The sequence below is a fragment of the Myotis myotis genome, unplaced genomic scaffold (genome assembly GCF_014108235.1).
Source record: "Myotis myotis isolate mMyoMyo1 unplaced genomic scaffold, mMyoMyo1.p scaffold_m19_p_51, whole genome shotgun sequence".
NCBI lineage: Eukaryota > Metazoa > Chordata > Mammalia > Chiroptera > Vespertilionidae > Myotis > Myotis myotis.
In genome coordinates this window covers 71,863-141,427 of record NW_023416359.1, presented here as the reverse complement: position 1 = coordinate 141,427, position 69,565 = coordinate 71,863, and the positions used below count along the sequence as shown (strand labels likewise).

Genomic DNA, 69,565 nt, shown 5'->3' with positions numbered 1-69,565 from the left:
GCGCACACCCCCGGACGCCCGTGACTCACGTCTTGGCCGTCGCGGCGAGAAAAAATATCTTGGATGCAAACCTCGCTGTTTGCCTGCAAATTTCCCCGTGTGGTTCTTTCCTTAGCCCGTGAGGACACGGCTCGGGGAGGGAGGAGCTGGACGGAGGGAACTGGGCCCGGCCGGCGTGGCCCCGTGGTCGAGCGTGGACCTGTGAGCCAGGAGGTCACGGGTTCGATTCCCGGTCCAGGGCACAGCCCGGGTTGTGGGCTCGATCTCCGGGTGGGGGCGTGCAGGAGGCGGCCGATGCATGATTCTCTGTCCTCATCGATGTTTCTCCTTCCCTCTTCATTCCTCTCTGAAATCAATAAATATATATATATATATATTTTAAAGAATAAATCATTTAGCTAAGATAAGCCCAGGAAAGAAAACGTCTGTGTACGTATCAATCATCTCAGGTATATTTTATATCTTTTTTTTTTTTTTTTCTGGTGAATAGAATGAGACCAATTCTACGTCCTTTCCGCATTTGTCATCAATATCTGTTTATGCATCTCGGAGTTTGTGTGTGTGTGTGTGTGTGTCTTGGTAGGTGGGGGAAGCCAGCTTGTGAGAGAGAGAGAGGGGGGGGGGGATTGAAGGCTTGTACCATGAGCTTGATTGGGTTTGATCGGAAATGGGTCTGTTTTCAGTTCATCGCGAGGAATCAAACCCAAGTTTGTCAGAGGAGGAAAAGCAAGAAAATCTGAGGGTCGTACAGTTTCCAACGCGGCCTTCATCAGGACGAAATCTCACAGCAGCAGTGATTCAAACCGACAGGCGGGCTGATTGGGGGGGGATGAAGGGGGGACCTCAGTCCGGCAGATTTGCAAACCCCCAGCCCTTTGCAGACACCCAGCCTCTTGCAAACAACCAGCCCTTTGCAAACCCCCCAGCCCTTTGCAAACCCCCCAGCCCTTTGCAACCCCCCAGCCCTTTGCAACCCCCAGCCCTTTTGCAAACCCCCAACCCTTTGCAGACACCCAGCCCTTTGCAACCCCCAGACCTTTGCAGGCCCCCAGCCCTTTGCAGGCCCCCAGCCCTTTGCAAACTCCCCAGCCCTTTGCAGACACCCAGCCCTTTGCAGACACCCAGCCCTTTGCAGGCCCCCAGCCCTTTGCAAACCCCCAGCCCTTTGCAGACCCCCAGCCCTTTGTAAACCCCCAGCCCTTTGCAACCCCCCAGCCCTTTGCAAACCCCCAGCCCTTTGTAAACCCCCAACCTTTGCAACCCCCAGCCCTTTGCAACCCCCAGCCCTTTGCAAACTCCCAGCTCTTTGCAGACCCCCAGCCCTTTGTAAACCCCCAGCCCTTTGCAACCCCCCAGCCCTTTGCAAACCCCAGCCCTTTGCAGACCCCCAGCCCTTTGCAACCCCCAGCCCTTTGCAAACTCCCAGCTCTTTGCAGACCCCCAGCCCTTTGTAAACCCCCAGCCCTTTGCAACCCCCCAGCCCTTTGCAAACCCCAGCCCTTTGCATACCCCCAGCCCTTTGCAAACCCCAGCCCTTTGCAGACCCCCAGCCCTTTGCATACCCCAGCCCTTTGTAAACCCCCACCCTTTGCAACCCCCAGCCCTTTGCAACCCCCAGCCCTTTGCAAACTCCCAGCTCTTTGCAGACCCCCAGCCCTTTGTAAACCCCCAACCTTTGCAACCCCCCAGCCCTTTGCAAACTCCCAGCTCTTTGCGGACCCCCAGCCCTTTGCTACCCCCCCCCCACCTCTTTGCAAACTCCTAGCTCTTTGCAGACCCCCAGCCCTTTGCTACCCTCCCCACCTCTTTGCAAACTCCCAGCTCTTTGCAGACCCCCAGCCCTTTGCAAACCCCAATCACTGGCTCCCACTGGGGTGGTTTTTGTTAGTGCACCTCTTTTATTTTTAAAAATAATATATTTTTATTGATTTCAGAGAGGAAGGGAGCGGGAGGGAGAGATAGAAGCATCCATGATGAGAGAGAACCATGGACCGGCTGCCTCCTGCACGCCCCCCACTGGGGATCGAGCCCGCCACCTGGGCGTGTGCCCCGACCGGGAATCGAACCCGTGACCTCCTGGGTCATATAGGTCGATGCTCTCTGATCAGATTCTTTCCGATCGTTGATGTTTCTCTCTCTCTCACCCTCTCCCTTCCTCTCTGAAATCAATAAAAATATATATATTTTTAAAAAATATATAACTGTGATGCATGTCAGATTCCTACGTGATGGAAATCCGCTGACATCGCAGGACAAACTGCTTCTCCAAGGAGCCTGATCCTTATCGTGGCCTGAATCCTTCCAGAGCTGTTTTGACTTCCTAAGGAAATACAAGCCCTCGGCCATCCCTAAGGCCTGCGGCCCTTCCCACGTGTGTCAACCGACCGGGGCGTCTTCTTAAGTTGGTCCGGAGGGGAACACGGTTTTCCTACCTGGACGCAGGGCTCCATCCGACGTGTTACCAACATGTCATTTCGTGGGAACACAGAAGGAGCTGGGGCGGACCCCCGATCCCTGACCCCCAACACCCATCCACCCCCCCCCAACCCCCCCGAGACGGGCGCCTGCTGTGTGCTGGCGGGATTGTTTGTTCTAGATGCAATCTCACAGCCACTCAGGGGGAAAGTCTCACCCGATATGCGATCCCGCCTTCCTCCACCGTGTCCTGGTGTCCCCGGGGCTGCGTCTGGTGGTAAAGCTTAATGCTTCCCTCATGTTCCCCCAGTGGTTGCTGGGATGTGTTTCTTTCTTTATATTTTTTAAATATATTTTATTGATTTTTTTACAGAGAGGAAGGGAGAGGAATAGAGAGTTAGAAACATCAATGATGAGAGAGAAGCATCGATCAGCTGCCCTGTCCCCAGTGAGGAATTAGGAGGGTCAGCGGCCTCGCTGACATGGGGGTGAGCACTGTTCCTGCAGGATCAGACTATGGCCCGTACTTCCTGGCGGGTAAGGTGAACCCACAGGCGTTAGGATTGCTAACAAACGCACGGGCGCAGCCGTTGTGGCTCGGTGGCTGAGCGTCGACCTAGGAACCAGGAGGTCCCGGGTTCGATCCCCGGTCAAGGGCACATGCCCGGGTTGTGGGTTCGATCCCTAGTGTGGGGTGTGCAGGATGCAGCCGGACCGTGATTCTCTCTCATCATAGATGTTTCTCTCTCTCTCTCCCTCTTTCTTTCTCTCTGAAATCAATACAAATATATATTTTAAAAAATGACAACAGCCCTGGCCAGTGTGGCTCAGTGGATAGAGCGTCGGCCTGCGGAGGGAAGGGTCCCAGGTTCGATTCCCGGTCCAGGGCACACGCCCGGGTTGCGGGCTCGATCCCCCGTCGGGGGCGTGCAGGACGCGTCTGAGTTTGCCCTGACATTTTAATCCTTTTTTAAAAAAATAAATATATTTTTGTTGATTTCAGAGAGGAAGGGAGAGGGAGAGAGAGAGAGAGACACATTGATGATGGGAGAGAGCCGTGGGTCGGCTGCCTCCCGCGTGCCCCGCACTGGGGACTGAGCCCGCAGCGGGGGAATCGAACCCTGACCCCTGGGTCTGGGTCCCGTGGAACCAGGGCCGGTCTGTCTGTAGAGGGAGGAGCTCTTGCCGGCCGGCGTGGCTCCGTGGCTGAGCGTCGACCTCTAACCCAGGGGGCCTGAAGCCGGGGCGGCCTCCGCGGGCACGGAGGGCGAGGGGTCAGGCCGAGGCGCGTGGACAGGGCGGCAGGCGGCCTCCCGCATCGGCGGGGACGTGAGGGGCACGGGTCTCGGGTTAATTATTTCCAGGAGGCTCATCTGTGGTCATAAAAGCGTGATATTCTAATTGGACCAGACAGCCGAACGACCTTCCAGACGTCCTTCCGGATGAAACTGCCACCGCCGGGGCTGAGGAGAGGGGTTAGGGGTGACCAGGCAGGGAGAGGGGTTAGGGGGCGATCAGGCAGGCGGAGGGGTTGGGGCGATCAGGCAGGCGGAGGGGTTGGGGCGATCAGGCAGGCGGAGGGGTTAGGGGCGATCAGGCAGGCGGAGGGGTTAGGGGCGATCAGGCAGGCAGAGGGGTTAGGGGCGATCAGGCAGGCAGAGGGGTTAGGGGCGATCAGGCAGGTGGAGGGGTTAGGGGTGATTAGGCAGGCGGAGGGGTTAGGGGCGATCAGGCAGGCAGGGAGAGGGGTTAGGGGTGATCAGGAGGCAGGTGAGTGGTTAGGGGTGATCAGGCAGGCAGAGGGGTTAGGGGAGATCAGGCAGGCAGGTGGTTAGGAGCCAGCGGTCCTGGATTTTGAGATCGATGCCCACAGGGATCGGGCCTAAACCTGCAGTCGGAAATCCCCCGAGGGGGCCCAGATTGCGAGAGGGTGCAGGCCCGGCTGAGGGTCCCCCACCCCGAAGTCGTGCATGAATTTTGTGCACCAGGCCCCCAGTTTACCAAATAACGCCGATGGGAGAGGATGCGGGGCATTGGAAATGCCGCCTGGAGAATGACAGTTTTCAGGGAAATGCTCACGTCGGGACCAGCTGGTCTGCATGAGACGTGTTCACACGGCAGACAGCTCCGCCGACACGCGTGGCTGCGAACGGCCCACGGAGCTGGGCGGCTGGACTCCTAGGAGGGGACACAGCGCTGCGTTTTACGGGCTCGGCTCCTGGGAGGGGGTGGCCTCGTGACCCTGGCGGGGGGGGGGGGGGCGGGGGGGGCGGGGGGCACACAGAAATCCGGCTGAGAGAGCTCGCCTGGGTCACGTCCATCTGTTTCATTTGGGCCTCAGGTTTGAAAAAATAAAAAAATGAAAAGAACTCTATAATTTATTTATTTTTAAAACATTTTTATTGATTTCAGAGAGGAAGAGAGAGGGAGAGAGAGAGAGAGAGAGAGAAACATCCATGATGTGAGGGAATCACGGATCGGCCGCCTCCTGCACGCCCCCCACTGGGCATCGAGCCCGCAACCCGGGCGTGTGCCCTTGACCGGGAATCGAACCCGGGACCCTTCAGTCCGCAGGCCGATGCTCTATCCACTGAGCCAGGGCGAGAACTTCATAATTTTTAAAAAGTTCAAGCCTGGCTGGTGCAGCTCAGTGGTTGAGCATCGACCTAGGAACCAGGAGGTCCTGGGTTCGATTCCGGGTCAAGGGCACACGCCCAGGTTGCAGGCTCCGTGCCCAGTGGGGGGCGTGCAGGAGGCGGCCGGTCCATGATTCTCTCTCCTCATGGATGTTTCTCTCTCTCTCCCTCTCCCTTCCTCTCTGAAATCAATAAAAATATTATTCTAACGTCTGAAACTAGCATAGCCCGTGTGGTGGCCGAGGCGAGGCAGGCCGCCCGGCCCATTGGATTCGCGATTCAGAATATTGTCCTGGTGCTGTGCAGCCAGGCCTCTCGGGGGGGCAGCCTGGTTTCGAAGAAAGGGCTTAGCTTTCCAACTTTTAAACGTATTTTAAGCGTCACATCTAACAACCATCAAAATTCATTGCAGTTTTTTTAAGAAAAGGAATGAGTGCAAGAAGCAACACACAACATGAGCTCATGGGAGTATTGCCTTTCTGCGGCAGCAAGAAAAAATTTTAAAAAATACTAGAGGCTCAGTGCACAGAATTCGTGCACTCAGGGGGGCCCTCAGCCCAGCCCGCGCCCTCTCGCAGTCCAGGAGCCCTCTGGGGATGTCCAGCTGACGGCTTAGGCCCACTCCCCGCAGTGCACTGGCTTCTGGTGCACTGGCCACCAGGGGGCAGCTCCTGTGTCGAGCGTCTGCCCCCTGGTGGTCAGGGCGTGTCATAGCAACCGGTCTTTCCACCACTTGGTCAATTTGCATGTTAGCCTTTTATTATATAGGGTAGCTGGTGGGGGAGGGGGGACTCGTAGGGCCGGCAGATGAGCTGTGATGATGCTGTGACGGTGGGTGTCTGCTCCCACCCGAGAGTCACCTGTGGGCTTGGGGTGAGGAGGATGTTGTCTGTGGGAGGGGGGGCAGCCTTGGCCACAAATGTGCCATCTGGTGGGGGTGCTGATTACGGGGGAGGGGCTGTGAATCATTGGGGGAGGGGCTGTGCATGGGGGAGGGGCTGTGCAGAGGGGGCCGTGCATGGGGGGAGGGGCTGTGCAGAGGGGGCCTTGCATGAGGGGGAGGGGCTGTGCATGGGGGGAGGGGCTTGCAGAGGGGGCCGTGCATGAGGGGGAGGGGCTGTGCATGGGGGGAGGGCTGTGCATGGGAGGAGGGGCTGTGCATGGGGGGAGGGGCTGTGCAGAGGAGGCTGTGCATGGGGGGAGGGGCCGTGCATGGGGGGAGGGGCTGTGCATGGGGGGAGGGGCCGTGCATGGGGGGAGGGCTGTAGGGAAGTATCTCTCTTTTCTGCTCCGTTTTGCTCCGAGGCTGCACCTGCTGTAGAAACAAAGCGCATGGACACGTGTGTGTATTGGGCTCCGAGGCCTGTTCTGCCTGCGAAGCCCCCCCACCACCCCTGTCCTCGGGGATCACGTGACTCCGTCTTCCCGGCGCAGGCGCAGCTCCCGCCGTGGGGCCTGAAAGTGTCATTTCCGGCCGAGCTGAAATGCGGCCCTGAACCCGGGGCCAGAGTCACTTTCGTTCAGGAGGGAGGCAGGTGCCTGTCAGCTCCGGGCAGCACCCGGCTCCTCCCGCGCCTGAAAGGGCCCCTTTCCCAAAGCCGGGCGGGAGCCACCCCTATGGCACCCCCACCCGCCTCGGCCCTGGCCACTGGGTGCCCCTGGGCGACTCTGCAGCCTGGTCCCGCACACCCGTTAGCGGAGGTCACGTCCCGCCTTTTACGTCGCCGTTATCGTCATCCTTTAACTGGATTACATGACGTCAGGTTATCATGAGTTGCTTTATGTTAATTATGTTCATCTACGTCATGCCCCGTCACTTTAATGAGATTGCTCTGTGTTGTGTCACGTCATTTTACGGCAGTTAGGTTACTTTGCGTTAGACCACCTCGCTTTACGTTAAAAGAGTTTCCTTTATGTCATGGCTCGTCGTCTTACGTTGCTTAGATTACGTTGTTATACCACGTTGCTTTACGTTAAAGCAGGTTCGTTGACAGCGTGCCAGCCACTGTGCATTCATCAGGTTACTTTACCTTAAAGTCACGTCCCTTTATGTTAATTAGGTTGCTTTTAGGTATGTCATGTCATTTTACGTTAAGCACATTACTTTACGTTATATTACGTCACTTTAGTCACTTTACGTTAAAGTAGGTTCATTCATGTTATGTCACGTCGCTTTACGTCATTACGTTAGTTTTCTTATATCACTTTACATTACATTGGGTTAAGTTCATTTACGTTATGTCACGTCACTTTAGTTAGACTACGTTGTCGCTTCATTTTATATTAATTAAATTACATTATACCACATCGCTTTACGTTAAAGTAGGTTCCTTTACGTTATGTCTCACCATTTTATGTTAATCATAGTACTTTACGTTACTGTACCCCGTCGCTGTACGTTAAAGTAGGTTCATTTACGTTGTGTTACGTCACTTTACGTCAATTAGGTGACTTGCCCTTAGGTCCCGCCATTTTACATTAATTAGATTACTTTTACGTTTTGCTACATCACTTTCCGTTTATGTCCCGTGGCTTTACGTTAATTAGGTTACTTTACGTTCTGTTGCATCCCCTTACGTTACTTCACGGTATGTTAATTAGAAGACATCAGCCAGGTGGCGTTACGTTGCAGGAGTTGATTAGGCTGCTTTGCGTCGCAGTGCGTCACCACGTCACATGACCTCCCGTTGCAGTGTGTTGCCAGGTGGTATGACCTCCCGTTGCATTGTGTCACCACGTCACATGACCTCCCGTTGCATTGTGTCACCACGTCACATGACCTCTCGTTTTTTGCATTGTGTCACCACGTCACATGACCTCCTGTTGCATTGTGTCACCCCATCATGACCTCCCGTTGCATTGCATCACTACGTCACATGATCTCCTGTTGCATTGTCACCAGGTCACATGAACTCCCGTTGCATTGGTCACCCTGTCACATGACCTCCCGTTGCATTGCCACCAGGTCACATGACCTCCCATTGCATTGGTCACCCTGTCACATGACCTCCCGTTGCATTGTCACCAGGTCACATGAACTCCTGTTGCCTTGGTCACCCTGTCTCATGACCTCCCGCTGCAGGGCGTGCTTTGGGATGGAACCGTGTGTGCCGGCGGCGGCTGCGTCACTGCCCGCTGCACCTGGGAGTCGGCCCGTTCTCGGACCCCATCCCGGCTGCCCACTGCGGAGACCTGGGTCCGAACGAATGTCGGTCGACAGGGTAGGAGGCTGGTCCCGGGGACACCATCAGCGCACCAGCTGCTGCCCCTGCGCACCCTGACCTCGGGGACACCCGCTGCATTGGCATGAGGCCCGGAGGGAAGTCAGCCTGGGACCTGGGAGTCAGCCTGGGACCTGGGAGTCATCAGCCTGGGACCTGGGAGTCATCAGCCTCAAACCTGGGAGTCAGCCTTGGACCTGGGAGTCATCAGCCTGGGACCTGGGAGTCATCAGCCTCAAACCTGGGAGTCAGCCTGGGACCTGGGAGTCATCAGCCTGGGACCTGGGAGTCATCAGCCTGGGACCTGGGAGTAGTCAGCCTCGGACCTGGGAGTCAGTCTGGGACCTGGGAGTCAGCCTAGGACCTGGGAGTCATCAGCCTGGGACCTGGGAGTCAGCCTGGGACCTGGGAGTCATCAGCCTCAGACCTGGGAGTCATCAGCCTGGGACCTGGGAGTCATCAGCCTGGGACCTGGGAGTAGTCAGCCTCGGACCTGGGAGTCAGCCTGGGACCTGGGAGTCAGCCTGGGACCTGGGAGTCATCAGCCTGGACCTGGGAGTCATCAGCCTGGGACCTGGGAGTCATCACCCTGGGACCTGGGAGTCAGCCTGGACCTGGGAGTCATCAGCCTGGGACCTGGGAGTCATCAGCCTGGACCTGGGAGTCATTAGCCTGGGACCTGGGAGTCATCAGCCTCGGACCTGGGAGTCATCACCCTGGGACCTGGGAGTCATCACCCTGGGACCTGGGAGTCATCAGCCTCGGACCTGGGAGTCAGCCTGGACCTGGGAGTCATCAGCCTGGGAACTGGGAGTCATCAGCCTGGACCTGGGAGTCATCACCCTGGGACCTGGGAGTCATCACCCTGGGACCTGGGAGTCAGCCTGGACCTGGGAGTCATCAGCCTGGACCTGGGAGTCGGCCTGGGACCTGGGAGTCATCACCCTGGGACCTGGGAGTCATCACCCTGGGACCTGGGAGTCAGCCTGGACCTGGGAGTCATCAGCCTGGGACCTGGGAGTCATCAGCCTGGGACCTGGGAGTCATCAGCCTGGGACCTGGGAGTCATCAGCCTAGGACCTGGGAGTCATCAGCCTTGGACCTGGGAGTCATCAGCCTCAGACCTGGGAGTCAGCCTGGGACCAGGGAGTCAGCCTGGGACCTGGGAGTCATCAGTCTGGGACCTGGGAGTCATCAGCCTGAACCTGGGAGTCATCAGCCTGGGACCTGGGAGTCATCAGCCTGGGTCCTGGGAGTCATCAGCCTGGGACCTGGGAGTCATCAGCCTCAGACCTGGGAGTCAGCCTGGGACCTGGGAGTCAGCCTGGGACCTGGGAGTCATCAGCCTGGACCTGGGAGTCAGCCTCGGACCTGGGAGTCAGCCTAGGACCTGGGAGTCATCAGCCTTGGACCTGGGAGTCATCAGCCTCAGACTTGGGAGTCAGCCTGGGACCTGGGAGTCAGCCTGGGACCTGGGAGTCATCAGTCTGGGACCTGGGAGTCAGTCTGGGACCTGGGAGTCAGCCTTGGACTTGGGAGTCAGAGCCTTGGACCTGGACCAGGGTGTCAGCCTTGGAATGTGGTCCATTCACATTCAAGAGCTGCTGTTGTCATGGAAACAGGAACCTTGTTGCCCAAACAATGGGGCCGGGCCCCAGCCCGCACGCCCTCCTTCCCAGGCCTGTGATTCCGACTTCCCCACGTAATCTGTCCTTCTGCCCAATATAAGCAGCTGGCTCATGGGGACTGGGGGGGCGGGGGCGGGACACGGGGGCACAGAGCAGGTTTTGTGGGTGAATAAAGGCTCGTCTGGGATCCACCCCTGTCTCTGCTGAATTGGCTCAGGTGCTGACAGGCGGCCCGAACCCCTCGGCTGCCGGTCGCATGATGGACAGCCACGGAGCTGGCGAAAAGCGAGGCGCCCCCGAGAACGGAGGCGTCATTGTCACGGAGACGGCTCGTTGCTATAAAATGCGGGTCCTCCCTGAATTCATCGATGAACATCCCAAACCCCAGCAGCTTTGTGGATAAAACAGCTGGAAAGATACTGAAACGGGAGGTGAGGGGCCTGGCGACCCCAGGAGTGTCCACCTGCGGCGAGAACAGACGGGCGAAGGATCCGAGAAGGGCCCGGCCGGCGTGGCTCCGTGGCTGAGCGTCGACCTGTGACCCAGGAGGTCCCGGGTTCGATTCCCGGTCAGGGCGCAGGCCCGGGTTGTGGGCTCGATCCCCAGCGTGGGGCGTGCAGGAGGCAGCCGGTCCGAGATTCTCTCTCATCACCGATGTTTCTCTCTCTCCGTCTCCCTTCCTCTCTGGAATCAATCAATATATATCTTTGTTTTTAAAAAGAACGGACGGACAGATCTGTTGGGGAATCGAAGCGCTGAGGAGAGAACGTAGATAGATGCACAGCCCACGGACTCAGACGGCAGGCTGGGGAGGCCCGGGGAGGGGCCGGTGTGCGTCTAGAAGGGCTTCATGGGGAAACAGCTGCAATACTTTCAGCAATGAAGACACATTTTTTAAAAAAACAAAAAACTAGAATATTCGAGCCTGGCTTTGACCGGCCCCCGTGTGACCCTAATCCCCCTCGATGAATGCCACCCGGAGGGAGTCTGCGTGGCGATGTCTGTCCGCAGAGCTGTGAGCCTCCTCGGGCCTGCAGTGGGGATGAGCGTGACAGACCGCCCGTCCGTCCGTCCGTCCGTCCCGTTTCTCTTCGCGGTCTGCATTCCGATTAGCCTGGACCCTTTAGAACAGCCAGGGGTCCCCGCTGCACTGAGAGCTGGAGGAGGCGGGTGTCACTGTTCGTCCTCAGAGCTCCTCCCAGTGGGGATGGAGCCCACAGCCCAGGCCTGTGCCCTGAGCGGGATTCGAACCCGGGGCCTCCTGGTTCCTAGGTCGATGCCCAACCACTGAGCCACACTGGCTGGGCGTTTTCTGTTTTGTGTTTTAGCCAATAAATGGGTCTAGCCCACCGGGCAGTTGCAGGAGACTTTATTGTGTCGTCGTCCGTATGTACAAACATTCCCGCGTGGATATAACGAATGCATCCCAGCACGTCGGGCTATTTACAATAACTTTTTGGGGTGTTTTTCTTTTTTTTTACAATTTTTTTTTTACAAGATTACGTCTCTTGATACCATGACACACGCACACGCACACACACACACACACACACACACACACGGGAAACATCCTAATTACAGACATAAATAAATTATGGAGTTTGCGTGGCCGCTGGGAGGGACGGATTCCCGCGGACCGTCCATCTGGGCGAGGGAGGATGGCGACATGGCAGCCTCGTCAGCCGCCGCGTCCACGGGGCCAGGGGCCGCGAGATTCGTCAGGAGGGAAACGGCGAGTCTGGCCACACGGACGCACAGACGGAGCCACCGTCTCTCTGAGTTTCCTGGGGTGTTTTGTTGTTGTTGCTGACTATGTTTTTATTGACGTCAGAGAGGAAGCGAGAGAAACATCCATGATGGAGGGGATCCCGCATCGGCTGCCTCCCGCCCGCCCCACGCTGGGGATGGAGAAGATGCCGTCGCTGGAGGAGAAAACCGTAAAAAAGCAGCGAGAAAGGAGTTGTAATTTCCCCCGGGGGCCGTGGGGGGAGCAGCGAATGGAATCGGTCATTTTAGCGTCAAAAGTTCCATTGGTGCCCGGCCGGCGTGGCTCCGTGGCTGGGCGTCGACCTATGAACCAGAGGTCAGGGTTCGATTCCGGCCAGGGGCACACGCCGGGGTTGTGGGCTCCATCCCCAGTAGGGTGCGGGCGGGAGGCAGCCGGTCCGCGATTCTCTCTCCTCGTGGCTGTCTCTCTCTCCCTGTCCCTCTGCCTTCCTCTCGGAAATAAAGGGATCTATATATATAAAAGGCTAATATGCAAAGTGTCCCTGCGGGAGTTCGACCGGGAGACCTGGAGTTCGATCGTTCGCTATGATGTGCGCCGGCCACCAGGGGGCGGCGTGGAACGAGGGAAGGCCGCGACCGGCCCTGATCGCCAGCCAGCCCTAGGGACCCGCCCCGTGCACGAATTCCGTGCGCAGGTCTGCTAGTCTATTAGAAGGTCAAATGGAAAGTTGCCCCGGTGAAGGCGAGGCCTGGAGTCAGTATGATCTGGGCGCTGGCCCCAGGGGTCTGATGGGAGAGGCCCCGGGAGCCCGCGGTTCTGTGACGATGCGGTGTCAGCTGGCCGCGCCACGCCTGGACACGGAATTTGCATGGGCTGGGTCGCGTGTGCGTGCTCTCTGCTCCCGGGGGATGTGGCTGAGGCCGACGCAGACTCCCGTGGGGCGCTGTGTCCGGAGGCCTCGGGGTGGAGAGAGGCTCCTGGGGGTGAGGCCGGGGCACACCCAAGGGCTCGGCCGCCTGGAGGGCAGCTCAGGGCCTCTGGGGAGCCCAGCGGTGATGGTGTGGGTGGTGGTGTTTCAGGGGGGGCCCTGGGGAGAGACGGAAAACACCTGTTAGTCCCCTGGCCCCCTGGGGTCCCGCCTGACCCCGAAAGGTCGCAGACCGCCCCGTCCCCTCTCTCCGTCCAGCCTCTCCCTGCCCGGGTTGCAAAAAGCAAATGCAAATTTATTTTTTTTTTTTAATATAATTTTTTTTTTGGTAATTTCAGAGAGGAAGGGAGAGGGAGAGAGAGAGAGAAGCATCCATGATGAGAGAGAATCAGGGATCGGCTGCCTCCTGCACGCCCCCTACTGGGGATGGAGCCCGCAACCTGGGCGTGTGCCCTGACCAGGATTCGAACCCGTGACCTCCTGGTTCCTAGGTCGAAGCTCAACCACGGAGCCACGCCGGCCGGGCGGACCCGTCATTGTGAAAACATCAGACGTTAATCTAGGATCGCTTCTCCATTATTTTAAATCAACACACACCTTTAGACATGGCTTTGTACGGTCGGCTGGATGACGGTAAAGTCCGTAACGAAAAAGCAGGGAGATGCTCGTTAAATAGCCGGTAACACTTTTTAAAGACCATGTTACTGGGTTTAGCTAATTCCATTGGGGTCATATTTTGAAGAAAACGCACACCGTATATTTCAGTAAAATGTCTGTAATAAGAAAATAAGCTTCTTGTCCAAATATTATCTCCTGCACTTCGTATTGGAAAATCTTAATTTCGAGAACATTTCTGCTGCATACGATTATAGATTTTTTTTCCATATGGATTTATGGTTTAAAAGACAAAGAAGTCCCAGCCGGTGTGGCTCACTGGACAGAGTGTGGGGCCTGCGGACGGAAGGGTCCTGGGTTCGATTCCCCATCAGGGCACAGGCCCGGGTTGCGGGCTGGATCCCCAGTAGGGGGTGTGCAGGAGGCAGCCGGTCCATGGTTCTCTCTCATCATGGATGTTTCTCTCTCTCTCTCTCTCTCCCTTCCTCACTGAAAATCAAGAAAAATATCTATACTAATAAAAGGGTGATATGCTAATTAGACCGGGAGACCTTCTGGACATCCTTCCGGACATCCTTCCGGACAAAGCCATGGTGGCGGGGCTGAGGCAGAGGTGGTTAGGGGCGATCAGGCAGGCAGGCAGGTGAGCAGTTAGGAGGCAGCGGTCCCGGATTGCGAGAGGGTGCAGGCCGGGCTGAGGGATACCCCCGCCCCACATGCAAGAATTTTGTGCACCGGGCCACTAGTATTTTATAAAAAGACAAAGAAAAGCAAGCATTCTGTATAAAATAAAAGGAAGGTTAAAAGGAAAAGAAGAAGAGGGCGGGAAAAGGGAATTAAACATCGACCCTACGATTTATGCTAAAATGAACCCCCGTGAGCAGATGCGAATGGGGAGAAGGACTCCCCGGGGGACGAGAGCCCCATCTCACAGGCCTGCGGCTCTGGGTGTTGGCTTTCCCCCAGGACTGCCCCGTGTGGGGAAGGCAGGTGGCTCTTACCGTGCCCCGGGGGCGGGCGGTCGGGGGTCCGGAAGGTCTGGAGGGTGGCCGGCCCCTCCCCCGTGGGGGTCAGCACCTGGACCTCGAGTCGGTACAGGGTGGACGGCCTCAGGTTGGGCACGGTGAGGAAGGCGTGGTTCTGGGGGCGACACCAAGCGAGAGGCCGTCAGAGACGCTGGGGAAGGAAGACAGACCACGGCCCGGCTGGTGTGGCTCAGTGGTTGGGCGTTGACCTCGGAACCAGGAGGTCACGGTTCGAGGCCCAAGTTGTGGGCTCGGCCCCCAGTCGGGGGCGCGCGGGAGGCAGCCGACCTATGATTCTCTCTCGTGGTGGATGTTTCTGTCTCCCTCTCGCCCTCTCCCTTCCTCTCTGCGATCAACAAAAATACATTTAAAAGAAGAAGATGCACAATGTATGCATGTTGGGTGACAGGCTGTGGTGTCCGGTCCCCAGGTAACTTAGAGTCTGGCCCTGATTTCTGGGGTCCCCCACTGGGTGGTGTCTCAGGATCAGGCTCACTTCCTGGCAGCCCAAGACCCTGGACAGAGCTCACCCCTGAGGCCGGTCCCGGGTCACCCTTGGACCCCATGGCCCATGCCTCACGCACACCCAACCCACTCCCAGCATCCCTGCTTCTGCCGGAAGCCGGTCCATCCTTGCTGCTTGACACAGTCGCCACAGGGAAGAGACATCTGCACAGCCTGTGTTTCAAGGGACCTGGCGTCTATGGCATCCTGTTCTTAATGTTTGCTCCCCGTCTTAGCGCTATGTGTTCTAACCAAGGTCACCTCTCTGAGAAAGCTTGTTTCCCCAGGTGGGGGTTTTTCCCTGGAGTTAGGGATTAACAGGACTGAGGAAATGAATAAATCAGTAAAAACCCCTTAACTAAGTCCCAGGCGGGTAGTTAATCACCTTAACTACGAACAATCAGGCTTAAGCTACATAATCTTTACATAGGATAATCTTTCACACTTGATCTTAGCCAAAAGGCCGAGAAGCGATAACATAGGATAATCTTTCAGTTACTTCCTTGTAGCTTAACAGAACAATAGAGTAGTGGCCTTGGAATGGAGATAAGAAACGCCCTAACCTTTGGAATAGAATGGATGGAATTAAAATCCACTGGTATAAATACAGATGTAACAGGACAATAAACATGGAACCTGGCTAGAACCTGGCTAGAACCTGGCTAGGCTGATGATCAATTGAAAGCTGTCTCTGTGTATTTCCTTCTTTGCTGACTCTGTCCACACCTTTGGGAACCCCTGGACCTGCTGGGGTTGGACCCCAACATGCTTCCTCATGGCTCACCCACACCCACCCACTCCCAGCATCCCTGCTGTCTCATTCTGTGGGACTTTTCTTCTGGGATTTGGGTTCTTTCTCTTCGTTTTGGAGCAGGCCTTGGCGATTCTGAGAGCGTTTGTGAAACCCTCATGGGGGTTGGGGGGGAGGGGGTGTTTTTCACGCCAAGGCCCTGAGTGGCGTGGGAGACGGGCCAGCTCATTAGGGGCTGAGCGGATCGGATGGGGGCGCAGGAAGAGGGACAACAGCTCCTTCCGGCTCTTTTCTCCCCAATGAAGACCACTCGCTGTGCGTGTGCACCGGGGCGAGAGGGACGCCGGAGACGAAGGCGGGAGGAGAGGGTCTCACACTCGTACAGTCAAGATGGGAGCAGGGGCTCTGGTCCCGGAATCTGTGTAGAGGGCAGTTGATTCTTTTTTTTTTTTTTTTAAATAGTTTTATTGATTTCAGAGAGGAAGGGAGAGGGAGCGTCAACCTATGAGCCAGGAGGTCAGGGTTCGATTCCCGGTCAAGGGCACGTGCCCGGGTTGCGGACTCGATCCCCAGTAGGGGGCGTGCAGGAGGGAGCCGGTCCGTGATTCTCTCTCATCATCGATGTTTCTCTCTCTCCCTCTCCCTTTCTCTCTCTAAAATCAATAAAAATATACATATATTTTAAAAAACCAATGGAAAAATATCCTTGGGTGAGGATTACGGACAATAAATAAATAAGTGAACCAAAGGTTCAGAAGGAGGAAGGTGGGAAGAAGACAGGAGGAGGCGTGGTGGGTGTGGGGGGCACAGACATGGGGGGGCACGGACACGGCGGGGGTGCCTACCGCGGGCAGGATCTGGGACTGCGAGATGATGCTGTTGGGCAAGCTGTTCTGCCTGCTCTCGGTCGTCACCTCCGCCCAGGTCACCTGGAAGCCGGTCGCGGGCGGGTCGAGGTTGGCCTGGGCCGTCGTCCAGGCGAAGTGGCCAGTGACGTTCCCGTCCTGGACGGCGAAGGAGGCGGACAGGTCCTGGGGGGTGGCCAGCACTTTGGGGAGGTCGGGACCTGTTGGGGTGGGAAGGTGGGGCCGGTGAGGCGGGGGGGGGACCGGATGCCACGGGGTGCCTTCTGGGCAGGGGGTGGGGAGGGCTGGTGCAAGGGGACCTGCGTCTCGTCTCGTCTTGTCTTGTCAGGAAGCGCAGTCTCCAGGGACCAGCGCTGTGATGGACAGGGATCGCGAGGGAGCCGGCCCCGGGTGAGGGCCACCCCGGGCAACCTGCTGCCCCTCCATCCCCTGGAGTTTGTTCTCAGAATCCGGGGACGGGAGGCGGAGGAAGGATCCGAAATCTGCCAGGAGGTGGCCATCTCTCAGAGGAGAGAAAAGGACTGGGGTGGGAGGGTTGATGCGGAAGGCGTTAGAAGCTCCTAGAAGGAGGTGAGGGGACTGCGTGGGAGCGGCCGGGGATGGTTGTCCGCCTGCAGGACACACGCCTGGGTGGCGGGCTCGATCCCCGGACGGGGCGTGAGGAGGCGGCCGATGCGAGATTCTCTCTCGTCATCGATGTTCCTATCCCTCTCTCCCTCTCTCTTATTCTCTGAAGTCAATACAAATCCACAGTAATAAAAGGTAATATGCCAATTAGACCGGACATCTTCCGGACGTCCTTCCGGACAAAGCCACGGTGGCGGGGGCCGAGGCAGAGGTGGTTAGGGGGGATCAGGACGGGAGAGCAGTTAGGGGCGATCAGGCCGGCAGGGGAGAGCAGCTAGGGGCGATCAGGCTGGCAGGGGAGGGCAGTTAGGGGCGATGAGGCTGGCAGGGGAGGGCAGTTAGGGGCGATCAGGCTGGCAGGGGATGGTAGTTAGGGGGTGATCAGGCCGGCAGGCAGAGGTGGTTAGGGGCGATCAGGCCGGCAGGCAGAGGTGGTTAGGGGCGATCAGGCCAGCAGGGGATGGCAGTTGGGGTGATCAGGCCGGCAGGGGAGAGCAGTTAGGGGCGATCAGGCCGGCAGGGGAGGGCAGTTAGGGGGCGATCAGGCCAGCAGGGGAGGGCAGTTGGGGGGATCAGGCCAGCAGGGGAGGGCAGTTGGGGGCAATCAGGCTGGCAGGGGAGAGCAGTTAGGGGCGATCAGGCCGGCAGGGGAGAGCAGTTAGGGGTGATCAGGCAGGCCGGGGAGCGCAGTTAGGGGCGATCAGGCCGGCAGGGGAGGGCAGTTAGGGGGCGATCAGGCCAGCAGGGGAGTGCAGTTGGGGTGAACAGGCCAGCAGGGGAGGGCAGTTGGGGGCGATCAGGCCAGCAGGGGAGGGCAGTTGGGGGTGATCAGGCCAGCAGGCAGAGGCGGTTAGAGGCGATAAGGCCAGCAGGGGAGGGCAGTTAGGGGGATCTGGCTGGCAGGGGAGGGCAGTTGGGGGCGATCAGGCCAGCAGGGGAGGGCAGTTGGGGGCGATCAGGCCAGCAGGCAGAGGCGGTTAGGGGGGATCAGGCCAGCAGGGGAGGGCAGTTGGGGGCGATCAGGCCAGCAGGCAGAGGCGGTTAGGGGGGATCAGGCCGGCAGGCAGAGGCGGTTAGGGGGGATCAGGCAGGCAGGCAGGCGAGCGGTTAGGAGCCAGCAGTCCCAGATTGCAAGTCGGACGTCCCCTGAGGTGTCCCGGATTGGAGAGGGTACAGGCCGGGCTGAGGGACACTCCCCCGCCCCGTGCACAAATTTCGTGCACCGGGCCTCTAGTCTATACGTATTTAAAGGTGTGTGTGTACATTTTGGGGAACAGCCTATACCCGGGCCCTCCCACGGAGGCAGAGGGCACTGCCTGGGTTCAGGGCGCTGCGCGGAGTGGCCTGGGGACACCTCAAAGTGGCCGACCCCGCGGCTGGCACCCAGGAGGCCCGTCCACGCACCTGCTTCCCCCGGGCAGCTGAGGTGGGCGCGGCTCTGCCCCTGCAGCGCCGTGCAGGGCGGGGTCCTGAAGGAAAGGGTCTCGGCCTTCGAGGGGCCCCGCGGCCCCGTGGGCTGCACGGTCAGCTTGTACTTGCAGGAAAACGCTAGGTCTCGGAGGATCATGTAGTTCTCCTGCGGCGAGAGAGAGGGACGCGGTGGCGGTACAGCTCACTGGGGGTGGAAACCGCGGCAGGAGACGAGACGGTCCCCCCTTCAGGGTGTTTCCCGATGTTGGAGGGGTGCCATGTGGCCTCTGCAAGGAGCACAGGGCAGCCTGTCCAGGCTTTTCATTTTATTAAAATACTAGAGGCCCGGTGCACGGATTCGTGCACTGGTCGGGGGCGTGGCCTGCGGGGATTGGCCCGCTCTGGGGGTGACACTCATCTCGGTCAGCCGAGCGGCACTCTCGCTGTGGGAGTGCACTGACCACCAGGGGGCAGCTCCCGCGTTGAGCGTGAGCCCCCTGGTGGTCCGTGCGTGTCATAGCGACCGGTCAAACGGTCATTCTGGTCGTTCCACCATTCGGTCTCTGGGCTTTTATATAGACAGGTTTCTATTGATCTCAGAGAGGAAGGGAGAGGGAGGGAGAGAGAGAGATAGAAACATCCATGATGAGAGAGGATCATGGATCGGCTGCCTCCTGCACGCCCCCTGCTGGGGATCGAGCCCGCAACCTGGGCATGTGCCCTTGACCAGGATCTCTCTTGTCCGTATTCTGCCCCTTTCGGGAGGGAGGGGGCTCTGTGACTACTTCCCGCCCAACATGGCGCTGGAACAGAAACACAAGCAACACCTGAAGTCCGAGGACTGAGAGGCTCCGAGGTGACTGTCTCGCCCCAGGACGGGGGACCCCAAGGGCTCTCACTGGCGTTAGGGATGCTCACCCACTCTCACCGGTGAGGTCCCCCAGGGCTGGGATGTGGAAAAGGCAGGGGGGGCCTTGCTCACCTGCCTTTTGGGGGGAGGGAAGGGGGCGCTGCCGCCGGACAGCAGTGCGGATTCGTGAGAAGTGAGAGACAGGAAGTCAGAGAGAGTCTGGTCGGCGTGGCTCAGTGGTTGAGCATCGACCTCTGAACCGGGAGGCCAGGGTTCGATTCCTGGTCAGGACACATTGTGGGCTCGATCCCCAGTCGGGGGCACACAGGAGGCAGCCGATCCGTGATTCTCTCTCATCTTGGATGTTTCTCTCTCTCTCACCCTCTCCCTTCCTCTCTGAGATCAATATATATATTATATATTAGTTATATGGTATACTAGAGGCCCGATGCATGAAATTCATGCAAGGGACTCGCCCTTGGGGCCCCAGCTTCGTCTAGAAGGTCGTCCGGAAGGTTATTTGACTGTCTGGTCTAATTAGCATATTATGCTTTTATTATTATAGATATTCCTTCTATATATATAAAAGCCTAACCATTATTATAGATATTCCATCTATATACATAAAAGCCTAACCATTATTATAGATATTCCATCTATATATATAAAAGCCTAACCATTATTATAGATATTCCATCTATATATATAAAAGCCTAACCATTATTATAGATATTCCATCTATATATATATAAAAGCCTAACCATTATTATAGATATTCCATCTATATATATAAAAGCCTAACCATAGCAATCCGGTCGCTATGACACGCACTGACCACCAGGGGGCAGATGCTCAATGCAGGAGCTGCCCCCTGGTAGTCAGTGCGCTCCCACGGCCAACCTCCTGCGTTCCCTCCCCGTGGCCAGCCAGCCCCGATCGGGACTGGGCAAGACAGCCCCCATCGGCCCCGATCGCCAGCCAGGCTGAGGGACCCCACCTGTGCATGAATTCATGCACCGGGCCTCTAGTATATACATAATAAATCAATAATATAAATAAATAAAGTTAACAGCCAAGTCGTCGGTGCATGGCGTGAACAAGTAATGCCTGTCGCTGCTGGGTGCATTGGTGGCACTTGCGGACGCGACTGCGTGAGGTGCTGAGCCCCAGGACCGCATAGAAGGCCCCTGGGAGAGCGACACCTTCAGACGTGCAGCCAAGTCAGCACTCAGAGGACAATTCAAAGCTTTTGCCCAATTGCATGGAACACCGAGCCCTTCTGGGCGGGCTGGGTGTCCCTGAGGGACGGGCCTCGCATCTGCCCGTGGCCCGGCCTGAGCGACACGTCGGCAAGCTCTCGAGGGGACGCGGTGTCCGGGGAGAGGAGGCGCGAACGGGGACCCTCAGCTGTTCTGTCTTCGCCTGGCGTTTGCTCGATAGGGGATTGGTGAGAACGACATACCCACGGGACAGACGACTTACACGTGTCTGGGTCCAATTCTATACGCACGGTGGAGGAGTCTATTGTCTATTCCGGACGGAGCCGCGGGGTCGCGGACTCACCTGTGTCGTGGCGGACGCCGCCGCCGCTGGCCGGTCGGTGTCATTGTGGGCACAGGCCTCCGGGACCCACCGCACCTGGTAGCGACTGGCGCCGGGGTCTGCAACGGAGAACAGTCCGGGGTCACATCCCACCCAGTCCCGGGTCCCCAAGACGTGACTGAACAGGAAGGAAGGAACTAAAGTAGCACAGGTGACCCCCAAGTGCATGCCTGAAGCAAAGGGGGGCCCACGGGGACTTCAGATCCCGACTACTATTCCGGGATATAGTGGTTGAGCGTCGGCCTAGGAAGCAGGAGGTCAGGGTTCGAGTCCTGGTCAAGGGCACGTGCCCGGGTTGCAGGCTCGATGCCCAGAAGGGGGCGTGCAGGAGGCGGCCGGTGCAGGCTTCTCTCTCCTCATGGATGTTTCTCTCCCTCTCCCTTCCTCGCTGAAATTAATGTAAAAAGATATTTTTAAATAAGATGCTAGCATCTCATCCTCGTCTGACGGGGGTGGGGTAGGGGGGCTTCTGAGGGGAGAGTGTTTGATGGGATCAGGTGCCTGACTGGGACCTGGGAGGAGAAAAAAAACTCACATCAGAGAACAAAAGGGACAGCAGGCGGGCCCCGCGGTGCCGGGTTCGAGGGGACCCGCCGAGGGCGCCTTGGCTCTGTGCTGGTTGTATTTTCCTTCGGATTCTTTTCGAGAGGGTGGGAGGGAGGGGGAGAAACGTCGACGGGAGAGACGCGTCGGTGGGTGGCCTCCTGCACGCGCCCCGGGGACCGACCGGGGCCGGGGATCGAGCCTGCAACCCAGGAGCGTGCCCGTTGGCCAGATCGAACCCGGGACCGACTTCGGTCCGCAGGCCGACGCTCCATGCACTGAGCCACACATGCAGGCCAGTCTTCTGGGTTATTTTTTTTTTTAAAGAGAATTGTGGGGTTGTTTAACAGAATTATGGTTTTTTAAAAAATATATTTTGTATTGATTTTTTTACGGAGAGGAAGGGAGAGGGATAGAGAGTTTGAAACATCGATGAGAGAGAAACATCGATCAGCTGCCTCCTGCACACTCCCTACTGGGGATGTGCCCGCAACCCAGGTACATGCCCTTGGCCGGAATCGAACCCGGGACCCCTCAGTCCGCAGGCCGACGCTCTATCCACTGAGCCACACCGGCCAGGGCGAGAATTGTGGCTTTTTAACTGGATTGCGGGATGCCCATCTGCAGGGAGTGAGTGCACGGCACTCCCCTCAGCGACGCCGCCCTGGCACCGGGCCGTGAGGCTGCCTCCCAGGAGCAGTGGCTTTGCTGGGACGTCGACAGGAGGACGGAGCAGCCCCGGCCGGTGCTGCTCAATGGTCAGCGCTCCGGCGGCATACCAAGGGGTCCCGGGTTCGACTGCCGGCCGAGGGCACGTCGACGAGTTGCAGGTTGGATCCCCACCCCAGTCTCAACAGAACGGCGTTGTGTGGAGCAGCCGCTTTCCTCGAGAGCCATCGTGTGGCCCGACATGCGTCCACCCCCACCCCCCCGACTCCCACCTCACCCCCCAGGACCCTGACAGGCTGTGCGACCGGCCGATCGGCCGACCGGGAGCCGATGGCAGTGACCAGGCCCCCGCGTACCTGCTGTCCTTTTCCAGTAGACCTTCGCCTGCAGCCGGCCGTCCTGGAAGAAGGGGGCGCCCACCTCCAGCCGGCGGGCGGGCCGGCGCCGCTGAGCAGGGGGCTGTGGCCGGATCGGCCCTCCTCTGTCCTTCCCAAGCGGGTCTTCTGCAACCAAGGAAAGGGTCCGGGTGACGGGTCAGAAGTCATGCCGGGCCCGGCCCGCGTGGCTCGAGGGTGAGCGTCGGCCCAGGAACCAGGAGGTCGGGGTTCGATTCCCGGTCACGGGCACAGGCCCGGGTTGCGGGCTCGATCCCCGGGGGGGGGGGGGGGGGGGTGCAGGAGGCGGCCGGTCCATGATTCTCTCATCCTTGATGTTTCTCTCTCTCTCTCTTTTCCTCTCTCTAAAAATGAATGAAAACAGATTTTTAAAAACAGACGGGGGCTGGATTTGGTGTGAAGCCATAGCTTGCAGAGTCAGAGAGAGAGAGAGGTGCTGCTCAGGCACCACCCCCACCCCCAGGGCCCCAGGACCAGGTGTGGACCCTGACATGAGCCAGACGCATACTTGGAATATTTCCGCTTAAATGGCTCGCACCCGTGTCTGCGGAGCTGAGGCGCACGTCCTTGGTTTAAGGGCCCTTCACCCGAATGCAGGGTGTGCCTCAGGGTGTCTCCCGCACCCCCAGGCAGGTCTGCTGCACCCCAGCTGGTGCCCAGCCGTGCACCCCCAGCGCTGACGCCCTCGCACAATCCGGGAACCCTCGGGGGGTGTCGGGGAGCCGGTTTTGGCCCGATCCCCACAGGCCAGGCCGAGGGACCCCACCGGTCGGTGCACGAATCCGTGCACAGGGCCTCTAGCCTATCTCTATATATAAAAGGCTCATATGCAAATTGTCCGCTCGGGAGTTCGACCGGCAGAGCGCGAGTTCGATTGCTCACTCTGACCTTCAGAGGGTGGAAGGGCTCAAAGGTGAGGGGCTCACAGGTGAGGGGCTCGGTCCCCATCCCACACACCCGCCATCCCGGACCCAGGGCTGTCAATCAGACGCCCCCAGACCCAGGAGCAGGACTCCACGCATTTGCTGGGGCGGCTTCCAGAACCCGGGGACCCTTTCCTCACTCGGTCACGGGTTTATGATAACGGAGAAAGCTCAGGCCCCGCCGGCGTGGCTCAGTGTGTGAGCGTCGACCTGGGAACCAGGAGGTCAGGGTTCGAATCCCGGTCAGGGCACAGGCCCGGGTGGCGGGCTCCATCCCCAGTAGGGGGTGTGCAGGAGGCGGCCGGTCCATGATTCTCTCTCATCACTGATGTTTCTAACTCTCTCACCCTCTCCCTTCCTCTCTGAAATCTGTAAAAATATATATTTTTAAGAAACGAAATGAAAAAAACAAGAAAACTCAGGAACAGGCAGATGGAGGAGACACATAGCCAACGGGGTGAGGAAGGGGGTGGGGAGTACAGCCCCTCACCCTCTCCAGGCACCCCACAGGCCCCCAATCGGCTCCCGGGCACCCACCCCAAACTCTCCGACCCCCTCTTTTCTGTTCTTAAGGAGACTGTCTAATGCAGGTGCGACTGATGGCCATTGGTCCTTCGAGGTGCCCCTCGCGATGCAGCCCCGCCCCCTGCCCCCAGCTGGGGAGGGGAGGGTGGGGCTGGCCATTCCAGTCCTCTAACCCCAGGTGGGTGCAGACCAGCCCCCCGCCTCCCTCCCCCCAGGAGCCTCCAGCAGCCCCGCAACAAAGGCGCCTTCATCCCGCTCACCGCTTGGGGAAATTCCAGGAGGTGCTGGGAATCTAGACCGACGCCCAACGCATACTTCTTATTCTAAGTCACCACCTGGCCGGCTGCTCCTGCGGGAGAGGCAGCCGCTCCCTGCAAACAGCTGGAGAGCCAGCGGCTGGGCCAGGAGGAGGCGGGGGGAGGAGGAGGGTGCGGTAAGGGGGGAGTGGGGGGCAGACGATCACCCAGCTCCCTGCAAAGGGCAGCCCTCTCCCCAGCCCCCCCTGCCATCATGGGGTCTGGTCCTGCCAAGGCATCAGCGGGAGTTAGTTCACCGTCTGACTGAAGACCACAGGCTCCCTTTTAAATGGGTCGTTGTGTGTGGCCTGAGAATGGGGTTATAAGTACCCAGTGGCCCCAGCCAGTGTGGCTCAGTGGGCAGAGCACCGGCCCTCAGACTGCAGGGTCCCGGGTTCGATTCCGGTCAAGGGCGGCGCGTGCCTGGGTGGCAGGTTTCCCAGCCGTGGTCGGGGTGCGTGCAGGAGGCAACCCATCGATGTGTCTCTCTCACGTGGATGTCTCTCTCTGTCTCTCCCTCTCGCTCTAAAAATCAATGGAAAAATATCCTTGGGTGAGGATTAAAAACAACAACAAATCTCTATATATATATAAAAGCCTAAGTGACCATCCGACCGTTTGCTATGACGGGCACTGACCACCAGGGGGCAGACGCTCAACACAGGAGCTGCCAAACTGCAGACTTGGCAGCTGCGGTTCTCAGGTGACACAACCAGAACCAGAGAGGAGGGAGCCCGAATCCGGGACCCCTCAGGGGATGGCGGGGAGCCGGTTTCAGCCCGATCCCCACAGGCCAGGCCGAGGGACCCCACCGGTGCACGAATCCGCGCCCCGGGCCTCTAGTCTATGTATATAAAAGGCTAACATGCAAATTGTCCGCGCAGGAGTTCAACCGGGAGAGCGGGAGTTCGATCGCTTGCTATGATGTGCGCTGACCACCAGGGGGCGGTGCCGAACATGGCGGGCGACCAGCGGCGGTGGCAGGGGGCTGAGGGAGCGAGGGAAGGGGGAGGCGGGGAGGCGGGGAGGCCAGGCCTCGGGACCTTAATGTGCACCGATTTCGTGCACCGGGGCCTCCAGTACATAAACCAGAAAATGCTCCGATGGCACCCAAGCAAATGGGGATTTTTTTTTCCTCCTGGTTCCTGGCTGTGGGAAGGAATGAATACATGACGTGATGGGAGCCTGCAATCCCGTCCCAGCTGCTCACCAGGAAGGAATGCGGTTTGTTTGTTGGGAAAAAAGCAGAAGGAGAGGAGGAGGCGGGCGGAGGGAGGGGGAGCCGTGAGGCGGGGAGATGGACAGGTGGGGATCTGGTGGGCGGGACTGAAAAGAGTGAGAAATCTCCTATACGACTCACACCTCCCAAGGGACATTGGGTCCAAAATGGGTATTAGAGGAAGAGTAGACACATAATTCCTAGTTTGGCTATTACTTTAATTTTATAAGAAAAGAGGTGGCAGGCCCGGCCGGCGTGACTCCGTGGTTGAGCATCAACCTAGGAACCAGGAGGTCAGGGTTTGATTCCCGGTCAAGGGCACATGCCCGGGTTGTGGGCTCGATCCCCAGTAGGGGGCGTGCAGGAGGCAGCCAGACCGTGATTCTCTCTCCTCATGGATGTTTCTATCTCTCTCTCTCCCTCAACCTTCGTCTGTAAAATAAAAATATATATATATATACTAGAGGCCCGATGCATGAAGATTCATGCAAGACTGGGCCTTCCTTCCCCTGGCTGCCAGCACCGCCTTCGCTCTGGCTGGAGCCACCTTTCCGCCTTCCCATGCTGCCCAGAGCCCCAAAGCGGCTGGGGTGGTGCAGAATGCCTGTGTCCCGCCCCACCCCCGGCACTCTGCGTATGCAAATTAACCCACCAGCTTTGTTGGGTTAATTTGCATACTCACTCCTGATTGGCTGGTAGGTGTCACGAAGGTACGGTCAGTTTGCATCTTTCTCTTTTATTAGTGTAGATATTGTAAAAAGTCGGCCACATGTAGATTGCAAATGAAATGCTCTCTCTCTGCACGGTAACCCCCCGTGGTTGCTGGGCAGGTGGGCGCGGGGCCGATGAGCCCGGGAGACACTCACTGTTGCTGGCGGCGGGCGTGGGGGTGAAGCGCAGGGCGACCTTCGCGCTCTTGAGGCGCGTCTGCCCCCAGTAGGCCACAGCCTGCAGCTCCACGCTGTAGTCGGAGTCCGGCTGCAGGCCCTCCAGGACCATGGAGTTCTGGGACTGGGGGACAGGTGGAGGGCACCGCAGTCACAGGCCACCCCGCCTCCCAGCCCCACCCCCACCCCCCCCCCGCAGGAGGCTGCCCCCCCATTCCAGAATCAGATCACGGTCTCCTCACACTCATGGATAACTTTCTAAGCTCACCCCTTCTTCCTCTTTTTTAATTTTTATTTTAAATATATATATAATTTTCAATCCTCACCTGAGGATATTTTTCCATTGATTTTTTGAGAGAGTGGAAGACAGAGGGAGAGACACAGAGAGAAACATCGATGTGAGAGAGACACATCGATGGGTTGCCTCCTACACGCGCCCCGAGCAGGACCCAGGCCGGGGAGGAGCCTGCAACCGAGGTATGTGCCCTTGACTGGAATTGAACCCAGGACCCTGCAGTCCGCAAGCTGACGCTCTAGCCACTGAGCTACACTGGCCAGGGCCTGAGTTCCTCTTTAAGACCTGCAAATCCAGCCCTGACCAGTATGGCTCAGTGGATAGAGCATCGGCCTGCAGACTCAAGGGTCCCAGATTCGATTCCCGGTCAAGGGCATGTACCTGGGTTGCGGGCACATCCCCAGTAGGGGGTGTGCAGGAGGCAGCTGGTCGATGTTTCTCTCTCATCGATGTTTCTAACTCTCTATCCCTCTCCCTTCCTCTCAGTAAAAAAATCAATAAAATATATTTTAAAAAAATAAAAATAAAAATAACGGAGGGAGAGCCCTGGCCAGCGGTTCGGTGGGTTGGTGCATCATCCCGTGCACCAAAAGGTTGCGGGTTCGATTTCATGGTCAGGGCGCATGCCCAGGTTTCGGGTTCAACCCCCCATTGGAGCAGGTATGGGAGGCAGCCCTTCAACGTTTCTCTCTCACATGGATGTTTCTCTCTATCCCTCCCTCCCTCTCTCAAAACCAACAACCATATTTATTTTTAATAATAATAATTATTATGATGATAATTATAAGCTAAAACTAGAGGCCTGATGCACGAAATTCGGCTTTGTCTGGAAGGTCGTCCAAAAGGTTGTTTGGCTGTCCGGTCTAATTAGCATATTATGCTTTTATTATTATAGATAATAATAATAAACTAAAATAGCATAACCCCCAAAGACTAGCACAGCTAAATATCAAGGGTGGCTTTGGAGACGTATTTTATAATTCCAAATGGCACAGATACCCGACCGGCAGGGCTCAGTGGTTGAGCATCGACCTATGAACCAGGAGGTCAGGGTCCGATTCCTGGTCGAGGGCACAGGCCCGGGGTTGCAGGCTCCATCCCCAGTAGGGGGCGTGCGGGAGGCAGCCGGTCCATGGTTCTCTCTCATCATTGTTTCTCTCTCTCTCTCTCTCTCTCTCTCTCTCTCTCTCTTCCTCTCTGAAATCCCATAAAAAATATATTTTAAAAAATAAACAAACACATGGCACAGATGCTGCCTCTTCAGCACAAAAAATAAAAAATAAATAAGATAGAGAAACGCTGTTGCTATTTTTGCTGAAAGACTTTCCAACGTGTGTTTGTTTCCTTATGGCCCCGGGGGAACCGCGTTTGTGCAACTTTGTAACAACTCGAAGCAACGCGGTCTCAGCCCCGAGGAAAGGAAGTGGCGGCTCCCGTGCCGTGGAACACGCGTGTGCTACGCTCTGCGCTGGCCCGTGGACACGGTCCCAGGGGATCGTGCCTGTGCCCGTTGCCGCTGGCCTTTCGGGAGCGAGCTGCTCCCTGGGCTACATGCAGGCATCGGCAACAGCGACGCCAAAGGCATCGTCCTCGCTGTGAGCCGTGGCGGTACCGTAGCCGACAAGGCATGATTATCGCTAATTGTTTAAAAAATAAAAAATAAAAAAAGGCATCGGGACTCTCTGACCTCCTGGGTGAGACTATAAGGGTGAAGGGGGGAACATTCCACTCCCTCCATCTGCTCCTTTTTTTTTTTTTTTTTTTTTTTGCTGTAAAAATATTTTTTTTCTGTTAATCTTTATTGTTGAAGGTATGACATAGGTCCTCCTTCTTCCCTCATTGACCTCTTCCAGCCACTCCTGTCCTCCCACCCCCCAACCCCCGCCAGGCCCTCCCCACCCCATCATCTGTGTCCACGCTGATGCATATACACACACACGTTCATTGGTTGGTCTCTCCCCTCCCAACCTCCCCTGCCTCCCCTCTGATGACCAGAAACAGACCCAGAGTCACAGAAGCACTAACGGACTGTGGAACATGGGCCCTGCGTTAGCTTGGCGGGCGGCAGCCGGGAGCTGGCATGGCCCCGAGGGCACTCGGCCTCTTACCCCGTCCACAGACATCCTGCGCCTCTTCCTCGCGGGAACCCCTGCGCTGCGGGTGGCCCAGCTCCAGAAGACCTTGTAGTGGTGCACGGGGACATCCGGCTCCTGGGGCCCGTCCCAGGCCAGTGTGACGGTCACACTCCCGTCACCGTGGCTGGTGGCATTGGCGAGCCGGAGGCGGGCGGGAGCCGCAGGGGCCGACGGATCTGGAATCCCAGGAGAGGGGCGGCCATGGGACCCCAGCACCGAGCGGGACACAGAGTGGGGATCTGTGCACCCGTGCTGACCACAGGGCATGGGGCACCGTTTCTCTCCATACGGTGTCCCCCCGAAATGTGGTCACACGCTTTGAATAATTATGAAGGCCGTGTTTATTAAAACCGGAGGCCTGGTGCACGAAATTTGTGCACTGGGGGGGGGGAGGCCCTCAGCCTGGATGTGAGAGGTCACAGGTTGGGCCGAGGGACCCCACTGGTGCACGATCGGGGCCGGGAAGGGATGTGGAGGCTGGCCAGCTGGGGAGGGACCGCGGGAGGGCTCCAGGGCATGTCTGGCCCGTCTTGCTCAGTCCTGATTGGCCGGACCCCAGCAGCAAGCTAACCTACCAGTCAGAGCGTCTGCCCCCTGGTGGTCAGTGCACATCATAGCGACTGGTCGACCAGTCGACTGTCTGCCCCCTGGTGGTCAGTGCACGTCATAGCGTGCGGTTGAGTGGCCTTAGCATATCATTAGCATGTTACATTTTGATTGGTTGAACGGCCGACCGGTCGACCGGACACTTAGCATAGTGGCTTTTATTATATAGGATACATTTCATTTTCGAAATGGAGCTCACGGCTGTGAAAGTGTGTATACCCTTTGGGGGGACACCCGGTATGTATAATACCAGCTGGAAACCAGTAATAAATAAGACCCCTCTTGCCCGGCCGGTGTGGCTCAGGGGTTGAGCATCGACCTATGAACCAGGTGGTCACGGTTCGATTCCAGGTCGGAGCACGTGACCGGGTTGCAGGCTCGATCCCCCGTGTGGGGCGTACGGGAGGCAGCTGATCTATGATTCTCTCTCATCATGGATGTTTCTCTCTCTCTCCCTCTCCCTTCCTCTCTGGGGTCAATAAAAATATATTTAAAAAAAATACCCACAAATGGTATTCGTCTCGAAAAGAAAAAGTGTGGAAACGGACACACCAATCTGTGAAAAGTGAGACGTTTCTGTAAAAACAGGTGTTCTATGTTTTGGGGAAGCAAATGCGTTAAAAGGAAATAAACTCGCTTGGTCGCCAACCCAGCCAGCGAACCGCAGACTCACGTATCGAAGTTTCCCCGTAAAGGAGAGACTGACAGGAATTTGGGGTTTTTTTCCATGAAGATCGGGGTTCGGGCCCAGGAATGCCGGGCAGCGAGCCTGAGCTTCACGGAAGCCCTTTCGTCAAGTTGCTCTTTCTTTCTCTACTTAATCTGACGGTTATTTTCGGGGCTGTTTGGGAGGAGGGTGGGGTGCAGGAGGGGCATGCTCACCCCTGGAGGAGTGGACATGCTTGCTGGGGTCCCCAGGAGGAGGGTGGGGTGCAGGAGGGGCATGCTCACCCCTGGAGGAGTGGAAGTGCTTGCTGGGGGGCCTGGGGGGAGGATGGGGTGCAGGAGGGGGCATGCTCACCCCTGGAGGAGTGGAAGTGCTTGCTGGGGTTTCCGGGGGGAGGGTGGGGTGCAGGAGGGGTATGCTCACCCCTGGAGGAGTGGAAGTGCTTGCTGGGGTTCCTGGGGGGAGGATTGGGTGCAGGAGGGGGCATGCTCACCCCTGGAGGAGTGGAAGTGCTTGCTGGGGTTCCTGGGGGGAGGATTGGGTGCAGGAGGGGGCATGCTCACCCCTGGAGGAGTGGAAGTGCTTGCTAGGGGGCCTGGGGGGAGGATGGGGTGCAGGAGGGGGATGCTCACCCCTGGAGGAGTGGAAGTGCTTGCTGGGGTTCCCGGGGTGAGGGTGGGGTGCAGGAGGGGTATGCTCACCCCTGGAGGAGTGGAAATGCTTGCTGGGGTTCCCGGGGTGAGGGTGGGGTGCAGGAGGGGTATGCTCACCCCTGGAGGAGTGGAGGTGCTTGCTGGGGGGCCAGGGGGGATGATGGGGTGCAGGAGGGGCATGCTCACCCCTGGAGGAGTGGAAGTGCTTGCTGGGGTCCCCGGGGGGAGGATGGGGTGCAGGAGGGGGCATGCTCACCCCTGGAGGAGTGGAGGTGCTTGCTGGGGGGCCTGGGGGGAGGATTGGGTGCAGGAGGGGGCATGCTCACCCCTGGAGGAGTGGAGGTGCTTGCTGGGGGGCCTGGGGGGAGGATGGGGTGCAGGAGGGGCATGCTCACCCCTGGAGGAGTGGAGGTGCCTGCTGGGGGGCCTGGGGGGAGGGTGGGGTGCAGGAGGGGGCATGCTCACCCCTGGAGGAGTGGAAGTGCTTGCTGGGAGCCGTGAAGCCGCGGGTCCCATGCACGTTGACGGCTGCCACCCGGAACTGGTACCACCGGCTGGGCCGGATGTCCGCCAGCCGTGCCCGCTCGTCCGTGGTCTGTGGGGTCACAAAGCACAGGGGAGCCCCTTATTCTCACACGGCAGGGGGTCCGTTTCCAAAGACAAGCTCGAGGGTCCAGGCAGCTGAGACCTCGCCCCCTTCCCACCCCGAGGCTGGGGCGCCTCCCTCTCACACCCCAACTGGAGCTGGCGGTCGAGCCCGCAGCCAAGGTACGCGCCCTTGACCGGGAATCGAACCCAGGACCCTTCGGTCCGAGGGCCGGCACGCTAACCACTGAGCCGCACTGGCCAGGGGTGGTGGTTGTTTTGGGTTTTTTTACAAAATGGGTAGAGAATAGAATTACGGGATTCACTTGGCCGGGTTTCCCCCTCCATTTAAGATGCTTCTTTTGCATCGAACGTCTCAGTTATGTTGGGGCCTTTAAATTAGTTCAGACTTTATTCTGCTTGGGGGGATTCTACTGTTGGCAAAAGGCCCGAATCCCCTCGCTGAACACCTGGGCACGGGAGTGCGTTGTTTTTTTAAAAAAATATATATTTACTAGAGGCCCGGTGCACGAAATTTGTGCACCATGGGGGAGGGGGGGTGTCCCTCAGCCCGGGCTGCACCCTCTCCAATCTGGGACGTCCCTCTCGCAATCCAGGACCGCTGGCTCCTAACTGCTCGCCTGCCTGCCGGCCTGATCGCCCCTAACCACTCTGCCTGCTGGCCTGATCGCCCCCAACTCCCCCCCCCGCCAGCCTGCTTGCCCCCAACTGCCCCCTGCCAGCCTGATCACCCCTAACTGCCCCACCCCTGCCGGCCTGATCGCCCCTAATCTGCCTCCGCCTCGGCCCCGCCACCATGGCTTTGTCCGGAAGGATGCCCGGAAGGTCTCCCGGTCTAATTAGCATATTACCCTTTTATTAGTATAGATTGGTTTCAGAGAGAGAAACATCCATGATGAGAGAGAATCACGGATCAGCTGCCTCCTGCATGCCCCCCACTGCGGGTCAAGCCCGCAACCCGGGCCTGTGCCCTTGACCGGGAATCGAACCCTGACCTCCTGGTTCCTAGGTCAATGCCCAACCCCTGAGCCACGCCGGCCGGGCTGCTTTATTCTCTCTCTATCTCGGGGTAGACGCCTTGCGCCCGGCGTCCGTTTAACAGCTTTGGAAAGAAAAGGGGATATTGTGTTCCCTCTGCCCGGGGCAGAGCGGCAGGGGCCGGGCCGAGATAAACGCGGCCAATCGCCTTGTCAAGGGGCCGAGACGGAGCAGACAGCCCCTGGCAGGTTTGGCGAGCCGCCGGCGGCTCCCCCCGGCCGGCTGATAGGCGTCTGCCCGGCCACGCGGGTCCGGGCGGAACAAAGGCTCACACTCAGGAGACACGGAGAGAAGGCACTTCCTGATCGCATGTCGGATGAACGGGTCCTGGCTCTCGCCGGCTGCCGGCTTATCTCCAGGGAGGGCAGTTCTTGGAGGAAGTGTCCGCACTCGGATTAGAAAATTATCTCCTTCCACGGGGTTTGCAGCACAAGGAGCTCACAGTCAGGTGTCGCGAGGAGCTGCCCAGCCCGTCTCTGGCAGACGCCCACGCAGACGCTGCTTCGGGCTGCCAGGCGGCAGCGTACCTCGCTAGTTTATAAAAATACTAGAGGCCCGGTGCACGAAATTCGTGCACGGGGGGGTAGGGGGGGTGTCCCTCAGCCCGGCCTGCACCCTCTCCAATCGGGGACTCTCCCCCGGGGGATGTCCACAGGGATTGGGCCTAAACCGGCAGTCGGACATCCCTCTCGCAATCCGGGACCGCTGGCTCCTAACTGCTCACCTGCCTGCCTGCCTGATCGCCCCTAACCACTCTGCCTGCCGGCCTGCTCGCCCCCAACTGCCCCCCCTGCAGGCCTGATCGCCCCCAACCCCACCCCCCTGCCGGCCTGATCACCCCCAACTGCCCTCCCCTCCTGGCCTGATCGCCCCTAACCGCCTCGGCCTCAGCCCCGCCACCATGGCTTTGTCTGGAAGGACGTCCGGAAGGTCTCCCGGTCTAATTAGCATATTACCCTTTTATTAGTATAGATATATTTCTATTGAGTTCAGAGAGGAAGGGAGAGGGAGAGACGGATAGAAACATCCATGATGAGAGAGAATCATGCATCGGCTGCCTCCTGCACGCCCCCCACTGGTTGGGGATGGAGCCCACAGCTGGGCCTGTGCCCCGACCGGGAATTGAACCCTGACCTCCTGGTTCCTAGGTCGATGCTCAGCCACCGAGCCCTGCCGTCCGGGGTCCGTGCGGCACTGGCTGGTGTGGGGGGGCCCGGCCGGAAGGAGAAGGACCGCCCGGCCCCGCACTCACCTGCCCCACCGTCTGCCAGGCCGTGGCCTCGTCCTCGCTGGGGTGCAGGCCCGCGTTCCACCTCCTCTGCAGCACGTAGGTCACCGGCTCGATGGAGACGTTGAACCTCGAGGACCACCTGACCTCCAGGTGCCCGGAGGGCAGTTCCGCGAACCGCAGCTCCTTCCTGGGCTTTAGGGGGACGCCTGCAACGGGACCGCGCCTGTTACCGCCGCTGACCCCCTGCCGGCCTGATCGCCCCCAACTGCCCTGCCCGCCGGCCTGATCGCCCCCAACTGCCCCCCTGCCACCCTGATCGCCCCCAACTGCCTGCTCCCGCTGGCCTGATCACCCCCAACTGCCCCCCTTGCTGGGCTGATCGCCCCCAACTGCCCCCCCCACCAGCCTGATCGCCCCCAACTGCCCCCCTGCCGGCCTGATTGCCCCCAACTGCCCCCCTTGCTGGGCTGATCACCCCCAACTGCCCCCCCGCCAGCCTGATTGCCCCCAACTGCCCCCCCCCACCGGCCTACTCGCCCCCAACTGCCTGCCTCCGCCGGCCTGATCGCCCCCAACTGCCTGCCTACGCCGGCCTGATCGCCCCCAACTGCCCCCCCCACCGGCCTACTCGCCCCCAACTGCCTGCCTCCGCCAGCCTGATCGCCCCCAACTGCCCCCCCCGCTGGCCTGATCGCCCCCAACTGCCCCCCCGCTGGCCTGATTGCTCCCAACTGCCCTGCCCGCCGGCCTAATCGCCCCCAACTGCCCACCCCCACCGGCCTGATTGCCCCCAACTGCCCCCCTGCCGGCCTGATCGCCCCCGACTGCCCCCCCTGCCAGCCTGATCGCCCCCAACTGCCCCCCCGCCGGCCTGATCGCCCCCAACTGCCTGCCCCCGCCGGCCTGATCGCCCCCAACCGCCCCCCCGCCAGCCTCATCGCCCCCAACTGCCCCCCGCCCCCGCTGGCCTGCTCGCCCCCAACTGTGGGGGTGCGGGGCGCTCAGACCCAGGCTGAGGGGGAGGAGGAACCACAGGCAATTCTCGTCTGCCTCCTTTCTTTAAAAAAAAATACTTTTTTAAAATTGATTTCAGAGAGGAAGGGAGAGGGCGAGAGAGAGAGAGACATCAGTGACCAGAGGGAATCCTGGACCGGCTGCCTCCTGCACGCCCCCTGCTGGGGATCGAGTGCCCTGACGAGGAATCGAACCGCGACCTCCTGGTCCATCGGTCGACGCTCACCCACTGAGCCACCCGGCCGGGCCCCGCCTCCGTTCCCATCCCGGCTTCGCGTTGGCGACCTCTAGGCCCCGAGGCCATACCGGCCCCTCTCCCAGGAGTCTCGGCCCCTGGTTCTAACTGGGTCCACGCGGGTCCCTGGTTCTGGACATGCTTCCCCCCCAGTAACCTGGAGGGCCTTTGCTTTCTTTCTTTTTTTATGAATTTCGTGCACCGGGCCCCTGGTGCACGAAATGTTATTAGTGTAGATACATGTCCATTGAGTTCAGAGAGGAAGGGGGAGGGAGAGAATCCTCACCTGGGGATGTTTTCCCATTGATTTTTAGAGGGAGCGAAAGAGAGAGGGAGGGAGAGAGAGAGAGAAACATCAAAGGGAGAGAGAAGCACCTCGATGGGTCGCCTTCTGCACGCGCCTCGTCCAGGGCACAGGCCGGGGAGGAGCCTGCAACCGAGGTCCGTGCCCTTGACCGGGGATCGAACCCGGGACCCTTCGGTCCGCCGGCCGACGCTCTAACCACTGAGCAACACCGTCCCGGGCTCCCGGGCCTTTTCTGTGTGTGTTCCTCACGCTGCCGGGGCGTCTGTGAGGCCGACGTGGGCTTCACAGGAGGGACACCCCACACCGTTTCAAGTCCTTCGCCCACACAGCGGGCTCGGTCATGACAGCTCGGCCCCCGCCTGCTGTCCGCTGGGACTCAGGGGTTTTCCTTTTACAGAAACGCTGTAAACCCCGTGACCCCAGGGGGGCGGGGGCACATCTTATGACCCTGACTTCCATGGCGCACGAAATGCGTGCAAGGGGCTCGGCTTTGTCCGGAAGGTCGTCCGGAAGGACGTCTGGAAGGCTGTCCGGTCTAATTAGCATATCATGCTTTTCTTATTATAGACTAGAGGCCCGGTGCATGAAATTCATGCACGGGGTGGGGGTGTCCCTCAGCCCAGCCTGCACCCTCTCCAATCTGGGACGCCTCGGGGGATGTCCGACTGCCGTCTTAGGCCCGATCCCTGCATTTGCTCTGACCGGGAATCGAACCCTGACCTCCTGGTTCACAGGTCGACGCCCAACCCCTGAGCCATGCCGGCCGGGCTCAGGGCTTATTTTGTTGGCTAATTTGTTTTGTTCGTTCGATTCCCTGAGTAGATTTCCTTAGGCTTTTATCTTTCTGTGCAATCGGGCCCCTTGGCTGACCGCTCCCCAGCACACAGGGACCCCGGTGGGGATGATGGGGGATGGGGGGGAGGGGGAGGGGGGAGGGGGATGACACCCTCCCATACCCGCAGGCTCCTACCTTTGTACAGCGTCTTGGGCACCTGGCAGGTGTGCCCACAGCCGTTGGAGCAGCACTTCTTCACCCCCGAGCACTCGCGGTCCTGCTCACAGCTCTCCACGCAGGCGGCCGCGAAGCCGCTGGCCCTCTCGGGGGCCGGGCAGTCCCCCTGCTTGACGGCCAGCACGTGCTGCAGGAACTCACAGCTCGTCAGGCACTCGTGGCTTCGTTTGGGGAACAGAGGCTGCGGGGGAGACCAGGGCAATTCTGCTCAGCCAAACACAAGACATCGCAGAGGGAGACCAGGGCAATTCCGCTCAGCCCCGCACACGGCGTTGCAAAGGGAGGCCAGAACAATTCCGCTCAGCCCCGCACACGACGTCGCAAAGGGAGGCCAGAACAATTCCGCTCAGCCCCGCACACGACTCACAAAGGGAGGCCAGAACAATTCCGCTCAGCCCTGCACACGACTCACAAAGGGAGGCCAGGGCAATTCCGCTCAGCCCCGCACACGACGTCGCAAAGGGAGGCCAGAACAATTCCGCTCAGCCCCGCACACGACGTCGCAGAGGGAGACCAGAACAATTCCGCTCAGCCCCGCACACGACTCACAAAGGGAGGCCAGAACAATTCCGCTCAGCCCCGCACACGACTCACAAAGGGAGGCCAGAACAATTCCGCTCAGCCCCGCACACGACTCACAAAGGGAGGCCAGAACAATTCCGCTCAGCCCCGCACACGACGTCGCAAAGGGAGGCCAGAACAATTCCGCTCAGCCCCGCACACGACGTCGCAAAGGGAGGCCAGAACAATTCCGCTCAGCCCCGCACACGACATCGCAAAGGGAGGCCAGAACAATTCCGCTCAGCCCCGCACACGACTCACAAAGGGAGACCAGAACAATTCCGCTCAGCCCCGCACACGGCGTCGCAAAGGGAGACCAGGGCAATTCCGCTCAGCCCCGCACACGACATCGCAAAGGGAGACCAGGGCAATTCCACTCAGCCCCGCACACGGCGTCGCAGAGGGAGACCAGAACAATTCCACTCAGCCCCGCACACGGCGTCGCAGAGGGAGACCAGGGCAATTCCGCTCAGCCCCGAACACGACGTCGCAAAGGGAGACCAGAACAATTCCACTCAGCCCCGCACACGGCGTCGCAGAGGGAGACCAGGGCAATTCCGCTCAGCCCCGCACACGACGTCGCAGAGGGAGGCCAGGGCAATTCCGCTCAGCCCTGCACACGACTCACAAAGGGAGACCAGGGCAATTCCGCTCAGCCCCGCACACGGCGTCGCAGAGGGAGACCAGGGCAATTCCGCTCAGCCCCACACACAACGTCGCAGAGGGAGGCCAGGGCAATTCCGCTCAGCCCCGCACACGGCGTCGCAGAGGGAGACCAGAACAATTCCGCTCAGCCCCGCACACGACTCACAAAGGGAGACCAGGGCAATTCCGCTCAGCCCCGAACACGACGTCGTAAAGGGAGACCAGGGCAATTCCGCTCAGCCCCGAACACGACGTCGCAGAGGGAGACCAGGGCAATTCCGCTCAGCCCCGCACACGGCGTCGCAAAGGGAGGCCAGAACAATTCCGCTCAGCCCCGCACACGGCGTCGCAAAGGGAGACCAGGGCAATTCCACTCAGCCCCGCACACAACGTCGCAAAGGGAGGGAGGTCAGAACCGTTCTTCCGTCCAAATGGTTGACAGAGCAAATGCGCTCCCTTCCTTCCCACTGCAGAAGTCGTGTTTAGCCCTGGCCAGTGTGGCTCAGTGGATAGAGCGTCGGCCTGCAGACCAGAGGGTCCTGGGTTCGATTCCGGTCAAGGGCACGGACCTCCGTGGCAGGCTCCTCCCCGGCCTGGGCCCTGGTCGAAGGGCGCGTGCAGGAGGCAGCCCATCCATGTGTTTCTCTCTGATCGATGTTTCTCTGTCTCTCCCACTCTCTCTAAAAATCAATGGGAAAATATCCTCGGGGAGGATTAAAAAAAAGAAAGAAGAAGAAGTCCTATTTATGCTCGTGTCCTACAGGATTATGACCCACGACAGGTTAGCGGTAGCCCCAGGGAGCCCAGGAAGACGGCATATTGGGGATAGATTTTTCTTTTAAAAGTTTTTTTTATAGATTTCAGAGAGGAAGGGAGAGGGAGAGAGAGACAGAAACATCCATGATGAGAGAGAATCATGGATTGGCTGCCTCCTACACGCCCCCTACTGGGGATCCAGCCCGCAACCCGGGCATGTGCCCTAGACCGAACCCGGGACCCTTCAGTCCGCCGGACGATGCTCTACCCATTGAGCCACACAGGCCAGGACAGTATTTTTCTTTTTTATCTGCATTCTCTCTCTCTCTCTCTCTCTCTCTCTCTCTCTCTCTCTCTCTCTCTCACACACACACACACACACACACACAGTAACTGACCGCCCAGCTACAGACGGACGGTGACCCCCCATTGGTCCCCATCAGCCAGGACACAGGCACATGCAGGCACCTGGGTGGCCGCCCCACTTACCTCGCAGAAGCTCAGACACCCCTCCTTCTGCAGGTCCCGCGTCTCCTTGCAGGGCGCCAGGCACTGGGAGATGGACAGTAAGAGGCATTAGCAACACGGGGAGAAACCGCGGCGGGAAGATAGGGCTCACCTGTGCCCCTCACTTCTCCACGCCCCGCCCCCCCTTCCTGGGCCAGTGGTCCTCAACCTGGGGCACACGCCCCCCAGGGGGGCCGTTTGGTTCTTAAGGGGGGCAATTCGAGAAGGAGTGATTCACAGTGAATTTTCTGCATTTCTTAGGGCCCTCGGGGCACCCTATGCAGTGTCCTATATAATAAAAGCGGGGTACGCAAATTGTCCCCTCAACCGGGAGGGCGTCCGTCCGGGAGTTCGACCAGGGGGCGGGGCCGGCCGGGGAAGGGAGGGAGGCCACGGCCGACAGCCGGCAGCCGCTAGGGACCCTGCCAGTGCACGGATTTCGTGCACCGGGCCTCTAGGATAAATATATATGGTGGCATATTTATGCATTTCAGGCATCTGTTCTATGTTCTGAAACTATTGGCTATTTTTTCCTATCCCTTCATATTATTATAATTATTATTATTTTAACCATTTCTTAGTGATTTCTTCCTCAGGACTCCTGCGGTCCTTCCGTTCTTTTACTTTTCCCTTTCATGGAGGCCGTGTTCTTTGGACGCGTGTGTAGACCAAGTGAACGGCCTTTCAGGCTTCCTCCGTGTGAATAGGAGTTCACTTTTTTAAAAAATTTATTTATTTATTTTACAGGAGTAGCTCTCTTTAAAAAAAAAAAAACAACATTTTTATCGATTTCAGAGAGGAAGGGAGAGGGGAGAGAGACAGAAACGTCAATGATGAGAGAGAATCATGGATGGGCTGCCTCCGGCAGGCACCACACTGGGGGGATGTCTGACTACGGGATCGGGCCTAAACCAGTAAACATCCCTCTCGCAATCTGGGACTGCTGGCTCCTAACTGCTCGCCTGCCTGCCTGGTTGCCCCCTAACTTTTCCCCTGCTGGCCTGGTTGCCCCCTAACCGCTCCCTGCTGGCCTGATCGCCCCTAACTGTTCCCCTGCTGGCCTGGTCTCCCCTAACTGCTCCCCTGCTGGCCTGATTGCCCCCTAACCGCTCCCCTGCTGGCCTGGTTTCCCCCTAACTTTTCCCCTGCTGGCCAGGTTGCCCCCTAACCACTCCCCTGCCTGCCTGTTCGCCCCATAACTGCCTCTGACTCGGCCCCCACACCCGGGACCCAGGCTCCCCTCCTCGGGCCGGCTGCAGGCACCCGGGACCCGGGGCAGCTTCCCCTTGGCCCCAGCCTTGTCAGGAAGGATGTCCAGAATGACGCCAGGAAGACGTCCAGTCCGTCCGGTCTAATTAGCATACTACCCTTTTATCAGTACAGCCATATAATTAAATAGACATATTAGTGTGTACTCTCCTCATAACTTCTCCAAAGTGCTGCAAACCAGGTCAAAACTTAAATTGCATCACGTCATCTTAAACGACTGGAAATCTCAGAGGCCACGCGTTCCTCCGGCCGACCGCCCCGGGCACGGGTCTGGAGGCGGAGGAGGTGGGCGCTGCCTGAGCAGCCGTCCGTCGATGAGAGGAAACGGGGGGTGGAGGGGCGAGCGGTTTGCAGGGGCGGCCTCCTGCTGTCTGGATGGTGCATTCCCCCCCCAGGAGCAGCCGAGCCAGCCTCCTGCAGGCTTTGTGCCGTCTGTGAGTGAGTGAGTGGGTAGGTCAAGCACAGCTAGGGAGCCCCCCAGTCCAGGGCCAGGCAATTTTGGGGGGCCCCACAGGCCGGGGCCAGGCCGTCCTGGGAACTCCCCGGTCTGAGGCCAGCTAGTCCCGGGGGCCCCAAGTCCAGGGCTAGAGAGTCATGGGGGCCAGGTGCCTCCGGGGCCCCCCAATCTGGGCCCAGGCTGTCGGGCCGTCGGGAGGTCCCAGGTCGGCTCCCGTGGCTGTGTGATGCCCCCCGTTTCTCATGATATAACCCAGGAACTGCGCTCACCGGCCAGGGTGCCATCAGCCTCCGGCCATGCCCCGCCCGGCTTTGCACCCCATAAACCCTCCTCCAGCATCAAAGCCAAACCTCACCCACCGTGAAGGGCGGAAATGAGTCTCCCTCCTCCCTCTGCAGGGCGATGGGTCCCCTCCTTCGTCGGCATTTACAACCCGGTGGGTGGCACCTGACGAATGACTAGCCCAGGTGGTGTCTGCAGGCCCTGCCTCCTGCCCGAGCCCAGTCCGCTGGGCCTGGGGGGCCCGCCTGCTGCAGGGAATGGGGCGTCCTCTCCACGGCTCCCCAGAGGCGGAGCGGGAACAGGGGGTGGCGGGGACGTGTGCGTGATGGAGGGGGGCCCTGATCACGGGCGACACTGAGCTGCCCGTCGGGGGAGGGGGGGGGGTCCAGGGGCTGGGGCTGTTTGGGGACCAGCAATTGCTTTTTATTTTTATTTTTTTAAATATATTTTATTGATTTTTTACAGAGAGGAAAGGAGAGGGACAGAGAGTCGGAAACATCGATGAGAGAGAAACATCGATCAGCCGCCTCCTGCGCGCCCCCCACTGGGGAGGAGCCCGCAACCCAGGTCCATGCCCTTGGCCGGAATCGAACCCGGGACCCTTCAGTCCACAGGCCGACGCGCTACCCACTGAGCCACCCGGCCAGGGCTGGATTTCTTTATTTAAGAGTCAGGGTGGGAGGGAGAGACACATCGAGGTGAGAGAGAAACTTGGATGTGCCTCTGACCGCAAATGGAGCCCATGAGCCCGGGGTGTGCGGGCCGGCGCGCTACCCACTGAGCCACCCGGCCAGGGCTGGATTTCTTTATTTAAGAGTCAGGGTGGGAGGGAGAGAGACACATCGAGGTGAGAGAGAAACCTGGATGTGCCTCTGACCGCAAATGGAGCCCATGAGCCCGGGGTGTGCGGGCCGACGCGCTACCCACTGAGCCACCCCGGCCAGGGCTGCCTCAGCAGGGCTGCCTCCGGGCGCAGGTGTGTTCGACGCCCCCCCCCCCAACAGCTGCAGGAGCGGGTCCCGGATGCCGGGAACTGGACCCCCGATGACGGGGCCTTCGGGGCCGGGAGGAGTCCCCCCCCCCCCCCCCCCCCCGCGTGGAGCACGTGAGCCGCTGCCGTGTGCGCGAGGCCAGGCGTGTCCTCAGGTTCCACGCGGGACCCGCGGGCAGGGCCGTGCGTGGGGGGACGAGCTTCTCCATCAGGATTCCCAGGTTCTTAAGGAGCAAACCCAGCGGCCCCTCCCCTGCGTCCACACCCCAAAGCCGCGGGGGGGGGGGGGGGGCCCTAGAGCCCCTGAGAGTCCAGCGGGGCGGGGCCTTCGCGAACACTTTGCTGCCTCTCCTGTGGCTCCCAGGGCCCTCCCAGCCCCCCAACCCCCCGGGGTTCAGCCCCCCCCCAGGGCTCAGCCCCACACCCTCAGGGCTCAGCCCCACACCCCCAGGGCTCAGCCCCACACCCCCAGATCTCAATCCCACCCCCACCCCCAGGGCTCAGTCCCACCCCCTCCCCAGGGCCCAGCACCCCCCCAGGGCTCAGCCCCACACCCCCAGATCTCAATCCCACCCCTACCCCCAGGGCTCAGTCCCACCCCCTCCCCAGGGCCCAGCACCCCACCCCCAGGGCTCAGCCCCCCACCCCCAGGGCTCAGCCCCCCACCCCCAGGGCTCAGCCCCACACCCCCAGATCTCAATCCCACCCCCACCCCCAGGGCTCAGCCCCCCACCCCCAGGGCTCAGCCCCACCCCCTCCCCAGGGCCCAGCACCCCCCCCAGGGCTCAGCCCCACCCCCACCCCCAGGGCTCAGCCCCACCCCCTCCCCAGGGCCCAGCACCCCCCCAGGGCTCAGCCCCACACCCACCCCCAGGGCTCAGTCCCACCCCCTCCCCAGGGCCCAGCACCCCCCCAGGGCTCAGCCCCACACCCACCCCCAGGGCTCAGTCCCACCCCCCCCAGGGCCCAGCACCCCCCCCCCAGGGCTCAGTCCCACCCCCTCCCCAGGACTCAGCACCCCCCCCCAGGGCTCAGCCCCCCACCCCCAGGGCTCAGCACCCCCCCCCAGGGCTCAGTCCCACCCCCTCCCCAGGGCTCAGCACCCCCCCCCAGGGCTCAGTCCCACCCCCTCCCCAGGACTCAGCACCCCCCCCCAGGGCTCAGCCCCCCACCCCCAGGGCTCAGCACCCCCCCCAGGGCTCAGCCCCCCACCCCCAGGGCTCAGCACCCCGTCCAGGTCCAGCACCCACACCCCCAGGGCTCAGTCCCACCCCCTCCCCCAGGGCCCAGCACCCCACCCCCAGGGCTCAGCACCCCGTCCAGGTCCAGCACCCACACCCCCAGGGCTCAGTCCCACCCCCTCCCCCAGGGCCCAGCACCCCACCCCCAGGGCTCAGCACCCCGTCCAGGTCCAGCACCCACACCCCCAGGGCTCAGTCCCACCCCCTCCCCCAGGGCCCAGCACCCCCACCCGCGGCTCGCTCAGCCCTGGCTAGGCCTCTCCGGCGATTTCACGATTTCACGCTGTGCTGAAAGGCAGGGCTGTTCCCCGGGGACCTGAAAGGCTGCTTTGTCAGCAGGTGGGGGGTGCGGGAGGCCTGCCTTCTGGGGGCGCATCCGTCTGTCCTCCCGCCTGGGTCCCCTCACGGGAGGGGGGAGGGAGGGGCACAGAGCGGGGCCTGTTTCGGCCGGGCCCTCCCCCCTCCCCCCTTCCCGCCCCCCTCCCCGCCCTGCAGGGCTGCCCACCGCCCGATGCCCACCCAGCAGGTTCCCAGAGCCTGGCCCCCTCCCTGCTGCTGGCTGCGGTCTCACCTGTTGCTCAGACAACAACATAAAAATAATAATAATAATAATAATAAAACAACAGGTTTAATCGGCAGGTGCCCGCCCGGGAATCCAACCAGGGACCGTCTGGTGCAGGGACGCCCCTCAAATCAGCGTCAGTTTGCTTTTTAATGTATTTTTTTATTGATTTCAGGGAGGAAGGGGAGAGGGAGAGAGAGAGAGGAACCTCAATGACGAGAGAGAATCGCCGATCGGCCGCCTCCTGCACGCCCCCCACTGGGGATGGAGCCCGCAACCCGGGCCTGTGCCCTTGACCGGGAATCGAACCCGTGACCTCCTGGCTCGTAAGCTGACGGTTGCCCACGCTGACCGGGCACCCGTGTCAGAGTCGTCTGCCGCCCACGACAGCTGCCCGGGGGGCCAGAGCGGCTGCAGGGAGTCCAGCCGTCTCATGGGGACTGACCTTTCTCCAGAGGCCACGGGGCTGAGCCGGGTGCCCCCGGGGCAGCCACCGGCAGCAGAGCACGCTCGGCCCCTGAGCCTGTCTGCCGGTGCCCCCACCTGCCGGGGGACACTTCAATAAAAGTATTTTTTAAAGAGAAACAGCACAGAGAGGGACGAAGGGATGCCTGTAACAGAGTCGGAGAACCAGGCCCGGGCTGTGGGGACGCGTGTCAGCCAGAGGCGGCGGCCTTGTGTCCACACTGTTCAATCCAAGGAGCAGGATGGGAGTGGGGGGCGGGGGGTCCAACGTGCAGCCCCAGAGGGCGCCATCCCCCTGACATCCCCCTGCCCACCCCCAGTCACACAGCTCCGTGTCCGTGTCCACTCCTCCTCCTGGCATCGCCGGAATCCGACACCGTCCTGGGCACGCAGTAGGTGCACAGGAAACGCACAGGGCATGAGAGAAGGAGGAGACTCGAAACCGTCACTCATGGTGCAGCTGGGAAGCCACGGCTGTTTCCAGGGGAGATGGCCGGGGGCGCCAGGCTGTTGACCAGAGTGGCTGTGGCCCTCGGGGATGATGCAGCGAAGTCCCTTTGGCCTCGACCTTGAGGGGAATGACCTCCTGGCCGCTGCGGCCCCAGACCCTGCCCGCCCGCACTTGCACCTACAGCCCCAGGGCCGGAGCTGACGCGGCCCCGCCGCCCCCGGCCGGGAACCTGACCCCTGGGTCTGCAGGACGAGGTCTGAGAGGACGGTCACGTATCACAGCAAAGGCTGTTTATACCCAGAGAGTGTGCTGTCCGGTCCAAAGCCCTACCCAGGCCGTGCCTGCGCTCGGAGACGCACGGAATCCATGGGGCCCGCCCAGGCCCGACCCCGCCCGGCACAGAGAGCCGCGTCCGGCACCAGAGAATCAGACCGCTCTGATCTCCTGCCGAAACCTGGCCAGGCTGGGGGCGGGATCTGGGTCCTTCCCCGGCCAGCGAACAGGACGGACGCTCCTGGCTTCCTGCATTATCTGCCCTGACCCACCCGCGGCTCCTTGTGAGGCACCAGGCCAGGAGGCCATCTCCCCGGCCCATCTCCCCGCCGGCCGGGGTGCCCTGGCTCCCTGTGGGGGCTGCGGGCCGGGCTGGCGGCTGCCGGGGCCCCAGGCCGGGGAGGAGCCCACAACCCAGGCCTGTGCCCTGGACCGGGATCGAACCCTGACCACCTGGTTCCTAGGCCGACGCTCACCCCCTGAGCCAGGCCGGCCGGGCACGGGGTCCTCCAACTCCCGTCTGTGTTTCCGGAGCCGCCGGCTCTTGGTGAGGGACGGGGTCCGAGGTGGCGAGATGTCCAGCTCACGGATGAGGCCGCACACTTGGCGTCCCCTCTCCCCAGAGCCTGGGGGGGGGGGGGGGCTCCGTGCCCACGGCGGCGCCGGAGAAAGGCAGGGCCCCAGACCCGGGCGCAGGACACTGTGCTCACTGAGGCAGACAAACGCGTGAAAGGGGCGTTTGGTTCCCACAGTGCCCCCCCCCCCCCCCGACATCTCTGGGCAGGGGCGGGGGGAGCGAGGGTTACCCCGAGTGCAGGCTCTTCGCTCACACAGGACGGGACAATGCACTGCCCTGGGATGCAAAACGCAGCACCCAGGCAGGCCCTCCCTGGGAGCCAGGCACACACACCCCCCTCCGTCCCCCCGCCCAGTGCGGGGCCTGGGTCCCCCATCTTTTGTGCATTTGCTTTCTCTTGGGAAACAGCTCCGGCAGCGGCAGCCACCCAAGTTCATTCAACTTCTCAGCGGGAGAACCAGCGGCCGGCCAAGGGCCAGCTTCAGGCAGGCCTATGGGGACGCACACGGGGCAGAGCTGGTCGGGTGGCCACCTCCCCACTGGACGGCGCCCCGTGCGGGCCCACAGCCCCCTGCCCCCTGGACGGCGCCCCGTGCAGGCCCACAGCCCCCTGCCCCCTGGACGGCGCCCCGTGCAGGCCCACAGCCCCCTGCCCCCTGGACCATGCCCCGTGCAGGCCCACAGCCCCCTGCCCCCTGGACCATGCCCCATGGAGGCGTGCGAGAGGCTGACCTGCCACGTCTGCAGGTACCGACGCCTGGCCCGGCTCAGCTGTCCTGGCCCAGCGTCCAGCTCCCGGACAGCGCGCTCCCCGTGGGAGACCCGGCCGGGATTCCGTGCCTGCTGTGGCCCGAATGAAACGCGTGCTGTTTAATGAGGCCACGCTGGGGGACCCCGCATTCCGACCCCAGCCTGTTCTCCTGCGCGCCCCGCTTGTGCCCCACGTCCTGCCAGCCTGCGGCTGCGTCCCGGGGCAGGGAGGCCTGGGGGTCACGGAAATCGCCCTCGTCGCAGCCCCTGAGGCTCTGGAGACAGGGGAGGGGGGTCTTTGGAGAATGAACTCGCCCCGCCCCCCCCCCCCCCCCCCCCCGCCGGCTCTGAGCTCTGAAAGGCGCCCTGGAGAGCGGCCCCTTCATTATCTGCCGTGAAAGCCTGCCCCCTGACCGACGGGCTCCTGGGGACTGAAGGTCTGTGAGGACCAAGCCGACCCCAGGCGCCCAGCGCTGCAGGCGGACAAAAGCCACTCGCCCTCATGCCCAGCCCCCATTTCATCCCACAAATCCGCACCCTATCCCCGTTTTCGTGGCATTTCCCGGCTTCTGAGCCCGGTCACAGCCTACGTGCCCAGGGTCGCCCATGCTCCCCGCAGTCAGGGGTGATGCCCACGGGGATGCCGGTCCCTGGGCAAAGTGGGTTTCACAATCAGGGGATTAACTAATTGCCCCATTCGATGAGTTTCCCGCAAGGGGCTCTCTCTCCCGGTTCCACCGACGTAACCAGCTCCGGACGACCATTGGCCCCGAGGGCTCTGCCTATGAAATAACTGGTCATTCGCCAACGGTAGCAACATGGTGGACGGGAGCCCAGCTGGGGTGGCTCGGTGGCTGAGTGCCGACCTAGGAACCAGGAGGTCAGGATTCGATTCCCGGTCAGGGCACAGGCCCGGGTTGCGGGCTCCATCCCCAGGGGTGGGCGTGCAGGAGGCGGCCGATCCGTGATTCTCTCTCCCCATGTCTCTCTCTCTCTCTCTCTCTCTCTCTCTCTCTCTCTCCCTCTCCCTTTTGCGCGGAAATCAACGAAAATATTTTTTAAAAATATGACGGGCAAGAGGGGCTAATGAACATGAGATTTCCTTGCAGTCGGCTACAGAGAGTCTGTGAGAGTCGGATAAACAGCGGTCGGATGGTGCCTTACGACAGGGAACGCACCTGTGATTTCGATGGGCGGTTTCCTGGCATCGCCAGCCCCGTTTTCACGCCCGCTCCCTTCGCGGGAGACGTGGTGCCCCTGGGCCCTGTTGACGGACCCCCGGCTGCTGCCACGTGAGCCAGCGAGCATCTCACAGCAAACACAGACCCACAAGAGCCACGGTGGGGTGTCTTCCCGGGGCCTGAGCCCCCCTGAGTGCCCCAGGAGGCCGCCCAGATGTTCACCCCAGCAAAGCCCGCCCTCCCCGCCTCTCCACCGGGCTCTGAGCCGCCAGGAGCGCGACGAGGAGGTTGGCGCTATGGCCGCCAAGAACCGAATGCCCGCTGAGATCAGAGAGACAGGCCAGGCACCGGCCCAGCCGAAACCATGGCTTTTCCACACGTCTCCACCCAGCCAAATGGAAAGCAACGTCAAGGGAGTGAGTTACGACCCCTGAAAGGAGAAGGGCAGGCGTGCACCCCAGGGCCCAGCCGGCTGTCACCCAGACAACCACCATCAGTTCCCGGGTTGCAGGGAACAGCACGTTAAAGGCGAAACCTGGCCCGGCGGGCGTGGCTCAGTGGCTGAGCATCGACCCGTGAACCAGGAGGTCAGGGTTCGATTCCTGCCCGGGGCCCATGCCCGGGTTGCGGGCTCGATCCCCAGAAGGGGGCGTGCAGGAGGCGGCCGATCTGTGATTCTCTCTCATCATGGGTGTTTCTCTCTCTCTCTCTCCCCGTCTCTGAAATCAATAAAAGTCTATTTTTTAAAAATATTGACAGAATAAAGAGGAAAAATAAGGCACATGGGTCTTGATTTCAGCGGTGGCTACACTAATTGCAGCTACACCTGTGAGAAACCCCATAGACGTGTGAGAGAGAGAGAGAGAGAGAGAGAGAGAGAGAGAGAGAGAGACTGTGTGTGTGTGTGCGTGTGTGCACGTTGCACCAGCATCAATTTTGTGCTTCCGTCGCGTCCTACCAAAGCCTCACGTGTAACGGCCGGTGGGCGCCGGGCGAAGGGTGCCTGCCTTCTCTCTCTGCCAGGTCGGCGACTCCCTGGGACTCTGTCATTTTTGCAAAATCAGCCGCTTTTTAGGGGACCCCGGCACGTACGTACCTTGGAGCACTGCTTGTGACTCTGGCACCAGTCCAGGGAGCCGTTGTTCTGCAACGAGAGAAAGACACGTCGGCAGGTTACAGGGCCGCCCGGCGGGATCCGCACGCGTGGCCGTGGGTGCGGGCAGCGTTTTTAAAGATCGGCCCCGACAGGAGCCGGACGCTGGCTTCCCGGGACGTTTCTCTCTCCCTAAACCGGTAAGTAAGGCCCGGGGGCGTGGCTCAGTGGCTGAGCGTCGGCGAGCTAGGAACCAGGAGGTCCCGGGTTCGATTCCCGGTCAAGGGCACACGCCCGGGTTGCGGGCTCCGTCCCCAGTGGGGGGCATGCAGGAGGCGGCCGGTCCATGGTTCTCTCTCTCTCTCTCCCTCTCCCTTCCTCCGAGCACGGAGCGCAGACCCGCAGGACGATGGGCCGCAGACAGCTCCTGCCTACAGAGATTTGGGCCAAGTCAGGAGCTGGGTGCCCTGCGGCTCCTCATCTCACGCAGCTCACAGCGCGTTCGAGTGGTGCAGCCTGGCCTCAGGTGAAAAGCCTCCTCTCCCCGTTAGTGGAGGGGAGACAGGAGCCGGGGACTAAGGAGCCCAGGGCCTCAGTTTACCCCCAGATAGCAAAGGACGACACCTCCTGGGTGAGGTCGCAGGAACGATCGAAATCACACACACACACACACACACACACACACACACACACACACACAGACCATGTCACGTGGCCTGGCATCCGCTCAATAGCAAACAAGTGTTAGGACAAAGGCAGAGGGGTTAGGGGCGATCAGGCCGGCAGGGGAGAGCAGTTAGGGGCGATCAGGCCGGCAGGGGGGAGCAGTTAGGGCCGATCAGGCCGGCAGGGGAGGGCAGTTAGGGGCGATCAGGCCGGCAGGGGAGGGCAGTTAGGGGCGATCAGGCCGGCAGGGGGGAGCAGTTAGGGGTGATGAGGCCGGCAGGGGAGTGGTTAGGGGCATCAGGCAGAGGGGTTAGGGGTGATCAGGCAGGCAGGCAGGTGAGTGGTTAGAAGCCAAAGGTCCCGGATTGCAAGAGGGATGTCCGACTACCAGTTTAGTGTGGGATCGGGCCTAAACCGGCAGTCAGACATCCCCCAAGGGGTCCCAGATTGGAGAGGGTGCAGGCCTGGCTGTGGGCCTCCCCTCCATGCACGAATTTCGTGCACCGGGCCTCTAGTCATAACACTAAAAGCTCTGTCATTAGAACGAGCCATCTGGGGCCTCGGCGAGCAAGCACGGAAGAGGATTTGATTGGAATGGCTCTTATTTATGACTGAAGAGGGCATGTGGCAGGAGGCTGGGAGATTAAAAGATAATCCATGCAAGGTATTTAGCAAACTACAGAGGCGGACGTCGGGGGGAGGCCATGGCTAGGTTATCGATGTTCCTTTGCTGGTCTGCATGGTTACTGTTTCTCGTTGTTGTTTTCTCAATACACTTCTACTGATTTCAGAGAGGAAGGGAGAGGGAGGGAGAGAGAAACATCCATGATGAGAAAGACTCACCGGCCGCCTCCCGCACACCCCCCACTGGGGGTCGGATCGAGCCTGCAACCTGGGCACGTGCCCCAACCGGGAATCGAACGTAACTTCTTGGTTCGCAGGTCGACGCTCAACCACTGAGCCACGCTGGCCGGACTCATCTGTCCTGTGACCTCATTCAAGGAGCTTTTCCATGCAGAAGTTTTCCACACACACACACACACACACACACGCACACGCACACACACCCCGAAATGTGTCTGCTCCCTCTTCGTGCTGGGAGTCTCCTGCTCTCTCAAATCAGCCCCTCCCGCTTTGAGCTCCTGCACCCGCCATGCCTGCTCCTCCCTCACTCAGCGGCCTCCACAGAGGACGGACTTCTAAGGGGCCTGCCTGCCGCCCTCAGGGGTGGGGGTAAAGCCCCGATGAACTCGGCCGTCGGCCGCCACCACCGCTGTGTGGGGTCCAGGTGTGCGCACCGGCCCCTCCCCTGTGCCGCTCACCTGGCCGGCTCTGGGCAGGCGGGCCCGGCAGAAACACCAGCAGCCATTGCCTTGCAACCTCCCGCCCCCGGGGGGTGGGGTGGGGGGCGGAGGGGGGGTTCAGGCGCAGCACAATCCCTTCACCCGCTAAGCCGCCCGACCACAGGGTTTGCGGCGAAGTCTTGCTCTGGCCTAAAGCCAGGCACATGAAAGGGCCAAGGGCATTAGGCGGGAGAGACGCTGGCTTTGGAGGATCATCCCTGGGCCCCCGACACCCCCCCCGCCCCGGGGGGTGGAGATCAGACAGCGGGGATCGCACGCTATAACGAGGTCGCCCGTCTCTCATCGGCGTTGCCAGATCAAACGTGGATGCTGCCGGCGAGGCCTTCAAAGGCCTGACAGAGCGCCGTTCCCGGCCCCGGACGCCCTTTGCACAGCGCGTGCTGAGTTCCCCGTCCCCGGCCTTCTGATACTTTTCCCCTTGAAGCAAACATAATCCTTCAAAAAGCTCAAGGGAAGAAAACCGGTCAGCCCTGGCCGGTGCGGCTCAGTGGGTAGAGCGCCGGCCTGCGGACTGAAGGGTCCCGGGTTCGATTCCCGGTCGAGGGCACGGGCCCGGGGTTGCGAGCTCGGTCCCCAGTCGGGGGCGTGCAGGAGGCGGCCGGTCCATGATTCTCTCTCATTATCGATGTTTCTCTCTCTCCGTCTCCCTTCCTCTCTGAGATCCATAAACATATATTTTATCTTATTTTTTTAAATATATTTTATTGATTTTTTTTACAGAGAGGAAGGGAGAGGAATAGGGTTAGAAACATCGATGAGAGAGAAACATCGATCAGCTGCCTCCTGCCCACCCCCTCCTGGGGATGTGCCCGCAACCAAGGTACATGCCCTTGGCCGGAATCGAACCTGGGACCCTTCAGTCCGCAGGCCGACGCCGTACCCACTGAGCCGCACCAGCCAGGGCAATAAAAACGTATTTTACAAAATGTATGTGACCAGGAGAAAATGCTAGTGGGTCATGTCTGCTCCACAAAATGCCATGAACGCCCGGAAGCCTTCGAGATGGGAGAAATGGGTTTTGCCGAGAGACGTCCCACCCTGAGCAGGTGGACGCTCTACCCACTGAGCCACACCGGCCAGGGCTGACCGGTTTTCATGAAACGTAATGGCTAACCTTTCCCACGGGACTCAGGTTACACAGGGAGGACGTGTGAGCCAGGGGCGGGCGGCTGTGGGCGGAACAGCCGAGGCCTTGTTCCCGGGACCTGATCCATGAAGACAGACAGGTCCCCGGAGAAGGGCAGCCGCATGCCCTCACCCCCCTGCTGTCTGTGTCCACGGGTTATGCTCAGAGGCACGCACACAAGTCCTTTGGTTGATCTCTTACCCCCTCCCCGAAGCCCCACTCCCCCGCCTTCCCTCTGAGGTTGGACGGTCTGTTCGATGCTTCCCTGGCTCTATTTTGGTTCATCAGTTTATGCTGTTCATTATAATCCACAAATGGTCGTGTGATGTTTATCTTTCTCCGACCGGCTTATTTCGCTCAGCGTCATGCTCTCCAGGTCCCTCCATGCTGTAGCCAATGGTAAGAGGTCTTCCTTTTTCAGGGCTGTGTAGTATTCCATGCACCACAGTTTTTCAATCCACTCGTCTGCTGATGGGCACTTGGGCTGTTTCAAAATCTTAGCTATTGTCAATGGCGCTGCTGTGAACATAGGGTGCATATGTCCTTTCTGGTGGGTGTTTCTAGGATCTTGGGATATATATTCCTAGACTAGAAGTGGGATCACTGGGTCCAATGGGAGTTCCATTTTTAGTTTTTTGAGGAAACACCCGTCTGCATTCCCGCCAGCAGTGCATGAGGGCTCCCTTTCCTCCCCATCCTCTCCAGCACTTGTCATTCGTTGATGTGTTGACCTTTTTTCTCTTTTTTAATATGTTTTTTATTGATTTCAGATAAGAAGGGAGAGGGAGAGCGAGAAACGTCAATGATGAGAGAGAATCACGGACCGGCTCCCTCCTGCACGCCCCCCACTGGGGATCGAGCCCGCAACCCGGGCGTGTGCCCTTGGCCGGGAATCGAACCGTGACCTCCTGGTTCCTAGGTGGATGCTGAACCACGGAGCCACGCCGGCCGGGCCCAGCAAGCCCTTCCCCCAGGGGCCAAGGTCGTTTGGGATGCGTGGCCACCTCCCTTCAGGTTGATTCATTTTCCTGAAAATAAGAACTGTTTCTCCCCGGGATAGCCACCACAGAACACGTCCTCTCGGTATGTTTCCACTTGCATCTGGGCCATGCTCTCACCCAGGCTTTTAAAAGCAGCGTCAGCCCTGGCCGGTGTGGTTCAGTGGTTAGAGCGTCGGCCTGCGGACTGAAGGGTCCCGGGTTCGATTCCCCGTCAGGGGCACAGGCCCGGGTTGCGGGCTCCATCCCCAGGGTGGGGCGTGCAGGAGGCAGCCGGTCCCTGATTCTCTCTCATCATGGATGTTTCTCTCTCCCCCTCTCCTTTTCTCTCTGAAATCAATAAAAATATAATTTAAAAAAAAACAAAATAGATAAATAAAAGCAGCTCTAGCAGGACGCTGGGTGCCCCAACCAGCGACGCGTTTGGAAACCGTGAAGGAAGCAGAGAAAAATGCCTGAGGGACGCGGAAAACCACCTGGAGACGGCACCGAGGCTGGCCTTGGCGCCCCCCCCCCCGGACTGTCGCTGTCTGGAAAGACACACGTGGCGCCAGCCCGCAAGCCGCTGCTGATGACTGTGAGTGGCACTGAGCGAGGAGGGGTGCTTACGCGTCGCCGCAGAGGAGGAATTTTAGCAGAAACGAAAGGCCGACCGCCAGCCGGGGGTCAGGGTTCGGGAGGTCGCCAAGCTCGCTGGGCGTTCGACCTTGTCCGGCCCGGGGAGGGTGGCGTGCGGGAGGTGTTCTTGTGCGTGAGCCGTTAGCATGAGCAATTGAAGGCTGTTTTGTTTTGTTTTTAATATATATATATATTTTTTTTATGGATTTTTTACAGAGAGGAAGGGAGAGGGATAGAGAGTGAGAAACATCGATGAGAGAGAAACATCGATCGGCTGCCTCCTGCACACCCCCCACTGGGGATGGAGCCCAAAACCCAGGTACATGCCCTTGACTGGAATCGAACCCGGGACCCTTCAGTCCGCAGGCCGACGCTCTATCCACTGAGCCACACCTGCCAGGGCAAAAGCTGTTTTTTTATTCCTCACTTGAGGATTTTTTTCCATTGATTTTTGTAAAAATATGTTTTTACTGAATTCAGAGAGAAAAGGAGAGAGAGAAACATCCATGATGAGAGGGAATCATGGACCGGCTGCCTCCTGCACGCCCTCCACTGGGGATGGAGCCCACAACCCGGGCATGTGCCCCAACCGGGAATCGAACCCTGACCTCCTGGTTCCTAGGTGGACGCCCAACCACTGAGCCACACCAGCCGGCGGCCTGAGCTCCTGGAATTCTGACTTCCTCGCCGTGACTCACAGGTCCACCCGGGACCCAGACCGTGTGGCCCTCCTGGAAGTGGCCAACAGCCACCTCTATGCCAACTGCCTGTGTGGCAGGCACCCCTGTCACCCCGTCTGCGACCGCGTGAGGTTAATTCCTGCAGGGCCAGGCCCGGCCGCCCCGACCAGAATGCGATCCCAAACCCCCCTGGAAATGTTTGTAAACCGTGGCATTCCGCCCCGATGACACTGTGTAATTACTCGTTGGAGAAGAGCGCTGAGGGCCACGGAATCCGTCTCCCAGCCGAAAACAAGACGCGCAGAACGCGCTAATGACATGTCATTGTCTTCCAACACCAGGGGCTTTCCAAGGAGAGGGGGGTACAGTGTCCCCGGGGCCTGGTACCCATCGTACTGGCTTTTCCACCCCTGAGTTCCTAGCAAACCTCTCAGATCCAGTGCAGAGCCAAGGGGCCCGGCCGGCGTGGCTCAGGGGTGGAGCGTCGACCTAGGAACCAGGAGGTCACGGTTCGATTCCCGGTCAGGGCACAGGCCCGGGTTGCGGGCCCCATCCCCAGTGGGGGGCATGCAGGAGGCAGTCGACCCATGATTCTCTGTCCTCATGGATATTTCTCTCTCTCTCCCCCTCTCTGAAATCAATAAAAGTAAATAAACCTATATATATAAAAGCCTAATATGCAAATTGTCCCCTTGGGTGGGAATTCGACCCACTGGGAGCTCGACCGCTCGCTATGACGTGCGTGACCACCAGGGGGCAGTGCGGAAGGAAGGAAGGCCCTGGCCAGCAGCCGGCATCCGGCAGCCGCTAGGGACCCCTAGCTGTGCACAAATTTCGTGCACTGGGCCTCTAGTAACTAGATACGTAGCAAAGGGGACCTTCTACCTGCCGGCATTTGATGCTCATTCCCTAACTCCTCTAATAACTCTCCCCAAAATAACTGCAAGGCCCAAGACCAAATGAGACACCTGGGACCCAGACCGAATGAGACGCCAAACGAGAAACACACATCGTCCAAAGACATCAGCTCCAAGGACAACGTGTTGGGAGTATCAGAGGGAAGGTCATATGTGACTCGATTTCATAAAGCACAACGGCGGGACACGGAGCCCCCGGGAGTCCTCCGTGACATTCCTGCCCTGACCGGGACTCGAACCCTGACCTCCTGGGTCACAGGCCGATGCTCCACCCCCGAGCCACGCTGGCAGGGCCCCTTTGTTCTGAGTATTTTTTTAAGATATTTGCATTGATTTCAGAGAGGGAGGGAGAGGGAGAGAGAGAGAGAGCGAATCGTCAGCGAGGAGAGAGAATCACGGATCAGCTGCCTCCTGCACGCCCCCTGCTGGGGATCGAGCCTGCAACCCGGGCAGGTGCCCTTGACCAGGAATCGAACCCTGACCTCCTGGTTCCTAGGTCAGGCTCTGCAGAAAGTTTTAGGAACATATCCTGGAATACACGCCATAAATGCCAGGCTAACGTTAGGGCGAAATCTCCCACCTTGTTCGACCCCTAGAGGCCCGAGAGTCAAGATTTAGACGCGTTGCGTTTCATTTGCATGGGGAGTGGGGGATGTAAGCAGGTGAAAGAATGGCTAGAAACCCCCGTTTTTCCCGAATTTGTGTGAAAAATGGGATTTCTGTCACCCTGCTTCCCGGCGACGCGTGCTTCCTCCTGGCGCTGATGTATGTGGTGTCGGTTGGAGAGTGCGGGACGATTAATCACACCCACGGGGGGCCTGGGAGCGCGTCGTGCTGGCCGCGGGCTAGCGGGGTCGGCCCATTCATCACGGCTCTGCCTTACCTTCCTGCGGACTTCCAGGGGGAACGTGCTTTAATGAGCGGTCGCTGGGGTGGACGTGATGAATGGAGGGCGATGGCGGAGACAGGGCAGTCACCGGCCAGGGACAGACCTCGCCCACGAAGACATCAGCTCCCAGGACAACGTGCTCCCAGCGGGACCCCGAGCACCAGGGGGGTGTCCCAGCCAAAGGGACAGCGTAGGACCTGGCGGGCTGGCCTCCTTACAGAGGCGATCCAGCTAGGACCTCGAGCTCTGGTCAGGCATCCTGCTTCAGCAGAGAAGCTCTAAGGGGCCAGGATGTCAGGACCGTCCCCCGAATAAGTAAAAACAAAGAACAGACCAAGCCCTAGCCGACGTTTGGAAGGAAAGAGGCAGCAGGCAGGGAGGTGGGCCCGGCCTGCCAGTGTGGCTCAGTGGTTGGGCATCGACCTAGGAACCAGGAGGTCAGGGTTCGGTTCCCGGGTTGCGGGCTCGATCCCCAGTAGGGGGCGTGCAGGAGGCAGCCGATGCGTGGTTCTCTCTCCTTATGGATGTTTCTCTCTCTCCCTCTCCCTTCTTCTCTGAAATCAATAAAAATATGTATTTTTAAAAATCAACAAAACAAAAACCAAACGAAGGGCTGGCAACGATGGAAGCGGGGTTTTTCCTCGTTGCATTTTACAGACACAAGTGCCTCACGCTTTCCTGCATCTCAGGGGGGAGGCATGAGGGAGCAGCTTTCCAAACGCCCATGTTGTGTGCGAAAGAGGATATTGTGGTGCAATCCGTTGGTGGGTGGGTGGGCATATTGGAGTTTATTCTTTCAAAGAAGAAATCTGAACATGTAAGAAGAGTCATAGATAGATAGATGATTGATAGATAGAGATAGATAGACATGTAGATAGGTAGGTAGATACATATCTACATAGATAGATAGATAGATAGATAGATAGATAGATAGATAGATAGATAGATAGATAGATAGGTAGATATGTGGAGAGATAGATGTGTAGATAGATACATATATACATAGATAGATACGTAGATAGATACATAGAGATGTAGATAGATAGATAGATAGAATGATAGATAGATAGATAGACAGACATGTAGATAGATAGATAGATAGATAGATAGATAGATGATAGATAGAGATGGTATTCAGATGGATGTATACATATCTAAATACTAGGGGCCCGGTGCACAAATTCATGCATGGGTGGGGTCCCTCAGCCTGGCTGATCCGGGCCAGGGGAGGTTGGCTGGGGAGAGGGCCCCCGGGCGGTTGGCTGTGGGAGCGCACTGACCACCAGGGGGCAGCTCCTGCATTGAGCGTCTGCCCCCCGGTGGCCAGTGCACGTCACAGCGACTGGCCGTTCCGCTGTTCGGCCGATTTGCATATTAGCCTTTTATTATGCAGGATTGTGTATTATCCAAGCTCACGCCTCCTGAGTAACAGGAAGGTGAGTTTGCGGACAGATGTCTGTTCCCGTGCGGTCAGCCCCCCTCTGACCGCGCTTGCCCGTGGTCCAGGTGACGCTTGTGAACACACTCTGTCCGGCGGTCTCCCTCCTTCCCCTGCAGCTGCGAGGACGTCATCTCCCGATTCCGGATACAGAAACGCAGAAACGACCGCGGAGGCGACGGTCCCCACTGCCTCGCAGATTCCGGCCCCGTGGGAAAAGGGCCTCCCAGACGTGTGGGCCCTGTTCTGGAGTCACCAGCCAAGTGTCCGAGTGGAGAGAGAGGGGAGAGGGGAGGAGGGAGAGGGGAGGGGGAGGAGGGGCAGGGCAGGGGGAGGGGGAGGGGAGGAGGGGAGGCAGGGGGAGACGGGGGACAGAGGAGGCATTTGTACGCATGGATGACGTATGTGGGCATGGCGTCTGCTGAGGGCCGCCAGCCTCAGGAGTGAGCACGGGCCTCTGGGGTCGGAGTTTAGATCTGAGAGGCTGAGTCCTCGCTCTAAAGGGCCCCACCAGCCCCACTCGCGGGGGAGGGGGGACATGGGAACCAGACAAGGACGGTTTTCAGGGGGCGTCGCGGCCCTTCCCGGCCACTGGAGAAACTGAAAAGCATCCCGGCTCCCACGGCGTTGTCGTGGCAACCGCCTCCGACTCCCTGCTCCCCCTTTTCTGATGGTAACCAGTCCCCCCCGCCCCCCGCCCCCGGCATAAACTTGGCCTTGTCCTCCTCCCCGTTCAGCTCCGGAGGCAAGCCCCTTGCGGCCGGCTGGCCAGGCACAGTCTGTGACTCCGTCTCTGTGTGAGCCGTCCGTCCGTCCGTCCGTCCGTCCGTCGGGCAGGACGCCGGAGCAGGAGTAGGTCGACCAGATGTCCACCGTGGCACCAACAGCGGGCTACAGGCCGGCCGGCGTGGCTCAGGGGTTGAGCGGCCGCTTATGCACCAGGGGGTCGCGGTTGGATTCCCAGTCCGGGGGACATGCCCCGGTGGCGGGGGCTCAAACCCCAAGGTTCACGGGTTCGATTCCTCGTCAAGGGCGTGGGCCTGGGTTGCAGGCTCGATCCCAAGCCCTGGTTGGGATGGGGGCGTGTGCGGGAGGAGAACAAGGAGAGGGAGGCCCTGGCCGGTGTGGCTCAGCGGATAGAGCGTCGGGCTGTGGACTGAAGGGTCCTGGGTTCGATTCCCGGTCAAGGGCACGTACCTGGGTTGCAGGCACATCCCCAGTGGGGGGTGTGCAGGAGGCAGCTGATCGATGTTTCTCTCTCATCGATGTTTCTAACTCTCTATCCCTCTCCCTTCCTGTCTGTAAAAAATCAATAAAATATATTTCTTTATTTAAAAAATAAAAAGGAGAGGGAGAAGGAGGAGGAGGAGGAGCAGGGGGCATGCAGGAGGCCAGTGGGCGTGCCCCCAACATCAGTGACCGGAGCTGCAGACTATGACAGGGGAGCAGGAAAGAAGGTGCGAACTGGAAACAGAGGAAACATCCCTGAACCGCACGCGGCAACGAACTCCGGCCCCTGCTCTTGTCCCCCGGACGGACGGACGGACGGACGGACGCCGGGATGACGGATGGGGGCCTGGAAAGTGATGAATCGCGGGCGGAACGGACGTTGCCCGCCTTATCGGATGCCCTCCCCACTCTGCGTCTCCGTTTCTGGACTTGGGGGGCTGTCACTTGTTTGGGAATTAGCCGCGGATTTCAGATGGCGGCAGCGGGCGGTCGCGGGGCGCGACAGTGAGGAGGAACTTGTTTTTTTTTCTTTGTTTTAACTTTTCTATGGCCGTTTGCCTAAAGTAAAGGCTGCGATCCCCGGATGTCGTGTGACTTCTTTATTTTATTTTTTAATATGTTTTTGTTGATTTCTGAGAGAGGAAGGGAGAGGGAGAGAGAGAGAGAAACATCGATGATGAGAGAGAATCACGCATCGGCCGCCTCCTGCACGCGCCCTACTGGGGATGGAGGCCGCAACCCGGGCCTGTGCCCTGTGCATCTGTCTGACCGCAAGCACACACGTGTGACCCCGTCAGGCGCCCCTGAAGGCAGGCGGCTGGGTGTGTGCGTGTGATGTACGGGTGCAGCTCGGGGAGGGGAGGGGCAGGCAGGAGAGGAGGCGGGGGAGCTGGTAGGGGTGTCTCAGCCACAGCCCTGCTGGAGCCGGTCCCAGGCAATGGTCAGGGGCATGGAGGCCCCCTCACCCCTGCCCTGAGCTGACCGGCCAGCTGGCCTCCCTCTGCCCTCAGCAGCGAGCCCTGCCCTGGATCTGTTTTCACTGTCTCAGCGAATCCGAAGGAAACCCCACTTTTTCCGAAGACGCCGGTGCAGAGAACGGCAATGTCGGGAGCGGGCGTTGGACCAGTTCGCGGCGGCCGCACACTGGCCTGGGCCGGGGAGACCCAGGGATGTATCTGATTGGCACAAAGAGGAAGCGACTCACTGGAGGATATTTTTTCCATGGATTTTTAAAAATATATTTTTTATTGATTTTTTTACAGAGAGGAAGGGAGAGGGATAGAGAGTTAGAAACATCGATGAGAGAGAAACATCGACCAGCTGCCTCCTGCACACCCCCCACTGGGGAGGTGCCCGCAACCCAGGTCCATGCCCTTGAGCAGAATCGAACCCGGGACCCTTCAGTCCGCAGGCCGACGCTCTATCCACTGAGCCACACCAACCAGGGCCTCCATGGATTTCTAGGGAGAATGGAAGAGAGAGGGAAAGACAGAGGGAAACATGGATGTGACAGAAACACATCGACGGGTTGCCTCCTGCACGCGCCCCGACGAGGCCTGGGCCAGGGAGGAGCCTGCAACCAGGGTGCGTGCCCTTGACCAGAATCGAACCCGGGACCCTTTGGTCCGCAGGCTGACGCTCTATCCACGGAGCCACACCGGCCGGGGCTAATGGTATATATTTTTTAAAGATTTGGATAACAGGGACACGTTTCACCGGTTGTCATTTCACGCCCCCGTCCACCCGCAAAACCATGTAAGAGTCAGGTTTCGGGAAAGCAGCGCCAACTGCACAAGGAAACGCCCCCGTTTCTAGGTCAGTACCCGCCGTGCCAGTAACACGCGCCTCAGCCTCTCTCCCCAACCCTCACGTCCGCGCCCACGCACGGGGACATGCACACGGGGAGCTGACGCAATGAACTCGCGAGAGTCCATTCGAGAGAACTATCACCACGGACGCGTTCATGGTGACGCTTCTAAGGTGTGAGCATCTGCACCCATAGCGCTAACTTTTTAATTCAGGCCTCCACACACACACACACACACACACACACACGTTTTAAAATATATAAACTATATAAATATACACACAGCGTTTGTCCTCTAACGGGACGGGGCAAAATGGACGTGAAGAAGGCCGCAAGTGTTTTCCAATGTGTTTTTAAAACGTTCTACAATAAGACTGACTTTTTAAATGTAGATATACTAGAGGTCCGGTGCACGAAATCGGTGCAGGGGGGCTGGGGGGCGGGGGTCCCTCGGCCCAGCCTGCACCCTCTCACAATCTGGAGCCCATCAGGGGATGTCCGACTGCCGGTTTAGGCCCAATCCCACACAGCCCTCTTGCAATCTGGGACTGCTGGCTCCTAACCGCTCACCTGCCTGGCTGCCTGATCGCCCCTAACCACTCGCCTGCCTGCCTGATCGCCCCTAACCACTCACCTGCCTGCCTGCCTGATCACCCCTAACCACTCGCCTGCTTGCCTGATCGCCCCTAACCACTCACCTGCCTGCCTGATCGCCCCTAACCACTCGCCTGCTTGCCTGCCTGATCGCCCCTAACCACTCGCCTGCCTGCCTGATCGCCCCTAACCACTCACCTGCCTGCCTGATCGCCCCTAACCACTCGCCTGCTTGCCTGCCTGATCGCCCCTAACCACTCGCCTGCCTGCCTGATCGCCCCTAACTGCTTGCCTATTTGCCTGATCACCCCTAACCACTCGCCTGCCTGCCTGATCGCCCCTAGCCACTTGCCTGCCTGCCTGATCGCCCCTAACCACTCTGCCTGCCTGATCGCCCCTAACCACTCTGCCTGCCTGATCGCCCCTAACCACTCGCCTGCCTGCTTGATAGGCCCTAACCACTCTGCCTGCCTGATCGCCCCTAACCACTCGCCTGCCTGCCTGATCACCCCTAACCACTCGCCTGCCTGCCTGGTCGCCCCTAACCACTTGCCTGCCTGCCTGCCTGGTCGCCCCTAACCACTCGCCTGCCTGCCTGCCTGATCACCCCTAACCACTCGCCTGCCTGCCTGATCACCCCTAACCACTCGCCTGCCTGCCTGATCGCCCCTAACCACTCTGCCTGCCTGATCGCCCCTAACCACTCGCCTGCCTGCCTGATCGCCCCTAACCACTCTGCCTGCCTGATCGCCCCTAACCCCTCTGCCTGCCTGATCGCCCCTAACCACTCTGCCTGCCTGCCTGATCGCCCCTAACCACTCGCCTGCCTGCCTGATCGCCCCTAACCACTCGCCTGCCTGCCTGATCACCCCTAATTGCCTCTGCCTGCCTGATCGCCCCTAACCACCCGCCTGCCTGCCTGATCGCCCCTAACCACTCTGCCTGCCTGATCACCCCTAACCACTCTGCCTGCCTGATCGCCCCTAACCACCCGCCTGCCTGCCTGATCGCCCCTAACCACTCTGCCTGCCTGATCGCCCCTAACCACTCTGCCTGCCTGATCGCCCCTAACCACTCGCCTGCCTGCCTGATCGCCCCTAACCACTCTGCCTGCCTGCCTGATCGCCCCTAACCACTCTGCCTGCCTGCCTGATCGCCCCTAACCACTCTGCCTGCCTGATCGCCCCTAACCACCTCTGCCTCCCTGATCACCCCTAACCCCTCTGCCTGCCTGATCGCCCCTAACCACTCGCCTGCCTGCCTGATCGCCCCTAACCACTCGCCTGCCTGATCGCCCCTAACCACTCTGCCTGCCTGATCGCCCCTAACCACTCTGCCTGCCTGATCGCCCCTAACCACTCGCCTGCCTGCCTGCCTGATCGCCCCTAACCACTCGCCTGCCTGCCTGATCGCCCCTAACCACTCTGCCTGCCTGATCGCCCCTAACCACTCTGCCTGCCTGATCGCCCCTAACCCCTCTGCCTGCCTGATCACCCCTAACCACTCTGCCTGCCTGATCACCCCTAACCACCTCTGCCTCCCTGATCACCCCTAACCCCTCTGCCTGATCGCCCCTAACCACTCGCCTGCCTGCCTGATCGCCCCTAACCACTCTGCCTTGGCCTCCGCCCCATGGCAGCCGCCTCTGCCTCAGTCCCCACTGCCGCAGCTTCATCTGGAAGGTCATCTGGAAGGACTTCTGGAATGATGTCTTTGCACGCTTCATCCGGTCTAATTGGCATACTATGCTTTATTATTATAGATATGTAGATATATATTTTATTGATTTCTGAGTGGAAGGAAGAGGGAGAGAGGTAGAAACACCAATGATGAGAATCATGGATCTGCCTGCCTCCCGCACGCCCCATATTTGGGTTCAACCCCCAACCCAGGCCTGTGCCCTTGACCAGGAATCGAACCCTGACCTCCTGGTTCACAGGTCGACGCTTAACCACTGGGCCACGCTGGCCGGACACAATAAGACTGACTTTTAACTCATGTTCAAGGAGAAGCACTGTGTGAAAAACACAGAAACTGGCCATGAGTGGCCTCATGTGCAGTTTGGGTCAAATTCGGGAGTTCTTACGAACGCGTCCGGGGATGCAGAGGCCCCAGCCGCGAATGTACAGCACAAGCTTGAGCTTGAGGGTGGCCTCTCTCCCTCCCTCCCCCCGCCATCCCCCTCACCCGACCACACCCTTCCTCCCCCCCCCCCCCCCCCGGGCTCCCCAAACACCTGGCCTCTCGCCCGCAGACACCTCTTCACAGGCGAGGCCACGTCCCGGCTGAGTGCACTCCCCACAAACCCTCGAGCCAGGCTGACCTGGGGCCTCGCACATCTTAACTGTTTGCTTGCTTTTCCTTGGCGGCTTAGCTCCCTTTTGCCAAAACAAACAGCTCCCAATTACCGCTGGGCGCAGCCTCCCTGTCTAGCGGCAGCCTCGCCACCCCAGGGACACCACGAATACCTCTCTAGGGCCCGGGGGCACCCGAGGCTGCCAGCACCTGCATGTAGCTTCCCGAGGTCCCACCCGCCTCTCCCTGTCCTGGTAAAGAAGCTGCACCGTCTCCCTTCCGTGCAGGCCAAGCAATTTTATTTTTCAATCTCTATCGTTGAAAGTCTGTTTTTGGCCGAAACCGGTTTGGCTCAGTGGATAGAGCGTCGGCCTGCGGACTGAAAGGTCCCAGGTTCGATTCCGGTCAAGGGCATGTACCTTGGTTGCGGGCACATCCCCAGTGGGGAGTGTGCAGGAGGCAGCTGGTCGATGTTTCTCTCTCATCGATGTTTCTAACTCTCTATCTCTCTCCTTTCCTCTCTGTAAAAACTCAATAAAATATATTAAAAAAAAAAAAAAAAAAAAAAGAAAGTCTGTTTTTGTTCATCAGTTTACGTTGTTACTTAGATTCCACGCAGGAGTGAGGTCGTGGGGTGCGTGTCTTTCTCCGACCGGCTCGTTTCGCTCAGCGTGATACCCTCCAGGTCCCGCCGTGCTGTGGCGAACGGTAAGAGTTCTTCCTTTTTCACGGCTGCGTAGTATTCCACGGTGTCGCTGGACCACGGCGTTTTGGCCGCTGGGGGCAGGCAGAGCTCTGGAGCCGCCTTTGAGGAAGCAGAGGCCGGGAAGGAGCAAGTGGCGGGCGTGCCAGTCCACACTGGGGTGGCCCTCCCCCCAGGTCCGAGGCTCAGCTGGCCGCTGTCACCCCCGTGGTCTCCACGGCGACCCCCCAGCCTGCACAGGGCAGGGAGTCCCTCTCCAGCGAAAGGAGAGTCGCCTTAACAGGGACGGGCTGTCTTCCGCAAGATCTCGCCCTTTTCCCTCTCCTTTCACCTTCTAGGGCCGTGGTCGGCAAACCGCGGCTCGCGAGCCACATGCGGCTCTTTGGCCCCTTGAGTGTGGCTCTTCCTAAGCCTTGGGAGCACCCTCATTCAGTGAATAACAATGTACCTGCCTATATAGTTTAAGTTCAAAAAAGTTGGCTCTCCAAAGAAATGTCAGTCGTGGTGCTGTTGATATTTGGCTCTGTTGACGAATGAGTTTGCCGACCGCTGTTCTAGTGGTTTGAGGAAATGGCATAGAGCCGGTCGGTGGCATGTGGGCCCAGGTCAGTGCCATGTGGGCCCAGGTCCGTGCCACGGGAGCTCACGTGAGCATCATAGGCTGGCACATGATGAGCGGCGCCATGCAGAGCCACCATGCCAGTGGGCCGGCCCTGTCCCCGAACTCTGCGCCCCAGACGTACAGCACCCACTACGCCAGCTCCGCCGGCATTAACCAGTGCCGTGGCCCGTGCTCAGCAGGGCACCTGCGCCCGGGGCTCGGGCTCCATCCCCCCCAGATTGAGGCCCTCAGTGGCTTCCCCTCTGAGTCTGGTATGTGAAGTCAGGTGGGTGTTGGAGCCTCAGGTCACATGGCGCCCGATCGCCTTCCCAGGCACGGCTCCTGGCTCCCCGCTCCCTGGCGCCCCCGGCACCCCAGGCCTCGCCCAACCTCTCCCTGCTCAGGCCTCCACGCCCCAGGTCTCTGTCACCCTCTGCCGCCTGCAGGGACCTGGGCGCGGTGCCTGGAGGGCCTGGGCGGGCAATGCCCACGCTGATGGTTCCCAGAATATAGCGCTTGCTGTCCTCACCCCCCGCCCCCGCCCCCGCCCGCTGCCAGCACCTGCTGTGTTTGGTGGGTGGCCAGTCATTGGCGTCCGAGTGTTCCCGGGAACTGGCCTCTCGCCCATCCTCATGCCCGCAGGCAGCTGCACCAGGGAGGGGCTGGGGGCTCGATTCCCCAAGGGGGGGGGGGGCGTGCAGGAGGCAGCGGGTCCATGATGCTCTCTCCTCATGGATGTCTCTCTCTCTCTCCCTCTCCCTTCCGCTCTGAAATCTATAAAACTTTTTTTTAAAAGAAAAGGGGGGGAGCAGGAAAGCGTGACGATGTGCAAGCAGCGTGTGCCGGTGCCATGCGGGTAAGTGGGCCGGGATACAGGTGCGGGCACCGAGCCCTGCCTGCCTGCCCCGCGGGCAGCTAATTAAAATGTGATCAGGATTCCCGGGCGCTGCGCGCGCGCTGTCAGCAGTTTCTCTTCCGAGGGAAACCCCGCCAACAGCCCACAAGGGGAGCCTTTCAGGGCGCTGCCCTGGTTTCACCGGCGGCGGCTCCGGGCGCTGAAACTGGAGAACAAACGCGCTGCGGCCGCTGGCGGCTCCGCACAAAGAAGCAGCAAGAGAGAAAAGGAGACTGTTTCTTCCCGGGGAGGGAGCGCGCGGCCCTGTTTTGTGGCGTTTTTTGTTTTTTTGTTTTTTTTTTCTGTGGTTGAAACAGCAGCGTGGGTGACCCTCCGGGCGGGCGGGCGGGCGGGGCGGGGTCGGAGCCAGGTTGGTGGCGGGGGAGGCGCCTCCTCCAGGAAGCCCTCCAGGAATGCCGCCGCCGCGGGAGAGGGGGCCTCGGTCATCCCTCCCCCACATCCAGGGGGACCGCTACGTGTTGCTTCTTGGAGAAGAAACAGAGCCGCACACTCCGGCAAATTCCTAAAATCCTACAGGGAATTTCCACCCGGAGTGGATTTTTTCCTCCTTTTTAAAGAAATTTTATTGTTGATTTTTAGGGAGAGTGGAAGGGAGGGGAGGAAACACAGGGAGAGAGAAACGCCGACGACGTGAGAGAGAGACATTGATTGACTGCCTCCCGCAGGCGCCCCGACCAGGGCTGGGGTTGGAGCCGCAAACCCGCGAAAGTGCCCTTGACGGGATTCGAACCCCGGACGCTTCCGTCTGCAGGCGCGCGCTGAGCCACCCTGGCTGGGGCCAGCCTGTATCTTCAGGGCAGAGGCCTCCCACCCCCACCCCCGCCTCTGCCCGGCTCCTCCCGGCCTCCGCGGGCGAGAAGCCGGACCCGACAACAGGTGGGAAGGTGAGGGCGGGGGCGGGGGCGAGGGCAGATGGAGGCCATGGGCGCAGGAGAGCAAGGGCTCAGAGAGCGCACGCTCGGGGCCCTGGGGCGGGCAGCTGCGCGGTGCGCCTCCGCCCAGCCCCTCGCGGCGGCCGTGCGCCCCCGCACCCGGCGCCAGGGTCCCCATTGGGGTCCCGCGACTGTGCCCAGCGCGCTTTCCCCTGCACCTGCCCCCCAGACACTCACACACGCTCCGCACCCTCGGGGGTGGGCGGATAATGACGGCCCCCGGATCTGCTGGGAGCATCCGCACGCCGCCCCTCTGGCCCCGCGTCCCCTCCATCTCTTCCGAATTCACTGACAAGACCCCGAAGCGTTGGGGCTCGGAACGGGGGCGCGCGCACCACCACGCCCGGCCCCACGCGCCTCGGCCGGGGTGCCCTCCCCGAGGCTTCAAGCATCGGCCCGCCGGCACCTGCGGCGCCGGGCACGTCTCGCGGGTCCTGGGCGCGCCCCCCGCCTCCCGCCTCGCTCGCTGCGCCCACGGCGCCGACGCCCCCCCGCCCCCCCAGCACCCGGCCCCGCCTCGCCACCAGCGCCGGGTCCGCGCGCGCCGCAGTCCCGGGAAACTACCGACCCCACACGCCCACCGTCGGAATCTGCCGGGCTGCGCTCCCTCCGCAAAGACAGCGCCCGCGGTTGGCCGCCGGGGGAAGGCAGCTGGGGAGGCGGGCTGCAGCCCGGCTTCTCTTTCCCGCGGCGGGAGGCGGCTGGAAAGAGGGTCCGAGCCCCCGGGCTGCAAGTCCAGGCGGAGGGACAGCGGACCTGCCGGCCGCGCTGGCGAGAAGTTGGGCGCCGAGGCCGAGGCGCGCGCCCCCGTGCGCCCCCCGTGCGCCCCCGTGCGTCCCCGCGCGCCCGCAGCGGCGGAGGCCGGCGCGTCTCCGTACCTGGAAGAGCTGGAAGAAGGCGGAGAGGCGCGTGAGCTGCAGGCTGAGGCACCGGGAGGCGCAGCGGGCGCGCGGGACGCTCCCGGCTGACCACGACTCGTCCAGCCGCCGCGCCGCCGCCCCCGGGCCGGCCGCCAGGCTGCGCCCGCAGGCCGCCAGCCAGAGGCAGAGGGTCAGCGCCGCGCCGGGCGCCCGGGGCACCATGGCTGCGGTGGGGCGCGGGGCCGAGGCTCCCAGCTCCGCCGGGGACCGCGCGGCGCTGCGACTCGGCTGCAAAGTTCAATCATTCAACTCCAGCCCCGGCGCTCCCCGCCCGCCTCCCGCCCCGCGCGGCCTCGGGGGCGGGGAGGTGGTGACAGACGCCGCGCCATTGGCTGGGAGGAGAGTGAGTGACAGGAGGGGCCGGGAGGTGGGCGGGTCTAAGGGCTGCCAGCCTGGGCGCGCGCAAAGGGTGGGCGATGGTGATGGGTGCCCAGCGCGCACTCGTCTCCGGGGGGCTCGGCCTCCCACGCAGGCTACCCCACCCGCCGCGCTCGCTCCTTCCTGCCCCGCCATCCAGGTCAACGTCAGGTGTGGACACGCCCGGGCCTGGGCCGGGAGCTGCGGCCTCGGGAAGGGGGGTTAGGGGCCCCACTGCGTCCGTCCACACCTTGCGCGTCTGGCTTTGCCTCCCCAGGTGGTGGGCACGGGCTGAGCCAGGCTGGAAAGGGTCCAGGTTTTCTTCCTTCCTCCCTCCCGCACCCTTCCTTCTCCCCTCCCTTCATCCCTCCCTCCTGCTTCCTTCTCCCCCCCCCCCCCGCCCTGCTCTCTCCTTCCCCCTCCTTCCCTCCCTCCTTGCCTGCCTTCGCCCCCCTCCTTCCCTTATGATTACCTGGAAAGGGGCCTGAGTACACAGCCCGTGGCGTGCGCTAAGTGGGCCCACACCTGCTTCCCCAGGTGTGGTTTCTAGAAGCGCCGCTCGCCCATGGGAGCGAGTTATTCACACCAGGAATCTGTCCGCAGCCCCCTCTTCCCCTGGCACCTGCCCCGCGCCCCTCCATTCTGCCTTTCAGCAGTGAAACGGCTGCCAACGTCTGTTGGGATCTTCCCCGAAGCTTGTTCGCCACGCATGTCCCCCCTGCAGACAGGGCCGTGCAGGAGACGGGCCAGGGGCATGTGTAACACGTCCCCCCTGGGCACCGTCTCCCCTCCACCCAGCTCCGCGGGCAGTGGCACTGCTGAGCCCTGGCAGGCCAGGCGCAGGCCCAGGGGGAGCAGGAGGTGAGCCTGGAGGCCGGACCTGGGCCTGGGGTGTTTATGCAGCACAATCGAGCTAACAAGATGGATGCTCCCCGCCCCGCACCCCCATAGTCCATGTGGAACAACTGACCCAAGTCTCCCCATTCCCAACCAGAAGGGCTTCCAGGTTCCAAGCCCAGGGACCCCGTGAACACCCAGCAGGCACCCAGCCTCATGGGGGACACACCTCCCAGGGCCTCCGTGGGCCAGCCAGGGCCCAGCGCACCCAGTCTCATGGGGGACACACCTCCCAGGGCCTCCGTGGGCACAGCCAGGGCCCAGGGCACCCAGCCTCATGGGGGACACACCTCCCAGGGCCTCCGTGGGCACAGCCAGGGCCCCGGGCACCCAGCCTGCTCATGGACACAGCACTGAGTTCAGGCCTCTTTGTGCAGTGCGTGGGGTTTGTTTGCAAGTTGCAGTGTGCAATCCTTTCCCCACTCCACACCACCTGCAGCTACTGCCTTACACCCAAGAGCCTGCCGCCAGCTCACCAGCTTACCCGTCCGCCGTCACGTGGTCCAGGCAGCGCGGCCAATGGAAGGAACTGCTCTGTGAGCTTCTGGAGCTGTTCTGTCCACCAGGGTCCCCAGGCAGCGAGTGTGTGGCCTGCGTGATCACCAGACAGGGCCGTGCCAGAGACGGGGCCGCATGTAGTTCACGGTTCCTCAGCCACCAGCTCAACGTTAATTTCTACGAAGGTCCAGGTATATGGCGACTCAGCCGTAGGCGTTAGCAGGACAAGGTCTCACCCACTGCAGCCGGAAACATGAGGGTGTTGGTGTGAGCTCACCTGAGCTCAAGTGTGTTTAAAAAGGGGCTCAGGCCCGGCCGGCCTGGCTCAGTGGACAGAGCGTCGGCCTGTGGACTGAAGGGTCCGGGGTTCGATTTCCGGTCAAAGGCACACGCCCGGGTTGCGGGCTCCAAACCCAGAAGGGGGTGTGCAGGAGGCAGCCGATCCATGATTCTCTCTCTTCACTGATGTTTCTATCTCTCTCTCTCCCTCCCTCTCCCTTCCCCTCTGGAATCAATAAAAATATAACTTTTAAGAAAAAAACAAAAACATGTTCAGAATTGCAAACAGCAATCTTTCAGAAGTACCTTCAGCGTCCTTAATATCCTCCTATGTAATAAAAGGCTGCTATGCAAATTGACCGAACGGCGGAAGGACCGGTCGCCATGACGCGCACTGACCACCAGGGGGCAGACGCTCAACGTGGTGCACTCCCACAGGGGGAGCGCTGCTCGGCCAGGAGCCAGGCTCACGGCTGGCGAGCACAGCGGCCGCAGCGCTCAGGGCTTCCAGACTGCGAGAGGGCGCAGGCCAGGAACCCCCCCCCCCCCCCACCACCCCAAGTGCACGAATTTCGTGCACCGGGCCTCTAGTTGACTAACGTGACCCCACAAGGTGCAAAGCCCTATGTCCATGGGGCCTGAGGCCTGAACACGGGACGGGCTCCTGCCGTCACCCTCCCTGGGGAACGAACGGAAACAGTCGTCAGGGCCCCGGC

General features: G+C 60.3%; 1 protein-coding gene across 3 annotated transcripts; it reads right to left on the bottom strand.

Annotated features, from left to right (window-relative positions):
• Positions 1-12,198: 12,198 nt before the first annotated feature.
• ANOS1 (anosmin 1) lies at positions 12,199-67,069 on the bottom strand. 3 transcript variants are annotated; one of them, XM_036311185.1, is made up of 14 exons: positions 66,777-67,068; positions 48,128-48,175; positions 38,515-38,577; positions 36,022-36,244; positions 33,517-33,701; positions 31,086-31,215; positions 28,668-28,870; positions 26,244-26,388; positions 22,376-22,522; positions 20,769-20,866; positions 18,350-18,521; positions 16,298-16,518; positions 14,174-14,312; positions 12,199-12,716 (listed from the first exon to the last, which is right to left on the bottom strand). In XM_036311185.1, the coding sequence occupies exons 1-14, from the start codon at positions 66,978-66,980 to the stop codon at positions 12,658-12,660; spliced, it is 2,037 nt and encodes a 678-aa protein (XP_036167078.1). In that variant the 5' UTR covers positions 66,981-67,068; the 3' UTR covers positions 12,199-12,657. The 3 variants fall into 3 exon arrangements, with proteins under 3 accessions (XP_036167078.1, XP_036167080.1, XP_036167079.1); XM_036311187.1 differs by lacking the exon at positions 14,174-14,312 and having other exon boundaries at positions 66,777-67,069; XM_036311186.1 differs by lacking the exons at positions 12,199-12,716; positions 14,174-14,312 and adding an exon at positions 15,353-15,870 and having other exon boundaries at positions 66,777-67,069.
• Between the last annotated feature and the right edge of the window lie 2,496 nt (positions 67,070-69,565).

What these genes read in the sequence shown, in the direction of transcription:
- ANOS1 (XM_036311185.1), bottom strand. Translation starts at nt 66,980, where the DNA reads ATGGTGCCCCGGGCGCCCGGCGCGGCGCTGACCCTCTGCCTCTGGCTG. An exon ending in CACGCCCGCCGCCAGCAACA is followed by an intron (nt 22,523 to 26,243) that starts GTGAGTGTCTCC and finishes CCTTGGTTGCAG; the next exon opens with AAGACCCGCTTGGGAAGGAC. An exon ending in CAGCTGCCCGGGGGAAGCAG is followed by an intron (nt 16,519 to 18,349) that starts GTGCGTGGACGG and finishes CCACCCCAACAG; the next exon opens with GTCCCGACCTCCCCAAAGTG.